A 72089-nucleotide genomic window follows, 5' to 3' on the forward strand; every position below is an offset into this window, starting at 1 on the left:
TAATTTATGTATTTTACAAGTAACTACTTTAACGATAAAAAAAAATGGAGTGCTACAAATTAAATTGTCATTAATATTTGTAAGTTCCATAATTAAATTAAGTTTCAAAATTTAACATATAGATGACTATATGTATGTGTTTTATTTTAATAATTTGTAGACAAGTATATATCTATAAACACACATAGTTCAATTTCTTTAACTAATTTAATTGTTGGAGAATTGCTGCATATATATTGTATGCAATAATTCCTACAAATTCAAAAAAGGGAACGAGAGTATAGTGAAAATATAAAGATTCATCTACATATATAAACATTCTTAAAACCAAATGAGAAGTGTTCGCTTCAAAAACTTCATCGCTCTATACAAAATTTACAATAAAACGATCTAATTATAGTCAGAAACCATTGACTAGCACATAGACTACTTATTCCATACAGCGTAACATTGCACATGGCTTCATTCACACATCGTTCGAGATATTGTGACACCATTGACTTCTATTATAATGTTCGTAGAATTAACATGTTTACCATTAGTTCATAAAAAAAAAATCAAGTTAATTGTTGTTATTGACTAAGCATGGCATCACCAAATTCCAACGTGATCCCCCAGTCAACGAGAATGAGCCAGCAGCACAGCAAGTTGCTGTGCTCCCACCTGCTCAAGAAGAGAATGTGAATCGCAATGTCTACGACTTCAATCTTTGGAAGGTGCTGTTAGCTTTTCTCACCATTATGGTGTTGAAGTTGATCTATGAGCTCCTGGTTCCCAAGAATGGTGCCCCATCTCCTTCTTCTAACTATTAGAAGGCAGATTTTCAAATGCGACACTTCAATCCATTTTACTTCATTTGTAATAAAAAAAAATTGTTTTTAATTTTATGTATCTCATTATGTCATCATTAATCAAAGAAGTAGTTGAATTTAAAAAAAAAAACATGTTTACCATTAGCAAAATTATATATTTGTAAATGAAAACTATTAAAAGCAAAAGTATTTTGAAATGGCATCACAAAGTGAAAAAAACCGACATGTATTCTATAAGTCCTGAGATATAATTGATATACATATGTTTCTCTTTTGGTTTGAAATTAAGTTTTCTCAAAATGTTGAAAATCAAAACTTTTATAAGGTACAAACTTCAGTTGTAGAGAATGTTTCAAATTATGATAAATCATCATCAGTCCTACTGCAGTTGATAAATCATCATCAATCCTATCTACTACACCAAAATATCTTCGTACACAGTGTAAGTAGAAATTGATAGATTGCGATGATCGGATTAAATTGATTTAAGATCAATTTATTTATGAATCTTAAACAATTACAACAACAACAACAACAATAACAACAACAACAAATTGTTAGTTTCTCGATGTTTGTCTCCAAAAGTTGGTAAATTATTTGAGAAAATAACTGAAATTTAAAGACGAAGTCATCACGATTAATTTTATATTTGAGAGAGTGGTTTTCTTATCAATAGTATGCATGCTAGTTGTTACTTGTCTCATGTTTGATGTGTTTTTTTCACCTATTTGACTTCTCCAATAAAACTCGAAGTTACTCTTGTGATAGGATTGTTTTGATGACGTTTGATTAGATTAGGTATTAAGTGTTTTGATGATGTTTATTGCTTCTTATTTACATGTTCACTAGTTAGCACAATTGTTAAAGTACCTAGCCATCCATGATCTTAGTGTCTTGTGTGTCAAGTTTCATTTTGTGGCAAAACTCCTTTTTCTATGCCTTTGAATCGATTCACTACTTGTTGATTTGTATCATTTGAGTTCTCTGGTCTAGGTTCTTGGTGATTATGTCAATATGAATCGTTACAAGAAAGTTTTGATTCGTATCATGGTTGAATCAAATCAAAATTGTTTGATTCATATCATTTGAGTTCTCTGGTCTTGTGATTTGCCTGATTGAATCGTATCACCGTTCTTTGATTCGTATCAATCTTTATCCACGTCACTTTGAATCGAATCATTTCCTTGCATGTACTCTCTTGAATCGTATCAATTTTCATATGGAAAACATTTGATTCAATTCAAATGTTCTTTGAATCGTATCAATCTTCATAGCTTCAGATTTCTCCTTTTTCACATGTCTGAATCAATTAATATTTAGTATGATTCGAATCAAGTCATTGTTTTTGCCACAAAAAATGCACTCACCACTCATGTATATATATAGTTATACCCATGCACCTTCCAACTCACTGAATCAATTGCAAATGTCATTCTAGAGTCTTCAAACCCCTCTCTCTCTCTCTCTCTCTCTCTCTCTCTCTCTCTCTCCCTCTCCCTCTCCCTCTCCCCCCCCCCCCCCCACCTGTTCTTGAGATTAAACACTTTTCCTAAGATCTTTGTGGATATGGAGTCAAGACTGCTATAGTGCTATAGAAGTTGTACATTGATTTCTTTCAAGGAGATACAAGCTTCATACATAGCAAAGAAGAACTCAAGTTGAAGGAATTTCAAGGATTGCATGGAAGCTTGAGTTTCGAAAACTTAGAGAATTTCCAATTTCAAGAGTACTTGAAGATTGGTTGTGTTGTCATTGCTTAGGATTAAAGATTAGGTTACAGAAGGAATCTTTTGTAATCATAACAATTTGTAAACATTTTTCAACATAATGGAAATGCTTGATAAATACGTTTTTTTATCAAGAAGAATAGAGGTGCCTCAAATCAAGGACGAAAGGAGGAACCACCATAAATCATGGTGTTCTTCTCTGCCGTATCCTTTTCGATTTCTGCAATTTTAATTACATATGAACTACTTGTTGAATTCAACTTAATTTGACTGTGAATCTCTCTTTTATTTATGATTTGCAATTTCAACAGAAGAATGAGAGTAGAGTGAAAATATAAAGACTGTGAACCAATCTTTCCCGATTAAACCTTAAGAAGAAGAAATTTAGGTTGCATTAAGGGCCCGTTTGTTAAAAAAAATGTTTTTTCTTTGTAATTCTAAAGATAATATTTTTAAAATTTGCTTAATTAAGTTTTTAGTCCCTATAAATATTCATAGTTTTTTTAGTCCCTACAAAATAAAATCACACTTTTTAGTCCCTGTGACATTTTTCTTAAGCATTTTAGGGACCAAAACTGTTGATGGAAATTTTTGACAAGGACTAAAAGTGCTGATGAAAAAATTTATAGGGATTAAAAACAAAACTGTGAATATTTATAGGGACTAAAAATGTGATTTTATTTTGTAGGGATTAAAAACAAAACTGTGAATATTTATAGGGATTAAAAACTTAATTAACCCTACTTTTTTTTTATTTAAAAAAACACCTTTCAAAAATGATTTTATGAAAAACTATTTGAAATAACTTTTTATTTTAGAGATTTTATAAAATTCTGGTATCCAAAAAATATTATAACAAAAATGATGAAATAGTTAGAATGACATTTTAAGAGAAACTATTCAAACATATTTTTTCATTTGAAGCTTTCTTCAGAAAAATTCTTTGTAAAAAAGAATTATAGCAAAAATATATTGCACGATAAAAATCTACTTGGAAAAAAGCTAAAAGAATCGGAGGATCAATAACCTTATGATCAATTTAATTTGGTAAGTAAATATTTATATATTGATCTTGACCCATTGATAAAAAAATCTTTACTCATGCATCATTATATCTTTTAGATTGTAATTGTCCACCTGAATTTCTAATTTGAATTGAATATTATAAACTGACAACATATTTGACAAAATTGCATTTGAACCTTATGTTTTAAAACAATTTGGAATCACAAATCATAGTTTTGATTGGAGATGAATCTAAATCATAGCTTGAGAAGAATAAATTACATTTTGCTTAGGTGCAAAGCATTGTTTCAAAAGCGGGCATGTGGCTGGGAAGAAAATAGTGCAGCAAAACACAAATTGAAAGTGTAAAATTCAATTTACTACAAATGCAATTATTCTCTTAATTTTCATTTATTCACTTCCTCTAAAATTCCAAACAACAATAGAATAGAATTCCTTTGATCCACCATTTGTCTAATGGTAATATTGTCTTTCCATGGCATACTTTCAAACTTCAATATACATGGACATCCTTCATACAATAGTAATCCAAAATAAATCACTTTGACCGGTTACTACAATAACCTGGTTAAAAAAAGAAGCAAACATTCAGCAGTTATACAAACCAACTTAATCAAATAATCAATTTGAGAACAAATTGGATCATTTTTTTTTTTTTGAACGAAACAAATTGGATCATTTAGTGCCAAACAACACTACAAGGGTCAGTTACGTGACCAAGATAATAGAGTCGGGATATATAATAAACTATCATATTCTCTCTTAGGGCTCGTTTGGATTGACTTATTTTAGAGCTTATGCAAAGCAGCTTATGCAAATAAATAAGCATTAATGTATTATTTATAAGTTTGTCAAGCTAATTTATGAAAAAACAACTTATGAATATACAATTTTCGCTAATAAGATCTTATGAATTAACATAAAAGCTTAATTATTTGCATAAGCTCTTTTTCATAAGCTCAATCCAAACAAACCCTTAATCTATTGTCACTCCACCAACCTTTCTAGTGTGGAGTCGTCATCATTTATCCAAACTTGCAATCTACCACACTATATGAAGCACAGACACGACACATGCACCAATAATAATTTGAGAAAATTACATAATTTATGTAATCATGTGTTGGTGTCGTGTCGTGTCGGTGTTGGACACAATACATATCCGACACCGGGACACGCCTAACCCCGGGAGTACCTTCTTCATAGATCACTCTCTATCTAACTCTTATCTTATCCATTTTTGTGTTATCATGTCTATCAAACAAATCATAAAAGAAAAAATATATAAACTTGTCCCATATATTTATCACGGTAAAACTTAGATACAGTGTCATATATAAATTTTTTATTGTTTGTCTCACAAAAATACAGCATCAAACATTCCCCAAGTTTTGTCCTAGTTACATATGACAGATAATGTCAACTAAGGGTAATTAATAACTCTACACATTCTCCTCTGAAGTACATTAGAAGAAGCAAATTCATGAGAAAGAGCTGCAAGAAGGGAAAATGGTGACAAGAAGTTTGACAGAAGCTCCTCAGAACTACCTTCTTCAACATATAACAAGAAAGACTAATTGAAATTCAGAAATTGGAACGATAGAAAAGTTTTGTGGTATCTGATTAGTTCATCATTGGAGCTTTAGTCCAGACTCAATACCAACAACACACTTGACACTCTACACTCTACAATCTACACAAAGTGGAAACTCATCCAAAACATTAAGTGCATGTTTACTTTAGCGGTGCAATGTTGTGTTATCGCAAGCTATCTCTTGTAGCTTCAAGTTCACCACATGTTGAGCGTGTTATCACGGCAAAAACAAATACGAACTAAAGCCAAGAGCCAAAAGCTAAACATTATCCCTAACCCATGAAATGAAACTCATCCAGTTTGGATGAAGCCACACATATTCCTACTGAAAAATCTAAAAGGCAATCCAATATAAGAAGCTCTTCTCATTTACCAGTACTACTACGCTTAAAACCAATAACATCATCATCAATGTATTCACGTCTAAATGTAAGAATCTTAACAAAACAAGAGTCGAAACTCAAATTATCAAAAAACTCATCACTAAGTCACCAAAAAATTGCAATAGAAAATAGAGATCTGTAATATGTATTCACTTTCAATAACCAAACTAACTCAAAATGTCAAGGAATTCATCAATTAGTCACAACCAATAAGTGAACAAAATCATATATCATGGTACATAAAAATAAATAAAAATAAATCACATAAATTAAGAGCAAACCTTCAATTTGATCTTGAATCTATCATGTTGGCTATTCAAGTATATATAAATATAAATGAAATAAATAGTAGTAGTAGCAGTAGTAGTAGGCAGTCCATAAACTATTCTCAATCTCTCAAGTTAGACTCTGAACTATGACTCTATCCTCTCCTATTTTGAAAGTAACTGAGGAACTTACCTATCGTAGTTCTCATTTACCGGTACTACAATGCTTAAAAGCAATAACATCATCATCAACGTATTCACACACATGTAAATGTAAGAAACTTAATGTATTAACTGTCATAAATCAAAATATCAAGGAGCTAATCAATAAGTCACCTAAAAAACTACAACAAAAAATGAGTAAATACTCAATTTAGTTCCTGAAATTATAGGACTGTATCAACTTGGTCCCCTCCGCTAACAATAAAGCAACATGGTAATCAGATTTGTACTTCAGTTGGCAATTGCAGGGATTATGATGACATTAAGTTGGTCATGTCATTAACGCATTTGTTAACAGATTCAGCCACAGATCTGATTAACATTTTACAATATTAGGAATCATTTTGAAATATAATAATGTGGAGGACTAAGTTCATAATGTTCTACAATTTGATGAGCTAAATTGGGTAGTTTTAATACATATCTGAAATGTATACAACCAATAGCCACAAACAATAAATAAGTTTGTTTAGATTGACTTAAAGTCTGTTTGGTAAGACATGCTTTTGAGCTTATAGCTTATGTCTTAAAAACTCATTTGACTAAAAATACCCACTTGGTAACCACCACTTCCTCACGAGCTTAAAGCTTAATTTTACTAGCTTATAGTTGTTTATGATAAGCTAATTCAAGTAGCTTATAGCTTATCATTATTTATCTCAATTTTACCCTTGGAATCTTAATTGAAATAAAATTAAACATTAATTAAATATATCATTTTTATGTCATTTAAGATTTATAAGCTAGTTCAACCACTAATTTTACCAAACATTATAAATCCAATCAGCAAGCTTATACACTATCAGCTATAAGCTAGCTTATCAACCATCCACTATAAGCTAACTCATCAATTGTACACTATTTTTTACCAAACAAAGCCTTATTTGAACTAATCTACTAGCATAAACACTTGCGAATTTGTTTATGATAGCTTAGGGATACAACTTATGCCATGTCCATAAATTATTTTCAGCTTAAGCAACAAAAATAAGCTAACTCAAACGGACCCTAAGTCAGTTTGAATTGACTTATTTAAACTAATCTACTAGCATAAGCACTCGTGAGTCGGTTTATGAGAGCTTAGGGCTACAACTTATGACATGTACATAAATTATTTTCAGCTTATTTCCATAATCTCTCCATGAAAACATATATCCAAACAGCTTACAGATTACATGAACATAATTTAACTTTATTTCATATCTTTTATCATAGAAATAGCTTATACATAACCACTTATACAATAAACACACTTAATTCAAAAGGGTCATTGAATAACAACATAAAAATCAAAACTTTAAACACTTGACAAAACGCACCGTATCATTTCACTTCAGGGGTAATTTCCTTGGGCGTTTTCGCAACAATGGAAAGAGCATGAAGCCCAGATTTCAACTCATCATCAAGAACTTCATAAACCATACGATGTCGTTTAACAAGAGTCAAACCTTCGAATTTCTCCGAAACGATTTTCAAATTGAAATGGGTTTCTTGCTCAGATGATTCTTTCATTGCTGCGTGACCTGCGTGTTGATACGACACGTCGTCTAGCTCTATAAGGGTGGCTGAGAGGGATGATTGGAGTTTTGTTTTGATTCTGGTGGCGCGTGAGAGGAGTGTGGTGGTGCTGCGAATACTCATAGTGGAAATCAGGAATGTGGGGGGTTTTTGGAATTGGGGAAAGGGTTGGAAAGTATTGGAAATTGATACGATGAAGTTAAGAGGTTAATGTGTTTTGCTTTTTTGGAATAATTTTTTTTTTTTTTGACAGAAGAAATAATTTTTTTAAATTTCAATTTTTTCTAGACGAATTTTTTCGAGGAAATATTTTTTTTAGAGGAATGTTATTTGAATAATCATTTTTTAAAAGTAACTTACAGTTAAAACTCTATAAATTAATAATGTCAGGACCGGAGAAATTTATTAATTTAGAGAGTTATTAATTTATCGATAAATTAATAATTATTAATTTAAAGAGTTTTTAAGTAATTATACTGTACATACCAAACAAAAATGCAAATTAGTCTATGCCTCTTAGAATTATGTTGCAGCGAACCTTAGGACTCAATGTAAATTAGTAACTACTGTGTTCATATGCATTGGAAATCAATAATGACTTTTAAAGTATAGTAAATGTAAACAAGAGGAACAAATGTGTTCAATGTATTCTTAATATATTTTTTTTCAGTTTCTATGAATTATTAATTTATGATTTTCTTGGGACCGAAAATTATAAAGGGATCTCCCGAAAAATTATTATCTTATTATTTTATCGAGTTTTTCAATTTTTTACATTGGCCCAAGTCGAGACCGGACAAATTTATTATTTTAGAGAGTTTATTAATTTACCGAGTATTAATTTAAAGAGTTTCTACTGTATTTGACAATCAAATATATAAAGAAATGTAACGATTAACACGAAAACTAAAGCAATCAATGAAGAGAGAAAATAAAAATACAATATGTGTATGAAAGAAAATATTGTCATAAATTTTTTTATAAAATGATTATTTAAAGGGTTTTGTTAACCGGTGTCCCAGGACACTGGTTAAGGAATCTATAAATAGAATTTTTTTATTTTGAAAATATAAACTCTCACTTTTATTAAGTAATAATTACATAACTTTTTAATAATAACTTACTTTATTTGGTGCTTAATCAATGCTCCGGGGCACTGATTAACATTCTCCTTATTTAAATATTATTTCTCTGTTTTTTTTAACATCCTTAACAACTCACTTTTTTTTAGAGAATAAGTGAGATGTTTATAGTTTGAACTTCGACTTCTGTATATATTATGAAATGTTTTTACCACCAAATGAGCTAAATTCACGAGCATAATTTAAGTTTTTTATTAATAATACTTAATAGAACAAATTATATTAGAGTTCATACGATTTTCAAATGGCAACTGCTGCATGTATAAATGTGATGTCTTTCTTCCGTAAGTGTGGTTCGAACTCCAGATTTCCACTTCTCTTAAATTAGATACATTAAATTAAATTATTTAATTAATCTAAAAAGACTTTTCTTATATATGAGATCGGAGAGAGTATTTTATACCACAATTGTCAAATGAAATTGAAAAATTGAACTTATTATTTATTTTCTTGGGGATTTATACAATCAATTTACTCTTTTTCTTCTTTGTAAATATATTTAAAACTTTAACATTTCTTCAAAAATTTTCAATCTTATCTAAGATCATCAATGCTAGAAAGTAGGTTAAGTATATTAAACATCTTAGCTACTATAATTCCTTTCAAAAAAAGATATTAGCTTCTATAATTGAAATGTTCGAATTGTTTGATTATAAAATTTTGTGACATAAAAAACTAAAACATTACGTAATATAAAAAAATTGTCCAAGACCTCAAATTTTCTATACACGGTTCTGTTGGTAAAGAGAATTTTGTAAAGGCTTTACATTTTTTTTTTTTTTGTCTTAGACCTCAAAAATTATCTTATCCTTGTACACTAAAATCTTCAACACATTCATTACCTTGCCACACTTAGAAGTAAAAATTTACCGTGGAATATAATTATATCATATATCCTCTTTATCCAGTCTTTGGCCCTTGCTTTGTTCTTTTCCTAATAGTGGATATCATATTATATACTTCTAACATTACGTAGAATGATCAAAGATCAAAACTCAAGAAAAACTAAGAAAGTGGTCACAAAATTAAATTGTGGAATTTAACCGTAAACGGCGGTTTACTTTCAAAACAAGCTTCAACAAAAAAGACCTTAATTGTAATAAAAAAAAAAGACCTTAATTAAATGAAAAATGTTTGTTGGACACTTCAACATGTGTATATCTTAAAGAGAGATGGAGATAAGAGAGACCGATGAAATAAATGATATATTTTGATGTGATAGAAAAAGAGATACAAAAAAATGAGGTTGTTGAATAGATGTATGGAAATTTGAAATGTATACATATCATTGTTGAAATAAAAAATATAATATTTGATCGTCAAATATTCTTCAACATCTCGTTTTATTTTTATCTTTTATTTTTGGTATTACATCTAACAACCTATAATTTTTTCACACCATTTTTTATCTCTCAAGGTATATAAACCATATCAAGTGTCCATCAAGTATTTCCCTTAAAAATATAGTTTATGATTTGTCCTTTATAAAGCAAAGTAATTAACTATTTTATAAAATGATGACCAGAACGGCAAGCTAGCATATACCTAATTTTTAAATTATCAGCTTACTAATCCTCCTTCCTCTATGTTCATACTTTATCCGTTACTATATATAAGCATATGAAATTCAAAGCAATACATACACATACTTATTCACAATTCATATAATACCATAATAATAGTCTCATAATTTTCTTAGTTGCACAAAAATGGAACTTCCCATTTTGATCAAAACATTCTTCTTATTGTTCATTTCATCAACCTATGTTGGAGCAACAAAAACACTCTCCTCAAGCACAAACCTGTTCAGAGAATACATTGGAGCTGAATCAAACAACATCAAGTTCTCAGATGTTCCTATAAATCCTAATGTCGAATTCCACTTCATTCTCTCCTTCGGTATCGACTACGACACATCATCTTCTCCTTCACCCACCAATGGAAAATTTAACATCTTTTGGGACACAAAAAACCTTAACCCCTCTCAAGTTTCTTCCATCAAGAGCCAAAACTCAAATGTTAAGGTAGCTCTTAGTCTAGGAGGTGACAGTGTTGAAGGTGGCTATGCTTACTTCGATCCATCTTCGGTTGATTCATGGGTCTCTAACGCAGTTTCTTCGCTCACAAAAATAATCAAAGAGTACAACTTAGATGGGATCGACATTGACTACGAGCATTTCAAAGGAGACCCTAATACCTTTGCTGAGTGCATTGGTAGGTTAATCAAAACCCTAAAAACAAATGGAGTCATCACTTTTGCTTCTATTGCTCCTTTTGATGATGATCAAGTTCAAAGTCACTACTTAGCCTTATGGAAGAGTTATGGACATCTTATAGATTATGTTAATTTTCAATTTTATGCTTATGATAAAAGTACAAGTGTGTCACAATTTATTGATTACTTCAACAAACAAAGTTCAAATTATAATGGTGGGAAAGTGTTGGTGAGCTTCATTAGTGATGGGAGTGGTGGATTATCTCCAAGTGATGGATTCTTTAAGGCATGTCAAAGGTTGAAGAGTCAGCAGAAACTTCATGGTATCTTTGTTTGGTCTGCTGATGATTCTATGGGAAATGGTTTTCGTTTTGAGAAGCAATCACAAGCACTTTTGGCTATACATTAGTCAATTAAATATATGGCATATATATTGATGAATTATTTTAAAATGTGTATTTAGTACTCATGATGAGACTTTGTTGTGTATTAGTAATATATATGTGAATTAATGTATACATGTTTGATATATATATCCTAAACATTTTAATGTACATTTTGATTCAGCTTGGTTTTATGGATAATAACTCATATTTGGTAAAGAAATAATCTAGTTATCGAAAGATGAAATAGTGTCGGACCTTTAGCCTCCATGCATATTTACGATTTGTCGGCCTACAACTTTTTATTCCAAAAATTTGACGGGTTCTACTCTCCATAATGGACCAGTACACTTGAAAATTATTTGAAACTCTAACTGCGATGGATAGCAGACGTTCTTTGATTGAAGAAACTTAATTGGTCTTGATTAAATATAAAACAATAAAAAACAATGAGTGAATTTAGATGATCACAATTCTCCCTTTTTTCAACATTATTTTTCTTCAAAGATAGCATGTTACATGTTACAAGAAGATAACAAAGCAAATTCATTCACCTCGCTCACTTTCTCAGCAAACACATAGTAAATAAACCAAATTTATGCTTCATTTTCATTTTTTGCGGATTTACTTGACATATTGTATCATGTTCAATTTAAACATTCACAACATTAACATTGCCAAATGCATCATGATGTTGTTTATTTACTACAACTCGTGCCACATAAGTCCCTAGTGCAACCATAGCCATTACTCCAATCACAATTTGAATTGTTGTTATTTTTCTCTCATGTACCCCCCAAAATGAATGTTTCTCTATGGTTGCATCTTTGGTATGTTGAATTACTTCAGTTTTTGGCATTATGATAGAAAGAAGCCCTTGAGAAAACTTTGCTTGAATCCCATTCACATCACAATCTCTTGAAATCCTGATTTCTTTGTGGAAACGGCTACATTTCTTACTACCAAGAGTCCTTTCTCCATAAATTTTTAGGATCCCTTTATCGTTAGTTTGAACCTTAAGTTGCTCCTTTTTGAAACCTAAAATGATTCAAGAGAAATATAATCGTGCCATTAGACTAATATTTGTTTATTAAATGGTGCTTTTCTTTTATTTTGTTTTTTAATCTTAATTTCTAACGTTTTTTATTTTGGGTTTTCTCGACAACAAAAAATTGGGTAAATTAGAGGTTGATGTGCTTAAAATGTAACTAGAGACTTGCGTAATATAATCTCTAATCAGAATCTTATCTAAAAAATTAGACAAAATAATTGTTTGGAATCTACTATGATTTTTCAATCTTTATTTTATTTTTCTAATTTTTTGAGAAGAAAAGATAGTGGGGCATTTTAATACGGCCTTAAAAAAATGTTTCAAATGTAAACCCTTATAATAAAGGATTTTATGTTGAAAAAGGGGAAGATATGTAATATTATATTAAAAATTTATTAAAATCGGAAAGGGTCCACCTGTTTTTTTTTTGTCCAAATAACCCACATATAATTTTCCCTCAAAAAAAAAAAAAACCCCACCTATAATTTTTTTGGTCTAACTTGCCTAAAGGACTAAAGGTCCCAAACCATGCCTCTGATTTTAGATATTAAATTGCCTCTTAAAATATAAATTTCATATGAAATTAAAATACTAACAAGAGTATATAAAATGTATATAATATATAAAGGAAATATAATACCCTTCAAATCAATCTCTAGAATCTTTTGTCCTTCCTTTGTGATCCATTTGCAGTAAGGTTCAAAATCTTCATACAATCTTTTGCTAGTAGCTTCAGCAACTTTGGTTTCCATTGAATGTGATGACTGGTGGCTTCTCGTTTCTTTTGATTTTGAGATTTTTAATTGCCAAAAGTTATTAAAATGTATGAATGTGATGAAAGAATTGCGATTCAATCTCTTTATACAAATACATGGCTTGAGGCAAGAATTTGTGACGGTGGTCACATTCTTTAATTTTCATTTGGGTTCAGAACAATTCCTTTTTGGCTTGAAATAGACAATCAAAGTGAGGTAGGTTGCTTGCTTTGATATTCTTTGTATTGCATGGTGGGAGTTAGTGCGTACTTAAACTTCAATTGAAGGAAAATCTTTTACTTTAAAGTCCTTTTTTTCCTTTCTTTTAAATCAAATATTCTCTGCGTGCAATTGAAAAAATTAAATATATTAAAACTCTTTCTTTTTTGGTGGTGGTCGAGATTCGAACCTGGACCTTGCATATATTATGCATTGTCCATACCAACTGAGTTAAGCTCACTAGTGAAGATTCATTTTAGTTCTTAAGAAAATGAACAAGACTCAATTTAGTCCCAATTTGGGCCCGTTTGTTACGGAGCCCGTTTGTTACAGTTTTTTTATAAAAAAATCACTTTTTTAAAAAAAATAATCACTTTTTTTAATATTGCATCTGTTTGTTACAGATTTTCAAAAAAATCAGAATCTAAAAAAAATCTAAAAACTGCTTCAAATGAGAAGCTGTTATGAGCAGCTTTTTTTTTAATAGATTATTTTTAGAGGAGAGAGAAATTTGTTACCGGATTTTAAGAAAAAAAGATATGTTTAAAACAAACTAAAATTCCAATCATATCCTTGTTTTGCTATATATACACAAAGACTAGTCTTCCTTTTTTTCACAGCCTAATCGATATTCTTCTCTCTATTCTCTAAACACTAGTTTTATTTTTATATATTTATTTTCGATGACAATGAATATGAAACAGGGTATAGATACTACAATTCTGCTCGAATATTTTTTTTTTAAATATGATATGTTAACTTTTCTTTAAGGAATATGTTACGTTACTCATTTTATTTGAATTCATGTTGATAATTTTATGTAATATCTTGTGTAAATTTTTTTAATGTAACAAATACGTAGATAGTATGTTTTTTTTACAACGTAAATGCATTTTTTTAATTAACATACTTGTTTTCATACATAAAAAAGTAATTTTTTTTTGGACAAACATGTTATATTTGGAAAAAAATTGTGTCCTTTATGGTAATTTTATAATAAAAAATCACTTTTAGAAAGTTGTATCCAAACAAACTAAAAATCACTTTTTTTTTAAAAAGTGATTTTTGACATGGTAAACAAACATAAAATAGATTCTGATTTTTTAAAAAATCTCTAAAAAATAATCTCTAAATTATTTCATGTCAAAATCACTTTTATTTTAATCTGTAACAAACAGGCCCTAAAATAAAAGTGATTTTGACATAAAATAATTTAGAGATTATTTTTTAGAGAATTTTTAAAAAATCAGAATCTATTTTGCGTTTGTTTACTGTAATAAAAATCATTTTTTTTAAACAAATAATCTAGTTTGTTTGGATACAACTATATAAAAAGGATTTTTTGTTACAAAATCAGTTCAATCTTTTAAATTATATTTTCTCTCTCCTCTAAAAAAAATCTATTTTATTTTAAGCTGCTCTTAACATCTTCTCATTTGAAGCTGTTTTTAGATTATTTTTAGATTCTGATTTTTTTAAAAATCTATAACAAACGGATGCAAAACTCTTAAAAGTGATTATTTGTTTAAAAAAAGTGATTTTTTTCTTATAAAAGCTATAACAAACGGGCTCTTGTACACAAGATTAGCTGTAAAGTGTAAAGTGTAATCATAGAATCGTTTTGTTCTCAACAATTGTTAAACCTGTAAAGTGTAAACTGTATCATCATCATCATCATATCACAATACGATGATTCGGTTTGTTCCTTTCTCTGTTTCTCATTTTCAATTTTCAAACCCTAAATTCATCATTTCAACAAGTTTATACTCTCAATTACATCATTATTCTCAAAATGATGAACACAATCTCGTTTCATCATTCAATCATTTGCTCCATCAGAAGAATCCTACACCATCCATCTTTGAATTTGGTAAGATTTTAGGTTCCCTTGTTAAGATTAATTGTTACCACACTGCTATTTCACTTCATCGACAAATGGAATTAAATGGAATTGCTTCAAACTTAGTCACTTTGAGCATCTTGATTAATTGTTTTTCTCAATTGGGTCAAAACCCTCTTTCTTTTTCTGTATTTGGAAACATTCTCAAAAAGGGTTATCACCCAAATGTCGTAACTTTAACTACACTCATCAAGGGTCTCTGTCTCAAAGGCGAGCTCCATAAAGCATTGAACTTTCATGATAAGGTGGTTGCGATGGGATTTCATTTGAACCAAGTTAGTTATGGAACATTGATTAATGGCTTGTGTAAAGTTGGTGAAGCAAAAGCAGCTCTACGATTGCTGAGACGAGTTGATGGGAAATTGGTGCAACCTGATGTGGTAATGTATAGTACGATTATTGATGGTATGTGCAAAGGTAAACTTGTTAATGATGCTTTTGATTTATATTCTGAAATGCTTTCTAAGAGAATTTCCCCTGATGTTTTCACTTACAATGCTTTAATTAGTGGATTTTGCATTGTTGGTAAATTGAATGATGCAATTGGTTTGTTCAATAAAATGATATCGGAAGAAATCAACCCTAATGTGTATACCTTTAGTATATTGGTTGATGGATTTTGTAAGGAAGGAAGGGTGAAAGAAGCTAAAAATGTGTTAGCTATGATGATGAAACAAGGCATCAAACCTGATGTTGTTACTTATAGCTCTTTAATGGATGGATATTGTCTAGTAAATGAAGTGAACAAGGCCAAGAGTATATTCAACACTATGTCTCATAGGGGAGTGACTGCTAATGTTCGGAGCTACAATATCATGATTAATGGATTTTGTAAGATTAAAATGGTGGATGAAGCCATGAAACTTTTCAAAGAAATGCATCACAAACAAATTTTTCCTGATGTGATAACTTATAGTTCCCTTATTGATGGATTGTGCAAATCTGGAAGAATATCATATGCTTTGGAACTTGTCGATGAGATGCATGATCGAGGGCAACAACCTGATATAATTACTTACAGTTCTATATTGGATGCTTTATGCAAAAATCATCAGGTTGAGAAAGCAATTGCATTGTTATCTAAATTGAAAGACCAGGGTATTCGACCAGATATGAACATATACACTATTCTTGTCAAGGGATTGTGCCAAAGTGGAAAATTGGAGGATGCACGAAAAGTTTTTGAAGATCTTTTGGTCAAAGGCTACATTCTTGATGTCTATGCATATACCGTTATGATCCAAGGGTTTTGTGACAACGACTTGTTTGATGAAGCATTGGCCTTGCTGTCAAAAATGGAAGAGAATGGATGCATTCCAGATGCTAAAACTTATGAAATAATTATCCTTTCTCTGTTTAAAAAAGATGAAAATGATATGGCAGAGAAACTTCTTCGTGAAATGATCGTGCGAGGTCTATTGTAAGACTGAAACTATTTGATAGCAACATTTCATTTTATGTACTTGCCTCTGCTAGTGGAAAATAAACTTTTTTTATTGTTTTTGTTACAAAAACCTTTATACTTCTTGTGTATCTTCCATTTCAATTTCTCTATATGATATTGTCTTACCTCATTGAGAGTTTCATCAATCAATTATGAAAGTTGTGCACCCTCTTATCTGCAGATTTGGATGTTAGTATACCTTTCTGCTTTGAACTACATTTATTTATTTATCTTGACTGAAACTTTAAATGATCTGAACTGTTATATAGACTAATTTTGATGGAAGGGTTGCCTTAACAAATGATTTGATAGCCAGCATATGGGTAAGCAGGACTTGGTGTGCTCGTTTAGCTAAATGAAATTGCTGCATAATGAGTATCTATTGCCCCATTCCAGCTTCATAGTCAACTTAAATATGCCTTGAAAGAAGTATTGAGAGCTAGAAAGGTCATGAAATATAGTTGTCCTGCAGAATCTGTTTTGCTGCATAATTCAAATTTTTTCAGTATTGAGACAGAATTTCTTAATCATAATTGAACTTAAGAAGTACCAGATGTAGGAAAACAGGCTGATTAAGATTTGGCTTGCGGAGCCTATCTTATGGATTTTAAATTGAGTTGGCACAAAACAACTAACAAGTAACTTCATTTATTTAACTTAGTTATACTTGTACTTTTACATAATTCTAATCTTAGGAAGCTTAACTATTTTAGAATGCTAAACTTAAGGCTGAAATGCTAAAACTTAAATGAGTAACTAAGATCTGGCCTGGAAATTGTTTGGTCAGTAGAAATATAGTTTAGAATTTAGAAATTGCATGCTTGTAGGAAGCATGATTCTATTTCTGACATAATTGTTGATTTTGATGTTAAATTTGATTCTTGGAAATATTATATGTTGTTTAAAGCTAATTGAAATCTTGCTTAAATGGGATCTATGTTTCGATACACGTATTGTTAAGTTATAGACTTATTGTAGTATATCATGTATTCATTGTGCTTAAAATGGAAGAACTTAAGGCATGCTGTTAAACTTGCAACATATATGAATGGAGACTACTGCACAGTTAGTTAGGGCATCATTCTTGGGGATGCAAGTAAAATTATGTAAAAAATATAAATAACAACCTCTTCTAATATCATGATAAGACGTAGACTCCAGAATAGAGGAACATAATTATACAACATTCTGAATAAAACCTAAATCTATAGAACCATGTCCAGACCGAACTTCAAGAGGCGGGTAACGATCACTTTTTCTTTGGAAGAAACGGGTGAAAAGGCAATAAGCCTTTTTCCTTGCACATTAAATGACACAAGGGTTCATTGATGCATATTCAGAGTAAAATTCAAAGACATATAGCATCATAGAGCTATAGGAAGTGACTCTGTCGGCAATGTAACACAAGTGGGAAAAGACAGAGTCACTCGTCCTCAAAAAGTATACTCGCTATAATATGCATCTATTTATGCATTAGCTTATAGAGAGGCTTTCATCAAGCTTGTTGAAATTTAACTTTAAGAGGAACGTCACTTAAAGCCAAACGTTTATTCCCATTTTCATCAACAAACACTCCAACATCCTTACACATATGCTTGAAAGATTGCACCACACTAGGGCAAAACACCAACTTATAAGCATCACCATAGATTGTAAAACCTCAGTGGTGGCTGTAAAGTGTAAACTGTATCATCATCATCATCATTCATCATATCAAACAAGATTCATTCACAAAAATGATTCGGTTTGTTCCTTTCTTTCTTTCTCATTTTCAATTTTCAAACCCTAGATTCATCCGTTACAACTTTCTCATTTCAACAAATTTGTACTCTCAATTACATCATCACCAAGATGACGAACACAATCTCATTTCATCATTCAATCGATTGCTCCGTAGCAAGAATCCTACACCATCCATCTTTGAATTTGGTAAGATTTTAGGTTCCCTTGTTAAGATCAATTGTTACCACATTGCTATTTCACTTCATCGTCAGATGGAGTTTAACGGAATTGCTTCAAACTTAGTCACTTTGAACATCTTGATCAATTGTTTTTCTCAATTGGGTCAAAACCCTCTTTCTTTTTCTGTATTTGCCAACATTCTCAAAAAGGGTTATGATCCAGATGCCATAACTTTAACTACACTCATCAAGGGTCTCTGTCTCAAAGGCGAGCTCCATAAAGCATTGAACTTTCATGATAAGGTGGTTGCGATGGGATTTCATTTGGACCAAGTTAGTTATGGGACCTTGATCAATGGGTTGTGTAAGGTAGGAGAAACAAGAGCAGCCCTTGAATTACAACTTTCTCATTTCAACAAATTTGTACTCTCAATTACATCATCACCAAGATGACGAACACAATCTCATTTCATCATTCAATCAATTGCTCCGTTGCAAGAATCCTACACCATCCATCTTTGAATTTGGTAAGATTTTAGGTTCCCTTGTTCAGATCAATTGTTACCACATTGCTATTTCACTTAATCGTCAGATGGAATTTAACGGAATTGCTTCAAACTTAGTCACTTTAAACATCTTGATCAATTGTTTTTCTCAATTGGGTCAAAACCCTCTTTCTTTTTCTGTATTTGCCAACATTCTCAGGAAGGGTTATGACCCAGATGCCATAACTTTAACTACACTCATCAAGGGTCTCTGTCTCAAAGGTCATATTCATCAAGCATTGCATTTTCATGACAAGGTGGCAGCGCTTGGATTTCATTTGAACCAAGTTAGTTATGGAACCTTGATTAATGGGTTGTGTAAAGTTGGTGAAACAAGAGCAGCTTTGCAATTGCTGAGACGAGTTGATGGTAAATTAGTTCAACCTAACGTGGTAATGTACAACACCATTATTGATAGCATGTGCAAAGTTAAACTTGTTAATGAAGCTTTTGATTTATATTCTGAAATGGTTGATGAGAGAATTTCCCCTGATGTTTTCACTTACAGTGCTTTAATTAGTGGCTTTTGCATTGTTGGTAAATTGAATGATGCAATTGGTTTGTTCAATAAAATGTCATCGCAAAACATCAACCCTGATGTGTATATCTTTAACATATTGGTTGATGGATTTTGTAAGGAAGGAAGGGTGAAAGAAGCTAAAAATGTGTTAGCTATGATGATGAAACATGGCATTAAACCTGACCTTGTTACTTATAACTCTTTAATGGATGGATATTGCCTAGTTAAAGAAGTGAATAAGGCTAAACATATATTCAACACTATGTCTCAAAGGGGAGTGAATCCTAATATTCATAGCTACAGTATCATGATTAACGGGTTTTGTAAGATTAAAAAGGTTGATGAAGCCATTAATCTCTTTAAAGAAATGCATTGCAAAAACATTATTCCTGATGTGGTAACTTACAATTCCCTTATTGATGGTTTGTGTAAATTGGGGAAAATCTCTTATGCTTTGAAGCTAGTCAATGAGATGCATGATAGAGGTGTACCACATGATAAAATTACTTACAATTCTATATTGGATGCTTTATGCAAAAACCATCAGGTTGACAAGGCAATTGCGTTGTTAACGAAGATGAAAGGCGAAGGAATTCAACCAGATATGTGTACATACACAACATTAGTTGATGGACTATGCAAAAATGGAAGACTAGAGGATGCACGGATAGTTTTTGAAGATCTTTTGGTCAAAGGCTACATTCTAGATGTCAATATATATACCGCTATGATTCAAGGGTTTTGTGTCAAGGGCTTGTTTAATGAAGCGTTGGCCTTGGTGTCAAAAATGGAAAACAATGGCTGCATGCCAGATGCTAAAACTTATGAAATAATTATCCTTTCTCTGTTCGAAAAAGATGAAAATGACATGGCAGAGAAACTTCTTCGTGAAATGATTGCGAGAGGTCTACTGTAAAACTGAAACTATGTAAGATATTTTTGTATTTATACATTATTGTTTTGAGTTTATGTTTCAACATTATTTCATCATTTCATTTATGTAGTTAAGTTTAGTATGATAAACTTAAGGTTGAATTTCTATGACCTGAATCTTACACGACTGGCACAAACTTGGCATGGAACTTAAGCGAAGTAAGCAAAGAATTACGTATTATGTTCTTATGGCTAAATTTAACTACTGTGTAATGAGTAACTAAGGTCTCATTGCAGCTGCATAGTCTACTCAGATATGCATCAAAGACAAGAATTAAAAACTAGAATGGTCTTCAAATTGTTTGGTCATTTGGAACTAGGTTTAGAGTTTGGAGCTTGAATGATTTTTAGAAAGCATGATTCTATTTTCTACAATCAGTGCTGACTTTGCAGTTTTGAATGGCTATTTATCTGAAATATTGGTTTAAATAGTTTATAGAACATGTATAAACCTGGATGTAAAGTTGTGAGATTTTAGGATATATTGATTTCCCAAAACTAGTATACTTGATAAAAATCACTCTAAAATTGATCAAAATTAAAACTTTGTTCCCCCTAGTTTAAATATAGAAATGTAGTTTTAAGTTAATTTTAACATGATATCTCCTTGCTGTGGGATGGAAATTCTAAATATATCATGCTGGTTGAGAGTGTTCAAGGGGTTTTGCATAAGCTTATGTTTGATGATTTGTTGAATATGGAAATGTATTGAATATTAGTTCGGTTTTACCCATTCTGGATCGTATACTCTGGTTCCGTGCCCTGCACCTTCATTATACAGCTGTGTTATTCCGAGATGATTTTTTATTTTGTGAGCTCGCATGCATAGCATTCATGCACATATAGTTGTCGTGATTGCACACACGAAGTGCGACTTGATTAGGGACAAACTGCAAGTACGTGTGCGGCCAAGTCCTCCACCTGCAATGCACCTGTGAGTGTGGTGATGATAAAATCTGAGTTTGATTATGCATTCTTCGACTGTTCAACGGAGTTCTTGATGTTATTAATTATTATGAGTTTGTTATTGTGGATGTGATTTCGTGTTCTCAGTTTTGTTGGTGACCATAAATTTGAAGGAGTGCGGCCAAGACAGATTGCTATATGGTTTCAGAACAGGACTGGGTTGAAGACCACACATTTGAAGAAAGAATATGATGTTCTGAAAATACTTTTAAACTATCAAACTCAGAACCAAAAAATTTAACAGAGGTTTGTATTGTAATTGTTCTTCTTATAATCCAATTGGATGCTGATCCAGTAGAAAGAGGAAAGTATTTGTTACTGTATTGTAATTTGAACATCAGTCCCAAAGTTTAAATGATAATGTTAACCAACTCAAGATCATAGATGAAGGCTTAAACTCAATATCCTTGAGTGTTGTTACAATTACAAGAAAGTATTTTGATAAGGAAATAATTTCAGATATCATAGGGCATTCATTCATTCACCTTATTCAAGCAATGCCTTCATGTTTGAAGAACTCCTCGACTCGATGGCTAATAATACCTATGCACATAAGATGAGATGTTTTGGGGTGAAAAAAACTTGAGCCTGCTTAAGAACGTTTGCAATTTCCCTTATAGATCCTCTGTGTCTTTCATTTATCGTTCTCTAGATGATATTAAATTACCTCATTGACGGTGCCATCATTCAACTTGATGCCGTTTAGAAGTTTATATCCATAATGTTGGCAAGTACAAATAATTATAATGATGCATAATGTTGGCAGGTACAAATAATTATAATGATGCATAGTTCAAGTTGGTGATACTTTGGAGGGCCCTAACTCTTATATAGGCTAATTTCCATGGAGGGGTTGCCTTAACAATTGATTTGATAGCCACAATATGGCAGCTTTTTAAGTCCAGTTAAGTGAAATTGAACCTGGTTTCTTATGTTTGGCTCCTAGTTATACATTCTTGTTGTTGGATTCGGCAAAAAATAGGTTTGCATTCTCATTCAAATAGAGTGTACTGAGTTATGAAAATTGCACCTAATTTTGACAAAGGACTGTATACAAGCATTGAGCGAAATAAAAAAGATACTTATTTTGTGTGTATGATGAGGGTGCAGAATTTTTTTAATTTGCATGATGTGTATTTTTTTTTATGCTTGCCTCTAAGGAAAGGTGGAAGAGAAATGAAAGGCTACGAATGATCTGTAAAGGCTAGGGAGGATTGCTTTTCTCCCCTCCAATCCAATTCCTTATGAGATGCTAGTATTTTGGAATCAACATTATACTTTAGGAGAAGAACATGTTATTTGTTTTTACACAATTTCTAGTTAGTGAGTACCTAGGGAGGACTTTTTCCCCCCTCCAAGCTAGTATTGAACTATGATAGGTAGTCACTAGGTATGAGTGGACGTGGGTTCTTTGATATATTGAGCATACAATTCACTAGCAATTATTTTCGGGGAAGGTTCAACATTATCCGATTATCATTGCTATTGAATACCTCATTTCCCACAGTTACGCAAAGTTATTTTGATTTGTGAAAGGTAATGTTAAAACATGGTGCTGAATCCAAGTCTGAGCTTTTGAAAGATCTGTCATATTCTGCAGATACTCATTTCCTGAATATGGTTCTTGGTCTTTATCTTTGATGGAACATTTGTGTATCTGTATCTTCTCTTGATCTACCATAAATATGATGGTTGGTTTAGGATGGCAGCACCTGCTCACTTTTTTAACAATGACAGCCTCATATTCCTGAATATGGTTCATGATTCAATTTTTTTTTTTTTGAAAATACATGTTTTCAATTTTTGAAATATCTTTCTTCGTTGATGGCCTCAGCTGCACACTTAGACTATAGGCCAGCAACAACTGTGATTTGATTTGCGTTTTGGTGAGGTTTGCAATGTGCATCAAGCCATGAATTGTGACTCTGAGAGGTTATCAAGTCTTTCTTAGGCTTTGCTTCTTATTCAAGTAAATTCATTTCTAGAATTCAAGAAATCTACGAGCACGCAAAAGATGAATAAATTTAGAAAATAGTGTTCAAATTTGGTTTATAGATTTGCACATCTTAAGAAATTTAAAATGATAAGTTTGTCTTGGAATTTGTGTATTTGATGAAAAATGATATTTGAACATCCATTTTTCAACCACTTTTGTGACAACTCTCTCTCATAGTCTCATTGTACTTTTATTCTCTCTCTCTCTCTCTCTCTCTCTCTCTCTCTCTCTATATATATATATATATATATATATATATATATATATATATTGTTATTGTCCAATAGAAAGAGAGGAAAAAGTTTGTCACCAAAAATTGTTGGAAATTGGTTGTCAAAATATCATTCCTCATTAAATATATAACTTATTAATAAAGGGAAATGTTAACTTGTGCCCTTGGGGCATAAGTTAAGAAAGCAAATATAGAAAATTTTCTTGGAACTTGTGCATTCAATGTCTTAAAAATTTTAAAAGTTATACTTTCAATATAAAATTTATTTTCAATTTCCTTTTTAAGTTCCTTAACTTGTGCCCTAAGGGCACAAGTTAACATGACCCATTAATAAAATAAGGGTTATGTTTTGTCAAAAAATAAATAAAAATAAGGGTTATGTTAATCGATGTCCCCGGGGCACTTAAGATAACAACAATAGTAACCTCACATTGAAACTTGTGCAGTCAACTCATTAAAAATCTAAAAAGTATTTCCTTTAATTTAATTTTTTTTTGTTTCCTTAACCAGTGCCCCGGGGGCACCAGTTAACATAATTTGACTTTGTCTCCGTTAATTTTGAGTAAATTACACTCTCATCCCCTCAAAGATGCTTGAATTACGTTTCCCTCCCCTTTTATGTGAAAATATGCACTTTCCTCCTCCCTTATTCAAAACATATTAGAAAATATTTCACTCACATCCCGTAAGAGAAGCTTTACATTCCTTTCCCCTCTTATGTTAAAATCTACACTTTAATCTTTCAATAATATTTTTTATTTCAAATAATCTAGCAAAACAATTAATAATCTAACACACTTAAAAAAAAAAGTATTTCGAGTCTATTTTAATATAACAAAATTTTAATACATATTTTTCTCTATTTTTTATTCACAATTTCATTAATATATAGTTTTAAACCCTATCATAAAATATGAAACAACCCAAAATAAAATTAAAATATGTGAAAATTACTAAAGACAATATAATATGGTTATTTAAAAGTTAATTTTATACTCTAAATTATAAAATTAAAAGGAAAATATTAAAATTTATTTATCATTGACATTTATATTATAAAAAAATAAATTTATTTTTCTTAAATGATGGTTCAAGATTAGTATATATCATAAAAATGTACTAGAAAAACACTTAGAAAATGAGTAAATCATCAAATTAGTCCCTGACTTTGTATCAAATTCTCAAATTGGTCACTAACTCTATTAATAACTCAAAATTGTCCATATCTTTGTCAAAACGTTTCTTTTTTCGGTGATGGCCGAAGTTCGAACCACGGACCTTGCATATTTTATAAATGTCAAAACGTTTCTCATATGTTAGGAAAATGTTTAAAAAAATACTAGAATAAAAAAAAAAAAAACACAAGTAAAAAAGAAACACCTTCCTTCTTTTTCAGTCTGAAACTCTCTTTCGACTCAAAACCCTAACACTCCAAAATCAAATCCACACGCTAGTTAGGGTTTGGGGTTTACCATTCCAAAATCAAAACCCTAAAACACTCCAAATGAAGTTCATTTAGCTTCTATGGAGAACACGAACACTTTGGATTCAGTGGAGAACAGTTTCATTAACTTGCGTTCAGGTAAAAGAGTTCTCAAAAGGAAGAAAAATGAAGATGTTTGGTTAATGGAGAAGAAGAAATCAGTTCCAAATGAAATTGTGAGCACTGTCTATATACCTCATGATATTCACTTCTCTATTCTCTCAAAATTGCCTCTTAAATCTTTCAAGCGATTTGAATCCGTTCGTAAATCATGGTCTCTCTTGTATGAAAATACTTTGTTCATGAACATGTTCCGCAACAATCTCTTATCTAATTCTTATTACGAAGGAGCATCTCTACTCCTCAGGACTATGGTTTTAGATCAGCATAAATACCTTTTATATTCTCTTTCTGGTGAGAATTTTGAGAATAAGGTCGAATTAGATTCCTCGGATTTATTAGTGAACCATCGTCTTCTTCGTATCTTTGGTTTTGGTAGTATTAATGGCACATTTTGTATCCATCATTATACTAACAAGGGCTAAATTTCATTGTGGAATCCAACTACCCAATCAATCAAGCTCCTTCCTCCTAGCGAGGTTGAGTCAGTTGGGTTGTCTATCCCAGATTTTGCTCAGGGTTTTGTTACGCTTTCTGTTATGTCTTGTCTTCATGGATTTGGTTATGACCATGTTATAAATGACTATAAGGTCATTCGTTTTGTAAGTATTATTGTACTTGCGTCATTTGAATACCCTGGTTATGTTGAAGATGTTGCGGACTTATTGGAAGATATATCTTTCTCGCCCTGGGAGATATATAGCCTAAAAAGTAACTCATGGAGGGAACTTGATGTTGACATGCCTTATTCCTTTGACTGTAATGAGGGAACCCAAGTCTACATGGATGGAGTGTGTCATTGGTTGTGTGAAAAACATGAAGAAAACCCCGTTGGACCATGTTTGGTATCATTTTACTTGAGCAGTGAGGTGTTCTTCACAACAGCCATACCCTCAGATGTAGATGATTGTTTTGATGTTAAAGAAAATTGGATAAACTTGGCCGTGTTGAATGTTTCCATTGCATTGATGTCATATCATGAAGACACAACTACTTTTCACATATCAATTTTGGGTGAATTCGGCATAAAAGAATCGTGGACCAAGATCTTCATTGTTGGACCATTGTCTGGCGTTAAGCGTCCTATTGGAGTGGGGACAAAAGGAGAAATATTCTTCGTAAGAAAAGATGAAGAACTAGTTTGGCTTGATTTAAGTACGCAAAGAATTGCGGAGCTTGGTTACAAAGTAGTGGGTCATATGAGTCGGATAATAATATACAAGGATAACATTCTTCCAATTGGAGGAACAAGTAATTAGTTTTTTTTTCTTGTTTTCACTGGGAGGAAAATGATTGCGGTCATTGGGCTATTACCTTGTATTCAAAGTAGCTTGTCAATTGTGCATGCGTATCACAATTATTGTCAAGCAAATTAAGAAATCAATTGATATTCGTCTTTCAATTTTATTTTGAATGTTTAATCTATTAACTTTCTGCTAGCAATATCTATGCCACTATGTTTAATTTTCTCAATGTAGGAGTAGATGGCCCTATGAAATCTCTCAATGTAGTTTCCTTATAAGTTATCACTTAATTATGTTTTTTTGAATATATACCTTCCAAATTTAGTGTCTTGTAAAAGTCTTTTAAGAACCATAAAGCAAATTTTTTATCTCAACTTGAGCATTTCTTTTCAAGTATTTGTGTCAGATTTATGGAAGTTGTTTCATGCTCAAGCTGTCAAGCACACTAAAGAAGATCTTTGAATTCTATGATTCGAGGATTGTGATGTATCAAGGTTAAAAGATTTATCTCTAATACCAATCACACAGCTTGGGTTTTACTTTTTACATATCAGCATTCAGCAGAAGAATTTGAAGAGCAAAGCATTGCAAAATGTTGCTTAGGCATCACGATTCCTTTGCTTTTGAATGTGCAGGTCTGCCATAATTTTGTTATATGTTTCAAGGGAATTTGAATCTGGATTATTATTTGGTTAGTATTCGAGAATGAATATGATGTGTTTTTTTTTCTTTTTCTTGTGTAACACCGAAACATCACATTGATATCATGTAGTGGAAGAATAGATTGTAATCAAAGATGAAATCGGTTCTACGGCAAGAAGATGGGAATGTACTATTCTATAGATATCATCGCCGATGAGCGATGATGCATTCATTCCTCTTCTCTAACTCTTTTGAGGTTGGGAGTTATTCGACAATACAAATGTTACAACTGCTCACTTGTATTTGCTCATAGTTAGCAAGTTCATCTCATAACACTTTCAGCTTCCCATAATAAGTCACTATAGTAACTTCTTGTTTTCATTACATGTATTCCAGGTTCATTTGAAACTAAGAATCATCATTAACTTAATATCTTCCCACAGATCTTGTGTATTCTTCAAATTTAGCCATGAGAGTTCAAGATGAGCTTCATCATTTAGAAGACATTGATGAAAACTATATTCAAAAGGAATTGGAAACTAATTGTACCGAGTTTCCTTACCAGGATTTACTAATCCAGACAAGTGGAGAAGTTAGAGTTAGTAATTTCTTGTTATGGATATTTGCATATTCAGAACTTCTCTTTAATCAAAAACTTTGTCCAGATTTTGGAAAGGCTCATTTCAAAATAGACAGAGACGCTATGGTGGACAATGTGGATTCTTATTGTTTATTTTGTGATTGGAATAAGAATGTGCATTTGTGTTGGGGAGGAGATGTTTGTCGAGGCAAAAACTGAGTTTGATAGACGAGCTTGTTCTTTTCCAACTTACTTAGTAGCTGAAACCACGTCGACAACGATGGAGTGTGTCAAGCTACTTTTTCTGTTGGCCTCACTGCCCTGGTATACACTCCTATGGCTATAATTGAATGACATATTTCTCTTTAGTTTACGCAGGAGCTGCTGAGGTTTTGCCAATTGTGGATTTTGATTTGAGAAGAAGTGCTGTAAGAGTTTCAGATAGTGCTAAACAACTTTGCAGTTTGCAATTTGCATTAAGAAATCCGTATTTCTATTTTTGTTTTCAACTTTTGATTCAATGCTTTTCAATCTGTCATGAACTGTGAAACAACAATAAAATAGGTTGAAATTGCATGAAATTCTTTACATATAGTAAAACGGTTTGAGACAGGAACTGATGGACTTTCACCGTTTTACCTTGAAGGTCCTGGAGGACTTTATGAATATACAGACAAAAGATTCAAGGAAAATGGTCACATGGTTATTGTGATTGCTGAAGGTGTGAGACAGGAACTTCTTTCCGAGAGCATGCTTTCTGTCAACAAATAGGACTCTTCAGGAAAAAAGCTTCTACAAGATGTTGGGCTTTGGATATCCAAAAGTATTATGGTTTTGATTGTTATTTGCTCTATTTTTAGTATATGCATCAAAATGCAACACTGATTTGATATAAGTGGTCAAAAGTAGACCGATACAGATGATGCTCTATTTTTTTTTCTTATCTGATAAATCTTTATGAAAATATTTTCTGCCACTTTAAGCATTTCGATCTTCCAGGATCATTTCGCCCAGGAGAAAATGCTGGCCATAACTCTAATATATAGATTTGTAAGAGTGAAAATTCTGAAAAATTGCGTTACAGATCCAACCTATATGATCCGAGCTGTTCAAAGTAACGCGTCTGACAATGTGTTCATGGAGAAATAGCAGGAAGTAGACTTGTTAATAGAAGAAAAAACTTATATACCTTTTTATGTTTTTCATTGGAATGGATTCTATTCTGTCCATGTGAGATTCTATACGGACACGTAGACTGATTTTCTACTTGAATAATGTAGGCTAGAATGAATTGTGTTCTTCTGCCATATTTCGTCAGCTGCATTATTCTAACAATCTACATTTAATATTCTTGTAAGTGTATGTTTGGATTCACGTTGAAATTGGCATAACCACGGCATCACCGCTTGTTCAAGCAACTTTACATTTTGTACTTCAGTGTGTTGAAATGACATTGGAATGTGAGAAATTCTTCACCCACGCCCATCCAAACATGCTACTATACTTTGGAATTTCAACAAAATTACAATGTCATTGTGATTTTGTCAAATCCACTACTCATCCAAACACACCATTGTAATAAAAAAACACTAAATAAATTCAAAGTCTTACTACTACAAGATTACAAATCTTGATAACAAGTTTAGAAACAACCACAATAATTTAATTTAATCAAAAGTAAACTATTGACAATTACACAATAAAAATACAAATCTTGAATCCTCCTCTAACATAATTCTCCTAAAATCAGGGCCGGCCCTAGGCATAGGCCGGGAGTGCGACGGCCTAGGTCCATGCCTAAGGGGGGCCCGATTTTTTTTTTAATCTGTGGGGGTGTATGTAGCAAGAACTGAATTTTGGGGGGTTTCTATAGTGAATTTTACCAACAGACAGGCCCGAAACATTGACCTTAAAGAATGGGCTGAAGTCTGTTATTGTTTTGACCCTTTTGATCCAATTTACCATATATACCTCATACAAAACAAAGCTTTCTATTTACACCCTCCTAAATAAAAAATTAGATCCTTTGTTCCTAATAATGTGCCAAGAAATTTCTGATATTTTTTGGGGATCTTTGTTCCTGTCTTACTAATATTAAAAATATTTGTGATATTTTTAGTTGAAAAATAGTGAGAATCTTCACAACTAAACAAATTATATTTTAGTTGAAAATGGACCTACTAAAAAAATTCCAGTCTACTTCACAGGAGCAATTGTTCTCTAATTCTATGGTATTTTGTTTCTATGGAGTATTTGATTTATTTGAAGATGTTGCCTAAAAAAACTTTTATCTTTTAGTGAAAAGCGAAGGAAAAAAAAAACAAAATGAAGTGCTAATAAAATCATAACAAGAAACTAAAAAAGTTTATGATGTATTATGTAAGAGGCCTTTTTTCAAACTATGTCTAAGTCCCCTAAAATGCTAGGAACGGCCCTGCCTAAAATACATATATTTCTATTATAAAATTATTGAATCTACTCCAGAAATGAATTTGTGAATACCAAATGGAGATTGCTACACTTGACTCTTCATGTGTGTTGTGATACCAAATAAAGATTGCTACCGCTTGCATTTGTAAATTCCATTGAAAAATTTGTTTGGTGATATAATTGGAATAATGAAAAATTTTGCCCAAAATCTATATTTTCCCTTTATAGATAATACTTTAAAGCATCATGCTTACATAATTTATTGTAACCATGCTGCATACAAAAGTGGACATGATGAAGTCATTAATCGACGTTGAGCTATATTCTATCAATATCAAATCAATACTGCAAAAAAAAAAAAAAACATCAAACAAAGCTACACCAAAATGACGAAAAAACAACGCCACATAAAAACAAAAATATCACGAAGAAAAAATCATAAAAAAAGTATTTGTGCAAACTATTGAATTAATTCAATAATGAATAAAACTGCATAAATAATAGGTATTTTTTTTTAAATAGTATTGATATTTGTACAACTATTTGATGACAACTTATGTGACAACCTTATTTTTCTCTTTTCTTATTGGTAATAAGGAGAGAAAAGAACATCACGTGAGTATGTGAGAGAAAATTGCTCAAAAGTTGTCACAAAGTTTGATCGAGGAAGCTAGGCGGGGATCGCATGTTAATAGTAAAGTTGTCACTAGTAATCTGTTATGGTTAAAAGTAGTCCCGTTAAAAATAAATTTGTTTGCTTGACGTTTGATTCATAATCGAATTCCAACGAGAGGTAACTTTAGTTCGGAGGAATGTTCTTTCGGCCAATGAACAATTAGCGGTTTTGTTTTGAACAAGGATATGGATCATCTATTTCTTAGATGAAATTTTTATGGTAAAATTTGGATGGTGTTTTCTTGTTGGTTAGGTTTTTTAATGGTGGCTCAAGAAAATGTAATGGATCATCTAACCCAGTTTACGGGTTTAGGTGGTTTTTCAAAACGGTTTAATTGGCATTTAACATTATATTACTTTGAGTTGTATGGATAATATGAAAAGAGAGGAATATACACATATTTCATCATAAGGAGGAAGATATTCATTCTTTAGGTAAAAAGGTTAAGCTCCATACATTCTGGTGGTTTAAATCGACATATGTCTTGTTTGATTTCGACTACAATTATTGGAGACTTAATCATCTTCCTTGCGTAAGAGTTGTCTTGTAGCTTTCTCCTTCTGTTGCTTATGCTAGTCTGTCTTTCTTTAGTTAACAGTATAACTTGGCAGCTCTTTTAAGTTTTCTTTGACACATCTTGTGCTTGAAAACTTTTTTGGTTTGGTAACTGATAAGTGTTTAAAAGTGATATATTTCATATAGGAGTTTAGACATTTTAGTGACTTGTTTTGCAAGATTCTCTGTGGAAAACTCCAAATATTGTGTTAATATGTCATTTATGCTTTTGAGCCTTATTCTACCCTTTTTGTGCAGGAAAATACAAGCAAGGAGCAAGAAAAGTCAAAATTCAAGGAAGCCACGCCATTAGCGTGTCCTACGCTATTAGCGTAGGAAGAAAAGCCCAAGGTCAGAAAGGTAGCCAATGGCGCACCTGGAGCGTGAATCTGGAGCACTTGTGAAGAACACGCTATTAGCGTAAGCTACGCTATTAGCGTAATCACTCCAGAAAGGTACGCTAATGGCGTACCTGGAGCGTAGCAGGCCATGAAGAAACACGCTATTAGCGTAATCTACGCTATTAGCGTAAAGAGTCCAGAAAGCCACGCCATTAGCGTGGATGGAGCGTAGAAGCAGGGCAAGGCCAACGTGGCAGCAGCCCATTGGCCAGATTATAGGCCGACCTACCACGCTATTAGCGTAAATGGCGCTATTAGCGTAGGTACAAAAACACAGGCCCATATAAATAGCATTCTTACCTCTCTTTTAGGTCATTCACTATTCCATTAATATTTTCATACATTCTAAGAGAGAGGTCAGAGCTATTTCCAAGAGAGAAACACAAAGCAAGTGATTAAGGAGTAGATTCAACCCTAGATTCATTGAGACATCAAGGATCTTGGCATGGAATCTTCATCTTTCCTTCATTCCTTGCATTAGTTTACATGTCTATGTGTAGCTATCACCTTCTTTGTAGTATTGAGGTAACAAACAAGCTATTATGTAATCTTTTGATCTTTTAATATATAAGGTTCTAGCTTAATGATTCAATATTGTTGTTATTCTTATGTTTAATGCTTCCAATGAGATTCAAGATGATTTGGACACAAACTCTTGAATCTAGAACTAGAATAACAATCTATCTTATGTTATATCACTCTTGACAAGTTTGTAAACCTTTGATAATTACTTTTGATCAAGATTTTAATGCTTTCGGATACTTAATCAGGCTGGACACGGTCGATTAAGTTATCCGATCGACTTTGTTATCGTTTAAGGAATTTGGACACGAATGTTTAAACGTTAACTTAGAAATAACGATGTCGCTTTGGACACGAAGGATATTGTAGAAATGATTGTAATAATATTGGTTATAAAGCTAGAGTCTATTAATCGATCGAGAGATTGCTGCTGTTATGCTTGCTCGTTATCTTATACCGCAAGCGAAATAGTTCGATCTCCTCTCGTTTTTACTTTTATGTCATTTGTGGATATAGTGTTACAAACAAACATTTTTATACCCGATACCTTAATGTGAACTATTGTGAAAATGCTTATGATTAACACAACTCCCTGTGGAAACGATCCTATATATACTCACGTGTACATAGTTATATGACATGTAGGAAAAACTTACATCAAAATGGCGCCGTTGCCGGGGAGTAGCGGATTTTATATTATAAGTATACTTATACACTTATATCATTCATTATTTTTTATGCTAACCACCTGGTATAGTCTTGGTAAACTTTGTTTATGCGAGGTACCGTTTCTAAAGAAGACCTTCAATTTGATCCAGAGATAGAGAAAACTGCTAGGTTACATAAGAAGCAAGCAAAGGAAGCTAAAAGACTAGCCAGGCTGGCTCAGCCGGAATCATCTAGTTCTATTCACTCGCCTTCGGGTTCGGTTCATACACTATCTCCGGGTGGTTCTCTACACACAACTCCACCATCATCACCGGAAAGGGAAACTATTGTAACAATGGCTAATGAAGATGAGAATGCTCTTCCAAGTTGGATTACTCCAAGAAGGCTTGCTAACCTTGGTAATCAAAATGCCAGGCAAGTCGAGTTGAAATCGGGGTTGATAAATTTGATAACTCAAAACCAATTCACTGGAATGGATCATGAAGACCCTTACAAGCATCTCACAAATTTCTATGTTACCGCCGGTACTCTTGGTATGAGGGGAAATGAGGAAGAGCCAATGTTTTGCGCATTATTTCCTCATTCTTTGATTGGTAAGGCTAAGGAGTGGTACTTAGATCAACCTACTTCTTTGATGAAGAATTGGCGTGAATTGGAGAAAATGTTTCAAGAGAGGTTCTTTCCGGAGGATAGGCATCTTGAAGCTAAAACATCACTCACAACTTTTTCTCAAGGCCAAAGTGAGTCTCTATGTGATGCTTGGGAGCGATACAAATCTTTGCTTAGGAGCTGTCCGAAGCATGGTTATGATAGCCAGATGCAAATCTACCTATTTCGTCAAGGGCTTCAAGACATGTCCAAGACAATGCTAGATGCAAGTGCTGGAGGATCTATTGCTTTGAAAAGTCCAGCTGAAGCTGTCAAAATCATTAACCAAATGGCTCTCAACACTAGAAAATCTTCTCACAACCGGAATCCTAAGCAAAGGAAAGCCGGTATCCTTGAACTAGAAGCAAATGATGCAGTTTTGGCTCAAAATAAGCTTCGCACTCAACAAATAGAAGCTATGCAAAAGGAGATGAGAGCTATGCCAAAACAAATTCTCGAATCTCTCAAGCAAGAAGGAGGAACATCTCAGGTTAACTCTTGTGAGCTTTGCACGGGAGATCATCCCACCGGCTTTTGTCCCACACCCGGTTCTTTTGAAGAAGAGGTAAATTATGTGGGAAACCAACAAAGACCTAACCAACCACAACAAGCCGGAACCTCACAACAAGCCCAAAACCTGGGTACTTCCAACTTCCAAGGAAGATATCCGGCCAATTAAAACCAACAAAGACCATGGAGAACACCTTACAACAATAACTACCAATATCCACAATCAAATTTCTACCAACAACCGTTCCCTCAATTCCAACAACCATTCAATAATCAATACCAATTTCCACCACAAAATAACCTCCAACAACCTAGTAATGCCCAAAGCACCGAGGAGGTCTTGAAGCAATTTATGCAAATGTCCATGTCTAACCAGAAAAATACCGACGCGTCCATCAAAGGCCTTGAAACGCAAGTTGGTCAGTTAGCACAACAAATGGCTCAAGGTCCTCCGCAAGTGGGAACTTTCACCGCTAACACTCAACCAAATCCGAAGGAGCATCACAAAGCATAGCAGTCAAAAGCTATTGCTACAAGGAGTGGTAGAGTAGTAGGTAAAGGGGTAGGTGAAGATATTGTTGTTGAAGAGAAGGATGATGAAGTTGTCAATGAGGAGGATAAAGAGAAGTTCGAGGAGGATGTTGTAGATATAGAGAAGGAAGTGTATATAAAGAATAAAAAAGAATTAGTTGAAAAAGAAAAAAAATCAAAAAAGAGAACTAGTGGAACAAGAGGAGATGGAGAAGAAGATGAAAGATGTGGGGAAAGATAAAGGCAAGAAACAAGAAGTTGAGAAGCAAGTGGTGGCTCAACGCTTACCATACCCACATGCTCCATCGAAGAAAGACAAAGAGCGGCAATACGCAAGGTTTCTTGAACTCTTCAAGAAGTTGCAAATTGATATACCATTCTCAGAAGCCTTGGAGCAAATGCCGGTCTATGCGAAGTTCATGAAAGATATCCTTTCCAAGAAAAGAAGAGTCAACGATGAAGAGACGATCCAAATTGATGCCAATTGTAGTGCTATTATTCAAAGAACGTTGCCTAAGAAAGAGCAAGATCCGGGAAGAGTCACTCTACCGGTAGCTATTGGCACAACACATGTAGGTAAAGCACTACTTGATCTTGGATCAAGCATAAACCTCATGCCTTTGTCCGTTGCCAAAAGAGTTGGTGACCTATGTATAAAGAGGACTAGGATGATGTTGCAATTGGCCGACAAATCCTTTGCAAAACCACTAGGTATGGCCGAAGATGTTCTTGTAAAAGTGGACAAATTTATTTTTCCGGCTGACTTTGTGGTTATGGATGTCGAAGAAGATGAGGATGTGCCTATCTTAATGGGGAGGAATTTCATGCAAACGGCTCGGATGATGATTGATCTTGATGATAATATCATGAAGGTCAAGGTAAATGATGAAGAGGTTACTTTCAACATCCGGGAAGCCTTGAAGTACTCGAAAGACAAGGGTGCATGTTTCAAAATGGATGCAACCGAAGAAGTCATCTTGACTACTCGGAAGCAATTGCACAATAGAACACCCCTTGAGAGTGCTTTGGTGGACGCACTCAATGCTATTGATGAAGACGAAGCAAGAGCTATTGAAGAGTGTTTGAAGGAGCTAGATTCCTTGAAGGAGATTCTTCCTAATCAAGCCATAATTGAAGATTTGAAAGAAGAATCCAAGGAAGAAGCAAAAGTTGATGACACCAAGGTAGAATTGAATGTTTTGCCATCTAATTTGAAATATGTTTTTCTTGAGAAAGATGGAACAAAACCGGTGATCATTAGTAGCTCCTTGTCCATCAATGAAGAAACAAAGTTGGTAGAGGTCCTCAAGGTCAACAAAGAAGCGATAGGGTGGAAGTTATCCGACTTGAAAGGGATAAGTCCATCTTATTGTATGCACAAGATTATGATGGAAGAAAACTACAAGCCGGTAGCACAACCACAACGCCGCTTGAATCCAAACATGAAAGAGGTGGTGCGAAAGGAAGTAGTGAAGTTGCTTGAAGCCGGCATGATCTATCCTATCTCGGATAGTGCTTGGGTAAGCCCGGTTCAAGTAGTTCCCAAGAAAGGAGGAATGACGGTGATCACTAATGATAAAGATGAGTTGATCCCAACTAGAACCGTCACCGGATGGAGGATGTGTATAGATTATAGAAGACTCAATCAAGCAACAAGGAAGGATCACTTCCCCTTGCCCTTCATGGATCAAATGCTTGAAAGACTCTCCGGTCAATCCTTTTATTGCTTCCTAGATGGTTACTCCGGTTACAATCAAATCGCCATGAACCCAGATGATCACGAGAAGACGGCTTTCACTTGCCCCTTTGGTATTTTTGCTTATCGAAGAATGCCATTTGGCTTGTGTAATGCACCCGCAACTTTTCAACGGTGTGTTCAAGCAATCTTCTCCAACTTTATTGGTAAATGCATGGAGGTGTTCATGGATGATTTCTCAGTTTTCGGTTCGTCATTTGATATGTGTTTGAATAGCTTGGATACCGTGCTGAAGCGGTGTATTGAAACTAGCTTGGTGCTCAATTGGGAGAAATGTCACTTCATGGTTACTGAGGGTATTGTCCTTGGTCATAAGATTTCTGCTAAGGGTATTGAGGTAGACCAAGCAAAGGTCGATGTTATTGGAAAGCTTCCACCACCGGTGAATGTCAAAGGTGTTCGGAGTTTTCTTGGTCATGCCGGATTTTACCGGAGATTCATCAAAGACTTCTCAAAGATAGCAAAGCCTATGAGCAACTTGCTCAACAAAGATAAGTCTTTTATTTTTAATAATGAATGTCTTTTAGCATTTGAAACTTTGAAAAAAAGATTGACCACTGCACCAATAATCATTGCTCCTGATTGGAATTTAAATTTTGAATTAATGTGTGATGCAAGTGATTATGCTGTTGGTGCGGTCTTGGGTCAACGTAAGGACAAAATTTTTCATGCTATTCACTATGCAAGTAAGGTTTTAAATGAGGCACAAATCAATTATGCCACAACTGAAAAAGAGTTACTTGCAATAGTTTATGCAATGGAGAAATTTCGTTCTTACCTTGTAGGTTCCAAAATTGTTGTCTATACTGACCATGCAGCTATCAAGTATCTCCTTACTAAGTCCGACTCAAAACTAAGGCTCATCCGTTGGATGTTGTTGCTTCAAGAGTTTGACTTAGAGATCAAAGATAAGAAAGGCACGGAGAATCTTGTAGCTGATCACCTTTCAAGGTTGACAAACAATGAGGTAACCAAGAATGAACCGGAAGTTCGTGAAGAATTTCCCGACGAAAGGTTGCTTGCAATCAATGTTAGACCGTGGTTTGCCGACATGGTAAACTACAAAGCAACCGGGTTCATTCCGGAAGATTTTGAATGGCAACAACGCAAGAAGTTCCTCCATGATGCTAACCACTATGTGTGGGATGAGCCTTACTTGTTCAAAATTGGAGCGGACAATCTCTTGCGTAGGTGTGTGGATGATGAAGAGGCAAAGAAGATCCTATGGCAATGTCATAATTCACCCTATGGAGGTCACTTCAACGGGGAGAGAACAGCCGCAAAGGTACTTCAATATGGGTTCTATTGGCCAACTCTATTCAAAGATGCCAATTTACATTGCAAGCATTGCGATGAATGTCAAAGAACCGGATCAATGTCAAAGAGAAATGAGATGCCTCTACAACTCATCCTTGAAGTGGAAGTGTTCGATTGTTGGGGTATAGATTTTGTTGGCCCCTTTCCTCCTTCATTTTCTAATGCGTACATCTTGGTCGCTGTTGATTATGTTTCAAAGTGGGTGGAAGCCGTAGCATCGCCTAAAGCAGATAGCAAGACGGTAGTGAAGTTCCTAAAGAAGAATATTTTCACCCGGTTTGGTACACCAAGAGTTCTTATTAGTGATGGAGGGTCACACTTTTGCAATGCACAACTTGCTAAAGCCCTAGATCATTATGGAGTCAAGCATAGCATCACCGTATCATCCGCAAACGAATGGATAAGCCGAAGTTTCCAACCGGGAGGTCAAACGAATACTTGAGAAGACGGTCTCTACATCTCGGAAGGATTGGTCGGCTAAACTTGATGAAGCTTTGTGGGCATATAGGACTGCATACAAGTCTCTTATAGGCCTCACTCCTTTCCAAATGGTCTATGGCAAATCTTGTCACTTACCGGTCGAGCTCGAACATAAAGCATTTTGGGCATTGAAGTTCCTAAACTTTGATCAAGAGAAGGCCGGTGAAAGAAGAAAAGTTCAAATGCATGAGCTTGAAGAATTGCGAAATCAAGCTTATGAATCTTCAAAGCTTTACAAAGAAAGGACCAAGAAGTATCATGACAAGAAGATCATTCTGAGACAATTCATGCCGGGGCAAATGATGTTACTTTTCAATTCAAGACTAAGACTGTTTCCGGGCAAATTGAAGTCTAAGTGGTCCGGACCTTTCATGGTTAAAGAGGTCAAACCATATGGAGCTATTGAACTTGAGGATCCAGTCACAAAAGCCAACTGGACGGTGAATGGGCAGAGACTTAAGCCCTACTTCGGTGGTGAAATTGATCGGTGTTTGTCGACGATTTCACTAATCGAACCATGATTTCTTCAAAATGCGTCGAGCTCATGACGTAAAACAAGATCTTGCTGGGAGGTACACCCAGTTTTGTAAGTATTTTTATGTTTATTGCATATAGTAGTAGTACATAAGCATTGGAAGCAAAAATGAAACAATTTTGAAAAACTGATCCTGAAGCCTCACGCCATTAGCGTATTTTTCGCTAATAGCGTGGGAGCTCCAGAAAGCCACGCTAATAGCGTGATTTTGGCGTGGGAGAAAATTTTTTGGTGGGCCCAGGGGATTAACCTCCCTTAACTTCCCACAACTCCTCATTTTTCCCTTTTTACGGTTTCACTCTTTCATTTTCTCATAACCACACACAAAAGAACTTCTCTCCCACTCACTAACCCTAGAAATCAAACCCATTCCATTTTGGGTCAAGCATTCATTTTGCATCATCTCATCTTGCATTTGTGTTGCTTCTCTCTGCATTAACAGGTTTGATCTTCTCATCCTTTCCTTGTTTTAAATTTGAGAAAAATCCATATTTTGACATGATTAAATGGTTAGGCTAGGGTTAAAGTTTTGATTTGTGAGTAGAGATTATTCTTCCTTGATTATAGTTTGAAAAGGAACAAGAATCATAACCCACATGCAACAAACATTCTGTTTTGGATTTATGACCCATTTGTAGATTTTTCAACAAAACAAGGGTTTGAATGATTTGTGTGCAAATGTTGTGATTTTGATTCCTTTTCATGATTATATTGTGTTGTAGAGACATAGGATGAAACCTAGGGTTGAAAATTGCTGGTATGTGCTGTAAAATTGCAGGAACAAGAATTTTGAAAATTTGAAAATTGCAGGTACGAAGAAATACGCTAATAGCGAAATCTACGCTAATAGCGAAATTTTTCCAGAAATTTTCGCTATTAGCGTGGCAGGCGCTATTAGCGTGGTTCTTCATACTTGCCCAGATTTTCAAAATATTTGATGTTTTTAAATGATAAATTCCAGTTTGTGCTAATATTTCCTATGCAATATGTTGGTATTTCCTGGTTATTTTGCAGATGGCACCTAAGAACCAAGACAAAATCACCGGGACCAAACGTCCTAGAGACAAAGGTGCCTCAACCTCTGCTACACCTGTAACCCCAAACCGTTTTCCCACCCCTGTCCACTCTGCCAGGTTTAAGAAGATGGCTCAATACAAAACCTGGCACGAGAAATCTTTTGACATTCACCCCGATGGTGAACATTGTGACCTCCTCTATGTTTTCACTGATCGTAAGTGGCATAAACTCCTTTATCCTACAACTGAGATTAACACTGATTTAGTAAAGGAGTTCTATTGCAATGCTACACCTGATGCCTCACCCACCACCCTTGCTGATGCTTTTTCGTGGACTTCATATGTGAGAGGGAAGCAAATCCCTTTTGATAGGGATTCAATCAATGAATTCCTAGGCAATCCCTTAGTCCTTTCACCTTCACCTGATCCAACTATCCCTCCTTTGTGTACTTATGCTCAGAGAAATGCTCAAGGAAACTGGTCCTATGAGCAAATTGAGAGAGATATCATGAATAAGGGGAGATACTTTGTGAAGAATGATAGGGGAGAGATCAGACATGCTCTCACAAAAGAGATGAATGCTAAGGCCTGCTTAGTGTTCCAATTTCTTGTCCACAATGCTTTACCCCGAGCCCATACATCCGATGCCCCAAAAGCTGTCCTACCACTCATCTGGTGTATTATGAAGAAAGTAAAGGTTGATATTGCTTGCATAATAGCCAATGAGCTGAAGGCTGTGGCGTTGAAGGTTGCCATCGGTGCTAAGAAGGTTGCACTATTCTATCCCGGACTTATCATGGCCTTGCTTAAGGCTCATGGAGTAGCCATTACTGGACCCTATGATGAAGACATTGAGGGGACCATTACTGATACTTCTATCCGTACCTGGGAGAAGAGAGAGCAGCGATGTCGACAAAGCCACTTTTCTGATGATGAGGGTGGCCCATCTGAGGGCACTGGCTCTTTTGATTTTTCAGGTTTGCAGACTTTCATGCTGGAGCAGCAGATGCATAACCAGTATGTGAGGGACCAGAACAGTTTTTTAATGGATCAGAATGAGGCAGTTTGGAGGAGCAACATGGGCATACACCAGGACCTCTACAATGCTCACATGTGTCCGGGAAATGCTGATTACCCGGTCATGACACCTGATCAGTACCAGAGCTATGTTCACTGGCTTGAGGGCAGGCCAGGTCCTTATGTGGGGGTAGCAGATGCTGTTGATGATGAGGCTACACCTGATCCTGCTGATGCTGGAGGTGAAGATGAGGATGTGGATGAGGATCTTGATATGGATGAAGCTGAGGATGATCAGTGATGTTTTTAGTGATGTTTTAGTATTGCTTTCGAACTTATGTTTTTTATTTCATGTTTGAACTTTTGTTTATTCGGTTGTATTTTGTACTCTTCAAGCACTGTGGTTTTTAGTGCTTGATTTGTTACTTTGTTACTTTATATTTGGTTTAATAACTTATCTTGTGGATTTTAACTTATGTTTTGGATGAAATTTTTGTTTGAATCTTGCTTGTGTCTCTCAAAAGAAAATTGCTCATGAACAATAAATTTTAAAGTGCTCCATGGAGCCAATGTTTGAGCAAAAGCAGGTGAGTGATAATGATATTACTTGTGAGAAAGCGTAAGCCAAGGTATTGGTTTCCTGTTATTCTAGGCTTTTAATAAGAATTTGAAACTTGTACTTTGCACAAAATATATATCATTTAGTTCTTGTCATAAACATAAATATTTTTGAACCACTTAGTACTTAACATAAATGTGAGGTAGCTTCAATCTGTTGTATATATGCTGGAGACCGATAATCACCGTCTAACTTGTTTTAGTTATGTTAAATCTGATAATCATTTTGAATTGTTTGAAAGCATGGAAAGGATCAAGGCACTTTTTGAATTGAGAGTAACCTACTTGACCACATAAAGCCTACCTGTGAGAAGAGCGAGTATCTGATACCCCAATCTGAGCCTAATGAATCAAGTCCTCAAACATGAACTGTCAATATTCAAAAGCACAATGCTTAGTGAATTTGTCTGAAATTTTTCATAAATCCAGTTCATGCTTGTCTCTTAAAGGACTTTGATAATTTTTAATTTGTTGAACCCTTAACCTCTTTGTACTTTGTCCCTTGCCTTAGGATAGGGGAACATTCAATCAGAGTTTTGTGTATTCAAGTTGGGGAGAATAAGGAGGCATTATATGTCAAGTTCTGGTGAAGTTGTAAAATAACCTGACAACATTGAATCAAAGAAAAAGTTGTATATTTGATAAAGAAAAGAAAAAGAAGAAAAAGAAAGAGAAAAATCAAAAATAGAATAAGTTGTCAAGGTTATAAGTTTGATTGTTAATCACCAAAGGTTGTAATTCGTGGTAGGGAAGTATATGGATTTCAAGTTGTGATACAAAAAAAAAATGTTCCTCTTTGATAGGCTTTCTGATCAATTGCCCCACATATGACATTTCTTTTGTAGCCCGGCCAAGTTATAACCCTTGCAAGACCTTTTGATCCATGCTTTTATGCTTTTTGAGACGATATTTGGATGGACACCTAACTTAAATAGGATGTTAGCGTGATTGTTGGATGTGTGTTCATTACCTCACTTATTGTTATCATAGTATTGCATTTACTTTTAAAGAAGTGTGTTAGGTGTGGTTCATAGATAGTTATGTTTATGTTTTGAAGTTTATGATGTATAGTTTGTGCTTTGGACATTTTTCGCATTCTTAGTTTGAATCTAGAGTAGCGGAGGACTTCATGCTTGTCCACGCGATCATATTTGAATCACCATTTGTTTATTTTTGTTTTGAATTGTTTGACACCATGTTGAAAACCTTGTCCAAAGCTTTGTTAGTTTCCTTTTCAATTGATTTGTTTGAGGACAAACAAAAAGCCAAGTTGGGGAGAGTTTGATAAGTGTTTAAAAGTGATATATTTCATATAGGCGTTTAGGCATTTTAGTGACTTGTTTTGCAAGATTCTCTGTGGAAAACTCCAAATATTGTGTTAATATGTCATTTATGCTTTTGAGCCTTATTCTACCCTTTTTGTGCAGGAAAATACAAGCAAGGAGCAAGAAAAGTCAAAATTCAAGGAAGCCACGCCATTAGCGTGTCCTACGCTATTAGCGTAGGAAGAAAAGCCCAAGGTCAGAAAGGTACGCCAATGGCGCACCTGGAGCGTGAATTTGGAGCACTTGTGAAGAACACGCTATTAGCGTAAGCTACGCTATTAGCGTAATCACTCCAGAAAGGTACGCTAATGGCGTACCTGGAGCGTAGCAGGCCATGAAGAAACACGCTATTAGCGTAATCTACGCTATTAGCGTAAAGAGTCCAGAAAGCTACGCCATTAGCGTGGATGGAGCGTAGAAGCAGGGCAAGGCCAACGTGGCAGCAGCCCATTGGCCAGATTATAGGCCGACCTACCACGCTATTAGCGTAAATGGCGCTATTAGCGTAGGTACAAAAACACAGGCCCATATAAATAGCATTCTTACCTCTCTTTTAGGTCATTCACTATTCCATTAATATTTTCATACATTCTAAGAGAGAGGTCAGAGCTATTTCCAAGAGAGAAACACAAAGCAAGTGATTAAGGAGTAGATTCAACCCTAGATTCATTGAGACATCAAGGATCTTGGCATGGAATCTTCATCTTTCCTTCATTCCTTGCATTAGTTTACATGTCTATGTGTAGCTATCACCTTCTTTGTAGTATTGAGGTAACAAACAAGCTATTATGTAATCTTTTGATCTTTTAATATATAAGGTTCTAGCTTAATGATTCAATATTGTTGTTATTCTTATGTTTAATGCTTCCAATGAGATTCAAGATGATTTGGACACAAACTCTTGAATCTAGAACTAGAATAACAATCTATCTTATGTTATATCACTCTTGACAAGTTTGTAAACCTTTGATAATTACTTTTGATCAAGATTTTAATGCTTTCGGATACTTAATCAGGCTGGACACGGTCGATTAAGTTATCCGATCGACTTTGTTATCGTTTAAGGAATTTGGACACGAATGTTTAAACTCTAACTTAGAAATAACGATGTCGCTTTGGACACGAAGGATATTGTAGAAATGATTGTAATAATATTGGTTATAAAGCTAGAGTCTATTAATCGATCGAGAGATTGCTGCTGTTATGCTTGCTCGTTATCTTATACCGCAAGCGAAATAGTTCGATCTCCTCTCGTTTTTACTTTTATGTCATTTGTGGATATAGTGTTACAAACAAACATTTTTATACCCGATACCTTAATGCGAACTATTGTGAAAATGCTTATGATTAACGCAACTCCCTGTGGAAACGATCCTATATATACTCCCGTGTACATAGTTATATGACATGTAGGAAAAACTTACATCAGTAACATAATTCATTTTAACCTCTTCAAAAAATAACTATTCGAAAGATACACATGAGTTGACTTGAAAACAATAACCATAAATGTTGGCCATGAAACCTTTAAAAGAACATGGTTTGAAGAAGTTATTTAGAGGGACAAAAACAAATTTTGATATATCTATAAGAATATCTCTAAAAAAAAATGATATATTTTTAAGAATAAAAAAAACTTATTCAATCCTAAATTTTAAAAAAAATTTAACTTGTGAACTTTGCACTCTACTCATTCACTTTAAAAGGTGATACGACTGTCCCCGTGAACTTAGCTCAGTTGATAAGGACAATTCATAATATATGCAAGGTCCGGGGTTCGAATCCCGACCACCACAAAAAAAAAGTTGATACGACTAGCTACTCAACATAATTTCTCATTTTAATCATTTTTAAAAATTTTAATATCCAAAAATAATTGTAGCACAAAGATAAAATAATTAAAATGACTTTTTATGAAAAACTATTCTAAGCTCTCATTTTAAGGTTTCTTCAAAAATTAAAGCATTAAAATTTAATCATTTTTAAAAATTTTAATATCCAAAAATAATTGTAGCACAAAGATAAAATAATTAAAATGACTTTTTATGAAAAACTATTCTAAGCTCTCATTTTAAGGTTTCTTCAAAAATTAAAGCATTAAAAATATAATAACAAAAGGATGAATTTATACCCCCACACACACATATATGAAATACATAATTTTAGATTGATTTTTTTTATCTTTCCGTTATACCCTTCATTTAAATTATTCGGTTGATAGGTTCGTGAAGATTGAAATGCAGGGGTAGGTTCGAATCCCAATTCTTCATTTTTTCACATTTAAGGTGTATAAGTCTAGTCCCAAAAAAAAAAAAAAATTTTGACTTATCTATACTATAATTTTTTTTTTATAATAATGTTATATTTTTTTTTTGAAGAAAATAATGTTATATTGTTGGTGTAATTAAAAAAGATAAGATTTTTTTTTATAATACTATTGTCATTAAAAAATATAAATATGGTTTAATGAGTTTGTTACATTTGAAAGTCACAAAATATCTATGCTTTTTTTTTGAAAGAAAAATATCTATACTTATAATTTGATCTATATCAAAAAAATTATATAAAATATCATTTGTAATTTACACGCAAAATTTCTATAATTTATCATTGATAATCTATACGCATTAGCACAATAAAAAGAACATAAAGACTGACACATAAATGTTTAACGAGTAGTCAAAATAGTCTTTGACATTAAAATACTTCGTTAAAATTATCATATTAGTCATTCAATATACTTACTTATTTTCATATCAGTATTATAAGTATTTACTTATTATCATATCCGTCAATATATGAAAAGAGTTATTGTGAGTATGTGTATTGATGTATCATTTTAGCGTCAAGATTATTTTGACTAATTAAGTGTACAATCAGATACTATTTTAAAATTTTGGGTTAAATATATTTTTAGTCCCTATAAAAATACCAACTTTTCGTTTTAGTCTCTCTAAAAAATTTCTTCAACTTTTAGTCTTTGTAAAATTTTCAACCACTACTTTTAATCCATATTTTAAAGTTAATTTTAGTATTTTTTTAATAAAATTGTGCTAATATGTGTAGAATATTGTAAAAATATTTCTCAAAAATAATTAATTTTTTTAAGAAAACATAAATTAAATATGAATTTTTCACCGTGAAAAATATAAAAATTCATATTAAATTTATGTTATGTTAAAAAATTCTAATTTTTTCTGGAGTGATTCTTATAATATTATTAATTTTTATACAAAATTTTATTCAAAAATATGAATTCTACATATGAGTTTACTTACGAGCAGGGACCAAAAGTGAAGATGGAAAAATTTTAGGGATTAAAAGTTGAAGGAAAATTTCAGAGAAATTAAAACGAAAAGTTGATATATTTATAAGACCAAAACATATTTAACCCTAAAATTTTGATAACTTCTGTGACCACTTACACACTCAGTCTCTGCTCTTTCAATTCAAAACCCTAACAATCCATAATTAGGGTCCGTTTGGTGCACATGATAGGATAAAGACATGATAGGATAAAGAGTCGGATAAGGATAAGATATGATTATGACCGGATAGACATTTTTCCTATCATGTGTTTGGTGCACACATGATAGGATAGCATTTTTTTAGGAGAGCATTTTTTTTTTGTTTGTTTACAGAAAAGAGTATATCATTATTTTTTCAATCACACTCTCATACCCTTTCACTGAAACAACCAAGATTCATTGCCCTTTCTTGATTTATCTGATCCTTTGACGGTGAGGAATTTCATTCAATATAAGAAACCCATCTGATTTATCTGATTCATTGCTCTTTCCAAAGTTTAATCATATCCTTTAGAAATTCCACTCAATATCACAAATTCAAGAAATTGGAAAACAAATTGGGTTTTCCCCTTGTGTTCACCTACAAAACCATCGATTAAGAAAACATAAAATAGAAATCGATTGGAAGCACAAAACTAAGGGGAAAAAAGTTAAAAGGTAGAAGCACATAAATTGTTATGTGAAGCGGTTGCAAAGGATTTGGAGGAAGGAGGTGACAGGCAAAAGGCTGTGGGAGGAAACGATGATAGTAGATCGATAAAATAATTGCAAATATTGGAGTGGATTGAGCTGTTGTAGGAGTCGAATGAGGGGTTTTGAGGAAATAGAAAACACGCGTGTGATAGCTTTTGCTATCAGGTTGCTAACCCAAGGAAAACTAAGGATAAAAATAACAAAGAGACAATAGGATAGGATTAATGATAGGTTTATGTTATCCTTTCCTGTTGGTGCATCAAACAGTGGATTGTAATAGGATATGATATTTATATGCTATCCTGTCTCCATATCCTGCGCACCAAACGGGCCGGGTTTACAATTCCAAAATCAAATCAATGGAGAAGAACAAATCATTGACAAAGGAAGTTCGCTTAGCTTCTATGGAGAACACGAACACTTTGGATTCAATAGAGAATATGATGAAGAAGAAGAAATCGGTGTTTGCAACGGTGAGAAACACCTATATACCTGATGATATTGCTTTTTCCATTCTATCAAAGTTGCCTCTTAAATCTTTGAAGCGTTTTGAATGTGTTCACAAATCATGGTCTCTCTTATTTGAAAATACTCATTTCATGAACATGTTCCGCAACAATTTCTTATCATCTAATCGTCATTATGACGACGGATCACCTCTACTCCTAAAGGTTGCGACCTGGCCACATTACCAGCAGCTACAAGTTTTGTACACTCTTTCCGGTGACAGGTTTAAGAATATGGTTAAATTAGATTTCTCAAATCCATTTGATGACAAAACCTATATTGATCTTTTTGGTTTTGGAAGTATTAATGGCATAATCTTGCTCCATCAATATTGTGGATACAAACATGTATTATGGAACCCAGCTACTCAGAAATTCAAGCTCCTTCCTCTAAGTCTGGTTGATTCATATGTCCCCGATGATGTTAAGCGTTCTTTAACCTTTGTGTCTTATCTTCATGGATTTGGTTATGATTTTGTTACAGATGACTATAAAGTCATTCGTTATCTATTTTTTCCAGATCTTGAAACTATGCACCACAGATGTCTGGGAAACAAATATTTCGACCCCTTATGGGAGATTTATAGCCTAAGAAGTAACTCCTGGAGGAAACTTGATGTTGACATGCCACCTTCTTTGAATATTACAGAAGGAACCCATGTCTACATGGATGGAGTGTGTCATTGGTTGTGTAGGAATGATTATGGATATTGGAAAGAACATAATATCCCATTTCAACCTAGTTTGGTATCGTTTTACTTGAGCAATGAAGTGTTCTTCATAACACCCATACCCTCAGATGTAGACGATTGTTTTGATGTTGGAGCAAAGTGCAAGTGGATAAACTTGGTGGTGTTAAATGGGTGCATTGCATTGATATCATATCGTGAAAAGATGGCTACTTTTCACATATCTATTTTGGGTGAAGTTGGTATGAAGGAATCATGGACCAGGCTCTTCACAGTTGGACCATTGCCTTGTGTTGAGCGTCCTTTTGGAGTGGGGACAAAGGGGGAAATATTCTTTACAAGAAAAGATAAAGAACTAGCTTGGTTTGATTTGAGTACCCAAATGATCGAGGAGCTTGGTTTGAAAGTGGATTTTCCAGAATGTCGGATAATAGTTTACAAGGAAAGCATTCTTCCATTTGGAGGATTAAATAATTAATTATTGTTCGTCTTTTCACCAACATATATACGATTGTGGTCCTTGGTTTATTACTTTGTATACAAAGTGAATTGTCAATTGTGCGCATCACAATTATTGTCAAGTAAATTAAGACACCATTTGGTCTTGCTTTATCAATTTTATTTTGATAACACAACTTCTCTGGTTTCATTTGTTATATTGGTGAGGGGTATCCTGGTCGTGGCTGCAATGTGGACTCTGTGATCTGTATCTATGGTTGGTACTGTTATGCTGGAAATTTGCGCCGTTGGGATGTTATGCGTTCAGATTTTTATGCATACCATATTGCAGTCCTATGCATTCAACATTATGTATTACATGTCCTGGATCTTTATAGTTTTCTAGTCTAGATTTCTTTGTTTTTTGAAAGCATCTGGTACTTTCCTTCTAGCGCTTTGTTAGCTTTATGGTGGAAAGTGTTATTATAGTTGTATCTTGTTTCTAGTAATTAGTACGTAGTGGTAGTATTATGTAGTAGGGGTTGGAGTTGCTGGTTTGCTCTGGCTTCTCTGTATGGGATGTTTTCTGTATCAAGTTTCTTGTAATCTTTGTATCTTTGTTCCTTACTTGCACACGTTGTGCTTGTATTGAACTTATTAATATATCTTGCCTTTTCAAAAAATCAATTTTATTTTGAATCTTTACTCTCTTTTTATTTGAAATCTAATTTTGTTTCTATATCAATGAAAAGAATGAAAAACTTGGTAATCTAATCAGCAACAAATCTCTCTAGTTTTGTGTAGAAATATCTTCTATATGAAAAAGTTGATTATCCAATAAGTAACAAACCTCTATTTGAATGTCACTGTCTTTGTCTTTCTTCTCTATATTTCCTTTTGCATTCCAATCCAAATTAATAAACTGGGCGTGTTCAAGCTTGACGGCATAGTTCAACTAAATTAATCTTCATGAATTATTTCCGTAGGTCTGTCAATTTAAATTGGTACACTCTTTCTTTCCGCGTGCATCTGTTTATTGTTTGTCACTGCCCTTCTAAGACAGTATGTTAACGTTGTGCATGTGATGTTGATAACATTAGCAATTTACTATTCTTAATATTGTGTTACTGCATATCCAGTAACAAGTAGGAACATCCTTGAAATCTGAATTAAGGGAATGCAGGTAACTGCATAGGGTATTATATTTAAAATAGTTTGTGATACTGTGAATTTTTGGCGTGTTGAACCACCCCAGAAGGAATGTTTTTATGCTGTTCTGTATGATTTTATTTGTGTAATCATTGTTAGGGATATGGAAAATGTAAAGCAGTAATTGAAAAGGAAATAATAACATAATTGTGCTGATTGTGTTTGTGGAAGAGACGAGTGTTTCTGTTAAGGTGCTGGGTGTCTGTGCATATATATATATATGATGGATATGTGTGATATGGTTTTGTTTCATGAATATATTTGGTACTGGTACTGAAACTGAGAGATGAGAAATCAAAATACTAATGGTTGGGACACAGTATTCACATCCTTGCAAGCTGAGGCAGAAATAGTGCTTGGCTGCAAGCTGCATTCATGGAGACTAGATGGTGGTAGCATTAAACGACGGAAATAATGGTCTGGAGGGAGTAGAAGAAATATGGTTGTTTTGTAGGATTTGAAGACTGTGAGCCTCAAGGTTGAAGAGATTTATCTCTAGTTCGAGCAATTATTCGGTCTATCCATTTATTGATATGGTTATAGATGGAAGCTTGTCGAAGACTAGGAGGAAGAGTTTTCCGGGACTCCATTTCAATGTAATGTTTCATACGGGCTTGGTTGATTGATATTTATCGCCTTGTTGGTGTTTTACATTTAAGGTCTTATGATGCAGGCGATAATTAAACTCTCAGCTGCTCATGGATCATTCCTCTGTTTGTGGATTGTGCTCCTTGTGCTAGGGATGTTTCCGACCTTTTACCCTACACTTTGAAGACGGAAGGTAAATTATTTACCCTTTTCAATGTCACATCAACTCAATCTGTTAGGTTTCTGCTATAATTGCATGCTATTTGGTTAGTCGGATTCTATATATTTGTTTAGATAAGTAGTTGACTGTCATTTAGTAGATTTTCTCCAATCACACATGGGTTCTTACATATCAGTCCATTGGAAATAACTTGAAGGGCAAATCATAGCATAATGTTGCTCAAGCATCACAATGCCTTTGCTGGATCACTTTATCTGTTAAAAGGAGGAGACAGTTTTCTTTAGTTCAGTGTCGTCATATAACTATTTTGTTTTCATTGTAACAATATGATTTATAAAGCCAATTTTATTCATGCAGGTAGAAACCTGACATTGCTTCATAAGTGCCTAAATTCAATGTGCAGATTTATGATTTCTCTCTTCCGAGTGATCATTGATTGCATCATCTTGATTTCTTTGTCCAGTGTGAATATTACAACAAGTCACATTTATCCTATGATTACTCGCTGAACTGTCTAGACAATCACCCACGGTCACTGCCACCACTTATCTTTTTGTTTAAATTTCGCATGAATTGTAGCACAATATTGGAATTGTCAACGGATGACAAAATTGTATACCTTTCTATATGAGTTCAATGAGCATGATATTTGTTTGTTCTAATAGATATCTTTTCGTTGGCAACTTTAAGATGTTATATCAGTATTTATCACATTTCAGCTGCAAGACTGGTACTCTTTTGATTAACTCATGTTTTGTTGCAATGTTATGCAGAGAATGACAGATAGACAGAACAATATTGTATGGAGGTCAAGGGTGCCAATGAAATACAAACAAATAAAAGTGGAGAAAACCCATTGGAAAAGTTGGCAGATGGACATTATTCAAGTATACTAATTCTCTATTTGAACAATGTAGTAAAGAATAATGAATTGTGTTGGTTTGGTATATATACTTCATGTGCTGCCAATTTTTTATCGTTGTAACTTCTTGTTAGTTACATTAATTCATCGTTTGAATTTGACCCGAGAGAACTAAGCTTATATATACATGTGTGAATTTGATTGTCACTGAAGGAACCCGCACCACACTACGATTGGATCTACATCGTCACTGACTTTGTGTGTCTAAGCTTAATTTTGACATATACAGGCAGTGAAATATAGTGCATGTGTGTGTAAATATAGCTATAAATTTATGAAAAGTTTTAGTATAAAGCCAATGATGGAATGTAACCAAATTTTTGACCATGTTAAGTGAAATTTTAGACAGGATGTAAAGTGATTATGTTATGGAAACTTTTTCATAGCATGTTACCTTTCTTAGATGAGCTAGAATACCTTGGTACTATGTTTTAATATTTTTTTATTTTTGCCATTCAAAAATAAAATTTGAGGCTTTTGAATTTTTTATAAAAATTATTTAAAAAATAAATTATTAATAATAATCATGGATCAATCCTGCCAAGGCCAGTCCCCAGCCAGGCTAAAGAAATAATAAAACTATTTTGGATCATGATAATTTGATGGATTATTATATTTTTTGACGTACTATTTTGTTTTTATTACGATTCATTTTGATTTGATATTTTTCTTATTTGTCAAGGTTAAAATTTGATTGATTATTTTTTAAAGAAAATCATCTTTAATAGAAGAGAGAAGAAATTATAATTTATGATGTCAATGCCTTTTCTTCCCCTTTTAAAGTTAGGGGTAGCTTGTTTAATTACTCTATCAAAAGCACCAGTAAATTCGCTAGGGTTGCTACTGCTCTCGAAACTAATTCATTTTGAGTGAGACAAAGGAGAGTGGAAATTACGTGTGTACGGGTGAATTCGCAGATCACCGATCACGATTTGCAATGGATAAGAAAACTGTGTTTGCAACAAAGGGAAAGGTGAGAAACTATATACTCGATGATATTGCCTTATCTATTCTATCGAAACTGCCTCTTAAATCTTTGAAGCGATTTGGATGCGTTCGTAAATTTTGGTATCTCTTATTTGAAAATACTCATTTCATGAACATGTTCCGCAACAATTTCTTATCTAATTTGCACTGTGGTTCTTATTAAGACGGAGCATCTATACTCTTACAGTTGAATGAACCCTATTATGAAGATGGTTTTTATTCTCTTTCTGGTGAGAGATTTGAGAATAAGGTGAAATTAGAATTCTCAAATCCATTCGCAAACCTATACAATTTTTGTATTTTTGGTTTTGGTAGTATTAATGGTATACTTTGTCTCTATGAGTATGATCATTCGGGCAAAATTATATTGTTGATGCCAGAAACCCAGGCAATCAAGATCCTTCCTTCTTACAACATTGATTCAATTAAGTGGTTTATCCCATATGATGCTAAGGATTTTGTTGATGTTCGTATTATTTCCGATGTTCATGGATTTGGTTATGACCATGTTATAAATGACATTAAAGTCATTCGATATGTACGTTTTAGTATAGTGCCATCACTGGTATACCCTGGTTACGTAGAAGAGATAATGTCTCTATATTGGTCGGGAGAAATATCCTTAGGACCTATATGGGAGATATATAGTCTAAGAAATAACTTGTGGAGGAAACTTGATGTTAGCATGCCGTCTTCTTCAGACTCTACTGAGGGAACCCAAGTATACCTGGGTGGAGTGTGTCATTGGTTGTCTGAAAAAGATGAAGAAGAAAATCCTGATGGACCATGTTTGGTGTCATTTTACTTGAGTAATGAGGTGTTCTTAGTAACACCCATACCCTCAGACTTAGATGATTGTTTTGAAGTTGAAGCATTGTGGATAAACTTGGCAGTGATAAATGATTTCATTGCATTGATCTCATATCATGAACAAACTACTACTTTTCACATATCAATTTTGGGTGGATTAGGTATGAAAGAATCATGGACCAAACTCTTTATTGTTGGACCATTGTCTTGCATTAAGCGTCCTATCGGATTTGGGACGAAAGGGGCAATATTCTTTCAAAGAAAAGACGAAGAATTAGTCAGGTTTGATCTAAGTACCCAAATGATTGAGGAACTTGGTTATAAAGCAAGGGGTCATTCTACTCGAATAATAATATACAAAGGAAACATTCTTCCAAATGGAGGAATAAATAGTTAATTGTTTTTCTTGTTTTCACCAAGAGGTATATGATTGTGGTTGTTGAGATATTGCATTTTATGCAAACTGGCTTGTCAATTGTGCATTTCACAATTATTGTCAATTAAATTATGAAATCAATTGACCTTGCTTTTTGAATTTTGTTTTTAATGTTTAGTCTCTTTCCATTTGCAAACTGATTTGATTTCTATATGAAAAGAATTAATGTTGGATGTTGTATTGTTTTTTTGAATTTCATACACAAGTGCTCAAAAGTAGACTATTATAGAGTATGCTCTATTTTATTCTTTACCAAATTTATCTTACAGAGTATTCTTTACCAAATTTATCTTACAGAGTATTCTGATTCATGTGATTCTGTTGATTTGAATCATATGAAGTTTAGTCAATACCAATTTCTGAAAGTCTGTCTTTAGCCAATACCAATGTCTAATTCTCCCTTTTGTATGGTTTCTTCTTTAATAACATTTTCTTTGAATTTCTTTTTGATGCATATATCTCTCCTACACAAATTGCGTTTTAAGATAGGAAATGTTTAAATTGTCTAGCATATTGGTTTTCTGATTTTCTTTATTAAGAAATGTTTCCATTTTCTCTCACAAACTTGAAATATTCTAGGATTGTGGAAGTATATTGGTTTTCTGTTTTCCTTTATTAAGAATTATTTCCATTTGTTTTTGGCTTTTCAATTTATGATTCTATATTGGACTTCCGAGAAGTTTAAAGAAGCATTGCCAATTTCCCTTAGGTTTCGAGAATGTCATTTCAAAAGTAGCTTAATTCAGAGAATTTGGTTTTTGTAATTCTATTATAAATCTTATCATGAATTGTATAACTTTTTCTTTGACCTTAATGCGGAATAATGAGAAACTGCAGAGACTGAGACAAGGTGACTCAATGTATCCTTACCTCTTTGTGCCAGTTGTGGAAAAACTTTCTCTTATGATACAGGAAAAAGTTAAATCCAATTTATATTTCTAAGAATGGGCCAGCTATTTCCCACTTGTTCTTTGTCCGATGAATGTCTCTTGTTCACATAAATTTCACTATGCTTTTGAACTAAAACTGAATGTCCACAAATGGAAAATACCTTGGATTTCTTATGTTATCAAGAGTAAAATATTCAGACTTTGCGTTTGAAAGTGATGCTCCCTTTGTAGGAATCGGTGCTATTTTGATACAGCAGGGAAGACTGGTAGCCTTGTTTAGCAAAGCGCTGGGAGAAAGAAATCTAGCCCAAGTCTACATATGAAAAGGAATTGATGGCCGCTCCCTTATTCCCCGGAGTTAAATTCACTGGGTGTACTGATCACAAGAGCTTGAGGCAGCTGCTTATGCAGCGGGTAACCATACCAGATCAACAAAAATGCTGGGGTACCATTTCGATATCATATATAAACCGGTACTGGAGAATAAGGGAGCGGATGCGTTGTCTCGAGTGCATGAGGGGAGGATTTGCATACTATGGTTTACCATCCTTATTGGAAATGAAGAAAGGATACCATTGATGATGTTCATAAGGATTCAAGACTAGCCAGCATCATCCAGACTTTAAAAATGGGACCGGAAGCACCTAAGGGGTTCACTTACAGCAATGGTGTAATGTTGTTTAAAGGGCAGCTGGTGCTGTCATTGCACTCAAACAGTTTTACTAAAATGCTCAAGGAGTTTCAAGAGACTCCCCAAGGAGGACATTCGGGATTCTACAGAACATAGCGTCGGGTTGCGGCAATATTATTCTGTTCAGAATTTTGTGCGAAAATGCAACGTTTGTCAGTGTCTAAAGTACCTAGATGCTGCTCAGGGAGGATTGTTGCGACCATTGAGCATTCCACAGCAGGTTTGGAAGGAGATTTCTATGAATTTCAATACCCGGTTTCCAAAGTCGAAAGGGTATGATGCTATCTAGGTGGTGGTAGACTGACTCACTAAATATAGTCACTTTATTCCCCTCAAGCACCCTAATTCGGCTAAGCTACTAACAGAGATCTTCACTAAGGAAGTCGTGCATTTGCACGGAATTCTCACATCGATCCTTAGTGACAGAGATCCTATCTTTGTGAGTTCTTTTTGGAGGAAACTATTTAAGTTGCAAGGTACCCAATTGAAGATGAATACTGCCCATCACGCTCAAACCGACAGACAAATAGAAGTGGTTAATTGGTGTTTGGAGACTTTCATCCAGTGTTTTATTGCCGATCAACCCAAACAGTAAGTCGACTGGCTTCCTTGGGCGGAATATTGGCATAATACCAATTTTTATGTGTCCACGGGGACTACGCCTTTTGAGAGTGTGTACGGAAGAGCACCTCCAATGCTGAACCAATTTTTATCTGGAGAGGTTAAGGTTGAAGCAGTTCATAGGAAGTTAAAATACAGAGACGAGGCTCTCAAACAGATCAAATATCTGCTGCAACGAGCTCAAGAATGCATGAAGAATAAGGCTGATCGTAGGAGGGCTGACCAGGTATTTGAGGTTGGAGATTGGGTGTTTTTGAAGATTCGCCCACATGGACAGGTGACAGTAGGAGCGCGAATTAACCCCAAACTGTCCCCGAGAAATTATGGCCTGTTTTAAGTGTTGGAAAAGATAGGAGCAGTCGCATACACATTAAATTTGCCCGAATCCTCTAGAATTCATCCGGTGTTTCATGTCTCGCTGCTCAAAAAGGTTGTGGGTGACCATGCTGTGCAGAAACAGCTTCCGCCAGAACTAGCCAGCGACATTGCTAATCAAGTGGAGCCTATTTCTATATCAATAAAAAAAATGATCTTTGGCCTTCAGTGAATGACCTTAGTTATATGTAGAAATAAGACCTCTAGTTATATTTAGAAATAGTTTTTATACAGAAAAATTTATAATCTGATGAACAATAAATCTATATTTCAACTTTCGTTACGTTCTGCCAGCAACGATCATGCCACTATGTTTAGTTTTCTGCTTTATTTCTTCTTTTGCATTCCAAATCTAAAATAATAAACTTGGTCTGTTCAAGCTTGGTGGCTTAGTTCAAATCAATTAATCTTCTTCATATCCTCTACTTTATTTTATTAAGATTATTAACAGTTTTCTGATTATTACGAGGTCTTCAACTGGTGAAATGGTAACTTTAAATTGAAATGTTATCTTTCAAAGTTTTGGTCGTTTACAAATGAAAGGAGTTCTCTCCTCTTTAAGAAATGTGCTCTATGTTTTTCTGATAACTTTCTTACTATTAATCTGTTTTCTGGTTAATCCTAATTCATTATATTTGGAAATTAATTTAAAGCCAATTCATATACACTATTATTTAAATGAGTAATTCTTATAGTTTGAGATGTTTTCATATGAATGCAGCAGGGTGTGATCAATGTCCATATGGTTTAGTAGCATAAATAGTTAATCACAAACCTGTGACGTAGCTAAAGTAGCAGTTTCTATCATGCAAAAGCTTGAGATATGGAGCTAAAGTAGCATAAATAGTTTCCTGGGTTTTAGAAACTGGTCCGGTCACTGACCCGGTAAAGATGCTGTGTCATTGGTTAAGCCACTAGGTCACTCGTCAACCCACATGAAAGAACCATATTAAATTAGTTCTAGTTATAAAAGTATAAGTTTTTTTTTCATGGATAACTAGAAGTTAAATTTTGACAAAGTTGATGTGACGGCCCAAAGACGGATCCAGAAATATTTGGAACGTGAGACTGAATTTTTTTGAAACATGATATTATATTTTAATATATTATATGTTATATTTTTCATAAATTTTTTATTTTATTGATACAATTTACAATCTGTAATTTAGAAATAAACCATATTAAATTGGAACGGACCATATTATTTTTTAATTAGTCATAAAAATTCAAATTGATCCAAACTGCACCGTGAACACTTTGATCAGTAAGTCGGAAACAAAATTGTACCAACAAATACAATTTGAAAATTCAAAATACTAATTTCTTCATCCCATAATAAACATCATTCTAACAATTTTTGTTAAGAAGTCAAATTAGCCCATCGAAACTGACACCAAAGAGAATCAAACACATGATTTTACGAGAAGCACACTCGAAACTTTCAAGTAAACACCGCCAGATCAGTCCAGTTGGATTTCTAACAAATATTATTAGTCTTTTCGTATATATCATTTTACATTATCAATAAACAATAATGTATCAATTGTTTTTAATAATACATTATCAATAAACAATAATGTATCAATTGTTTTTAATAATATAGTGACGTGAAAATTAATAGTTCTAGGAATTGATTAAAAAATTTCAAACAGTTTAAGGACCTACAAATCAATCAAATATTTTGATAAATTTTCTTTAGTATTAAGGAATGAAACTTTTTATGGATTTCATTTTCAGTGTTTGTTTCGCGAAGGAGTTTGATTTAATGGGGTGAAGTTGGTTTTGATAGGTTTTTTCTCTCATGGGTGTTGATGTTGGTTTTGTTTTTGGTGGTTGTGTAGGTAGGTTTTTATTAGGTGATGTGTGTTTAGGTGTTCATGATAGTGTTTATTTTGGGTGTTCCATCTATATACACCGCCTTTGTTTTGTAATCTCTGATTTACTAGTCTCTGTTCATCTTGAGCAGAAATTGAGTTTTTAATAAATTTTACAGTAAAAAAAAAAGTAATGAAACTTTTTATAAAAGTAGTCACAATTTTTCTTTTGCATATAAGATTAAGTATATTTTTTATATAAGTTAGAAATGTGTAATATTCATGTTGGATGGTTTTTCTTGGCACACCTTGTGCTAGATGAACCATTTTTAATTAGTTATATTTCATTTTGGCTTCTTAAAAAAAAAAAAAAGTTAGAAATGTGTAATATTAAATATATTCTTTAATTTGGGTGCAATGTTTTTTTTTGGTAGTGTAATTTGGGTGCAATGTATTAAAGTGGAAAATTATTAGATGCTTATTAGTTAAAGGGAAAACAAAGTCTCAATCGCAAAAAAAGCCTATATATGTTAAGAGATTGAAGAAACAAACACAACCCAAAACCCTAACATACACTAGTGTGTTGAAATGACATTGGGATGTGAGAAATTCTTCACCAACGCCCATCCAAACATGCTAGGTATACTTTGGAGTTTCAACAAAATTACAGTGTCATTGTGATTTTGTCAAATCCACTACTCATCCCAAACATACCATTGTACTAAAAAACATTCAATAATAAATTCAAAGTCTTACTACTACAAGATTACAAATCTTGATAACAAGTTTAGAAACAACCACAATAATTTAATTTAATCAAAAGTAAACTATTGACAATTACACAATAAAAATACAAATCTCGAGTCCTCCTCTAACATATTTCTCCTAAAATACATATATTTCTATTATAAAATTATTGAATTTACTCCACAAATGAATTTGTGAATATCAAATGGAGATTGCTACACTTGACTCTTCATGTGTGTTGTGATACCAAATAAAGGTCGCTACCACTTGCATTTGTAAATTCCATTGAAAAATTTGTTTGGTGATATAATTGGAATAATGAAAAATCTAACCCAAAATCTATATATTCCCTTATATATTGTTATAGATGATACTTTAAAGCATCATGCTTATATAATTTAATGTAACCATGCTGCATACAAGAGTGGAAATGATGAAGTCATTAATCGATGTTGATCTATATTCTATCAATATCAAATCAATACGGAAAAAAAAAAAATGAACATCAAACAAAGCTACACCAAAATGACGAACAAACAACGCCGCATAAAAACAAAAATATCACGAAGAAAAAAACATAAAAAAAGGATTTGTGCAACTATTGAATTAATTCAATAATGAATAAAACCACATAAATAATAGGTATTTTTATTTAAATAACACTAATATTTGTACAACCATTGGGGATCTCATGATAATAGTAAAGTTGTCACTAGTAATCTATTATGGTTAAAAGTAGTCCCGTTAAAAAAAATTGTTTGCTTGGCGTTTGATTTGTAATTGAATTCCAACGAGAGGTAACTTTAGTTCAGAGGAATGTTCTTTCGTCCAATGACCAACGTTGTACGGGTGGTTTTGGTTTGAACGAGGATATTGATCATCTATTTCTAACATGAAATTTTTGGTAAAATTTGGATGGTGGTTTCTTGTTGATTAGGTTTTTTAACGGTGGCTCAAGGAAATTTAATTGATCATCTAACCTAGTTTGCGGGTTTAGGTGGTTTTTCAAAACTGTTCAATTGACATTTAACATTATATGACTTTGAGTTGTGTGGGTAATATGAAAAGAGAGGAATAGACACATATTTCATCATAAGGAGAAAGATATTCATTTTTAAGGCAAAAAGATTAAGCTTCATACATTATGATTTGATTTCGACTACAATTATTGGAGACTTAATCCTCTTCCCTGCGTAAGAGTTGTCATGTAGCTTTCTTCTTCTATTGCTTATGCTAGTTTGTCTTTCTTTTGTTAGCACTATAACTTGGTAGCTCTTTTACGTTTTCTTTGGTACATCTTGTGCTTGAACACTTTTTTGTTTGGTAATATAATTCATTTTAACCTCTTCAAAAAATAACTATTCGAAAGAAACACATGAGTTCATTGAAAACAATAACCATAAATGTTGGCCATGAAACCTTTAAAAGAACATGGTTTTAAGAAGTTATTTAGAGGGACTAAAAACAAATTTTGATATATTTATAAGAATAAAAAAACTTATTCAATCCTAAATTTAAAAAATAATTTTTAACTTGTGAACTCCGCACTCTGTACTGATTCACTTTAAAATGTGATACGCCTAGCTTCAACATAATTTCTCATTTTAATCATTTTTTAAAATTTTAATATCCAAAAATAATTGTAGCACAAAGATAAAAAAATTAAAATGGTTTTTATTCTTTTATGAAAAACTATTCTAAGCTCTCATTTTAAGGTTTCTTCAAAAATTTAAGCATTAAAAGTATAATAACAAAAAGATGAATTTTTATCTATACATATATGTGAAATACATAATTTTAGACTGATTTTTTATCTTCCGATTATACCCTTCATTTACATTATTTGGTTGATACGCGACTTTTTTTTTTTTTTTGTAATTTCAATTATACCCATAAACAAATTTTCATATAATAATGTTATACTGTTGGAGTTATTAAAAAAGATAAGAATTGTTGTTACATTATTGTTGTTAATGAAAAATATAAATATTGTTTATTGAGTTTGTTACATTTGAAAGTCACAAAATATCTATATTTTTTTTTGAAAGAAAAATATCTATACTTATAATTTAATCTATATAAAAAAAATTATATAAAATATCGTTTGTAATTCACAGACAAAATTTCTATAATATATCGTTAATAATCTACACGCGTTACCACATAAAAAGAACATAAAGACTGACATGTAACCTAAAAAATTTTGAAAACTTAAACAAAAGGATAATAGTCATTTTGATCCATGAATGTGAAACGAGTAGTTAAAATAGTCTCCAACATTAAAATACTTTGTTAAAATTGTCATATTAACATTCAATATATTTACTTATTTTCATATCAGCTTACTTATCATGGTATCATTAATTTATGAAATAGTTATTTGAGTATATTTTAATACATCGAGTGATTGCTGTGACTGACACACTCATTCTTGGCTCACTGCTCTTTCGATTCAAAACTCTAACAATCCATAATTAGGGCTTTAGGGTTTACAATTCAAAAATCGAATCAATGGCAAAGGAAGTTCGCTTAGCTTCTATGGAGAAGAGGAAATCAGTGTCTGCAACGGTGAGCAACACATATATACCTAATGATATTGCCTTTTCCATTCTATCTAAATTGCCTCTTAAATCTTTGCAAATCATGGTCTCTCTTGTTTGAAAATACTCGTTTCATGACCATGTTCCGCAACAATTTCTTATCTAATCGTCGTTCATCTCTACTCCTAAAGGTTATAACCTGGGCACCTTACCAGTATCTACAAGTTTTGTATACTCTTTCTGGTGACAGGTTTCAGAATATAGTCAAATTAGATTTCTCAAATCCATTTCATGACCAAACCTATTTTCATCTTTTTGGTTTTGGTAGTATTAATGGCACAATCTTGCTCTATCAATATTGTGGATACAAACTTGTATTATGGAACCCAGCTACCCAGAAATTCAATCTCCTTCCTCCAAGTTTGGTTGATTCATATCTCCCTGATGATGTTAAGCGTTCATTTACCTTTGTGCCTTATCTTCATGGATTTGGTTATGAGCATGTTACATATGACTGTAAGGTCATTCGTTATATTTTCTTTGCAGATCCAAACAATGAGCGCCACAAGTGTCTAGGCAATAAATATTTCGACCCCTTATGGGAGATTTATAGCCTAAGAAGTAACTCTTGGAGGAAACTTGATGTGGACATGCCGCCTTCTATGGATTATACTGAGGGAACTCATGTCTACATGGATGGAATGTGTCATTGGTTGTGTGAGAAGGATTATGGATATTGGGAAAAACATAATATCCCATTTCAACCTAGTTTGGTATCGTTTTACTTGAGCAATGAAGTGTTCTTCATAACACCCATACCCTCAGAAGTAGATGGCTATTTTGATGTTGGAGTAAAGTGGATAAACTTGGTGGTGTTAAATGGGTCCATTGCATTGATATCATATCATGAAATGATGGCTACTTTTCACTTATCCATTTTGGGTGAATTTGGTATGAAGGAATCATGGACCAGACTCTTCACAGTTGGACCATTGCCTTGTGTTGAGCTTCCTATTGGAATGGGTACGAAGGGGGAAATATTCTTCGTAAGAAAAGATGAAGAACTAGCTTGGTTTGATTTGAGTACCCAAATGACTGAGGAGCTTGGTTTTAAAGTGGATGATCCTGAATGTCAGATAATAATTTACAAGGAAAGCATTCTTCCATTTGGAGGATTAAATAATTAATTGTTTGTCTTATCACCAACATATATACGATTGTGGTCCTTGGTTTATTACTTTGTACACAAAGTGACTCGTCGTGCACATCACAATTATTGTCAAGTAAATTAAGACACCATTTGGTTTTGCTTTATCAATTTTATTTTGATAATGCAACTTTTCTGGTTTCATTTGCTATATTGGTGAGGGGTATCCTGTTCATGGCTACATTGTGGGCACTCTGATCTGTATCTATGGTTGGTACTGTTATCCTGGAATTTTGCGCCGTTGGGATGTTATGCGTTCAGATTTTTATGCATACCATATTGCAGTCCTATGCATTCAACATTATGTATTACCTGTCCTGGATCTTTATAGTTTTCTAGTCTAGATTTCTTTGTTTTTTGCAAGCATCTGTTACTTTCCTTCCAGCGCTTTCTTAGCTTTATGGTGGAGAGTGTTATCATAGCTGTATCTTGTTTCCAGTGATTAGTAGTGGTAGTATTATGTAGTAGGGGTTGGAGTTGCTGGATTGCTCTGGCTTCTCAGTATGGGATGTTTTCTGTATCAAGTTTCTTGTAATCTTTGTATCCTTGTTCCTTACTTGCACACGTTGTGCTTGTATTGAACTTATTAATATATTTTGCCTTTTCAAAAAATCAATTTTATTTTGAATCTTTACTCTCTTTTTATTTGCAATCTAATTTTGTTTCTATATCAATGAAAAGAATGAAAAACTTGGTAATCTAACCTCTATTTTAATGTCTCTGTCGTTATCTTTCTTCTCTATATTTCCTTTTGCTTCTAATCCAAATTAATAAACTGGGCGTGCTCAAGCTTGACGGCATAGTTCAACTAAATTAATCTTGTTCATGAATTATATCCGTAGGTCTGTCAATTTAAATTGGTACAATCTTTATCTCCGTGTGCATCTGTTTCCTTCCTTGTCACTGCCCTTCTAAGACAGTATGTTAACGTTGTGCATGTGATGTTGATATCGTTAGCAATTTACTAATCTTAATATTGTGTTACTGCATATCCAGTAACAAGTAGGAACACCCGTGAAATCTTAATTAAGGGAATGGTAACTGCATAGGGTATATATTTAAAACAGTGCTTTATAAAGTCTTGTGATACTGTGAATTTTTGTGTTGAACCACCCCAAAAGGAATGTTTTTGTGCTGTTCTGTATGTATTTATTTGTGTAATCATTGTTAGGGATATGGAAAATGTAAAGGAATAATTGAAAAGGAAATAATGATATAATTGTGCAGATTGTATTTATGGAACGAGTGTTTCTGCTAAGGTGCTGAGTGTCTGTGGATATATATACAATGTGTATGTTTGATATGGTTTTGTTTCATGAATATATTTGGTACCGGTACTGAAACTGAGTGATGAGCAATCAAAATACTAATGGTTGAGACACAGTATTCACATCCTTACAAGCCGAGGCAGAAATAGTGGTTGGCTGCAAGCTCCATTCGTGGAGACTAGTTGGTGGGCGCATTAAATGACAGAAACAATGGTCTAGAGGGAATATAAGAAATATGGTTGTATTGTTCGAAGATTGTGAGTCTCAAGGTTAAAGAGATTAATCTCTAGTTCGAGGAATTATCCGGTTTATCCATTTATTGATATGGTTATAGATGGGAGCTTTTGTTGAAGACTAGGAGGAAGAGTTTTCCAGGATTCCATTCAATGTAATGTTTCATACGGGCTTGTTTGATTGATATTTATCACCTTGCTGTTGTTTTACATTTAAGGTCTTGTGATGCAGGTGGTGATTAAGTTCTCCGCTGCTCATGGATTATTGCTCTGTTTGTGGATTGTGCTCGCTGTGCTAGGGAAGTCTCTGACATTTTACCCTATACTTTGAAGAAAGCAGGTAAATTCCTTACCCCTTTCAATGTCGCATCAACTCAATCAGTTAGGTTTCTGCTATAATTGTATGCTACTCAGTTGCCCTGATTACATGTATTTGTTTAGATACCTAACAATTCTTATAAGCCTTCCTTCAACCATGTAGTCCCATACCTACACGGCCTCCGGATCCCTCTCATTCCGATGTGATTCGGTTCCTCCTATCAACGTGGGGTCATCATGTAACCCCAGGTACTAGGTTCGATTCCCACGGGAGGCAAATACACCACTATAGGGGGGGGGGGGGGGGTGGTGATTAAGCTTGTAAGTAACAGTGCCGGGGGTACAGTGCCTAGCCGGGACCCGCCTGGGCTGTTACAGTTAGTAGATTTTTTTTTTTACCAAAATGATAATTCTCTACAACTTGTGATAACTTATTCCTTAAGAAAAAATCTTGTGATTACTTATTATTTACTTGATAGTTATCTAAAAATTTGTTACAAACAATTATCCGTAATACATTTTTTTTAAATTAAATTTTGTGAAATGACCTTTATGCACATAATATTAAGGAGATTATGAGTTTTAATAAGGACGGTTATGAAATTTTGTTATACTTCAATTTTTATATATTGTTAGTAGATGAAAAATACCAATCAAAGTTTTTAAAAATTAAGTTGTGATTACATTTGGTTACCTATTTCTATTAATCAAATTTTTATTTTATAGTAACGAATATTTTTTTACAACTTGTGATTACTTTTCCATAAAAAAAAAAAACTTGTGATCACTTTTTTTTTACCAAAAGGATAATTCTCTACAACTTGTGATTACTTATTCCTTAAGAAAAAATCGTGTGATTACTTATTATTTACTTGATAGTTATCCAAAAATTTGTTACAAACAATTATCCGTAATACATTTTTTTTTAAAAACAAATAAATTAAATTTTGTGAAATGACCTTTATGCACATAATATTAAAGAGATTATGAGGTTTAATAAGGACGGTTATGAAATTTTGTTATACTTCAATTTTTATATATTGTTAGTAGATAGATATATTGTTAGTAGATTACCAAACAAATTATTTTTTATGTTTCTACCTTAAAGCAGTTTCTGAAAAGGAAAATGCTAGATATCCCGAGAAACATTTTCCCGACATTTTCCCGAAATGAGTTGGCAGTTGGTTATTCGCTTCTCAATACACATGTCAACCACATTTCCCTTGGTCAAAAGCTAAAGCGGTTTATGGAACACACTCTTGTCTTTATCTATCACACACACATCACAGAGAAATCACACACACATCACGGTTCTCTGTTCAACTTTTTATCAATTTTAATCTCCTTCAACCTTACTCTTTTTCTTACTTTCCCATAAAAAGGTATATTTCACTAAAAAGCTCATACTTTTCTCATATGGGTAACTCTCATTATCCATCACTTCAATTTGAAAACTTGATGATCACAAAATTAAAAGTTTCTTCTTCAAAGGAGAAATATAAATCTGCTCTACAATTGCATAACCAAAAGCAACATGAAGAAGAAGAAGAATACAGCTTCAGAGAGAAAGAGCATAGCTTCAGAATAGCAGAAATTTTCCCAAGAGTTGGACATATTTATATATTCTTATCAAATCAAAATATTATCTAATTTTTCACTTCTTTATCAGAAGTTTAGAACATTGTTAATGGTTATTTGAGAAGTGTATGGCTTATGTTGGTCTGAGTGGGCAAGAGTAATTGTTATATGAACAAAACTTAGTTTAGATTGAGAAAGTTTTTTGTTTTTCCTAAACTATAGTGAGAGTTACTCACAAATAGTACACCTCGTGAAATTTCCCGAAAAATAATTCGGGAGATATAGCACCGCTCTTCTGAAAATTGGTTTTAAAAATAGATTTTTGAAAACGAAAAAACAAACACAATCAAACAGGCCCGTCTTTAGTCACTTGGAGAACAAGTATAGGGTTTTCTGAAAATTGTTTTACTGCTGTTGCGACCCAAACACACCACTAGGATTTCTCTAATCCTGAAATAATCACTCTTTCAAACGGAACAAAAAACAAGTTCGGTTTTGTCAAATAATCACTTCTGCGACAAACATGAAGGTGAGCACCACCTATATATCTGATGATATCGCTTTTTCCATTCTATCCAAACTGCCTCTTAAATCTTTTAAACGATTTGAAAGCGTCTGCAAATCATGGTCTCTTTTATTTGAAAACACTTATTTCATGAATTTGTTCCGCAACAATTTATTTTCTAATTCTTATTATGACGGAGCATCTCTCCTCTTCAAGGTTGATGACGAAACAATTTATGATTACATTTATTATTCTCTTTCTGGTGAGAGGTTTCAAAATAAGGTCAAATTAGATATCTATAATTCATTTGATTGTCGTAGTATTTTTGGTTTTGGTAGTATTGATGGCACCCTTTGTCTCAATCATCAACACGAATATATTGATGGCAAAATTGTATTGTGGAACCCAACTACCCAAACAACCAAACACCTACCTCCCAGTCCAGCTCAGTTTATTGAGTCGTCAATCCCAGATATTGCAAAGGATTTTGAAAGTGTTACTGTTTGGTATTATCATCATGGATTTGGTTATAACGACCTTATAAATGACTATAACGTCATTCGTTATGTATGTATTACGGGCGAACACCCTGACGAAGGGTATATATCTCTAGACTGTTTGGGAGATAAATCTTTAGAACCATTCTGGGAGATATATAGCTTAAGAAGTAACTCCTGGAGGAAACTTGATGTCAACATGCCGTCTTCTTTCAGATGTGAAGAGGGAACCCAAGTCTACATGGATGGAGTGTGTCATTGGTTGTGTGAATGGGATACATCGGTCGGAGAATGTGTGGTATCATTTTACTTGAAGAATGAGATGGTCTTCCTAACACCTATACCATCAGACGGAGATGATTGTTTTGATTTAGGAGCATCATGGATAAACTTGGTGGTGTTGAATTGGTCCATTGCATTCATATCATATCATAAAAAGACGACTACTTTTTACATATCAATTTTGGGTGAGCTTGGTGTGGAGGAATCATGGATCAAACTCTTCATTGTTGGACCCTTGTATGGTGTTGAGCGTCCTCTCGGAGTGGGGACGAAAGGAGAAATATTCTTCATAAGAGAAGATAAAGAAATAGTTTGGCTTGATTTAAGTACCCAAATGATTGAGGAGGTTGGTTACAAAGAAGTGAATTATATTAATCGGATAATAATATACAAAGAAAAATTCTTCCAATTGGAGGAATAAGTAATTAATTGTTTTTTCATTGGGACTTCTCTGATTTCATTTGTTATACTGCTGAGGGGTATCCTGGTCTGGCTGCATTGTAGGCACTTTGATCTGTATCTTTGGTTGGTACTGTTTTGATGGAATTTTGTACCATTAGGAATGTTACGTGATCTGATTTTTAGGCATACCATAATGCAGTCCTATGCATTTAACAATATGTATTGTATTGTCTTATGATCTTTATAGTTTTCTGGTGGAGACTTCTTTGTTTTTGGCAAGCCTATGTTACTTTATTGTGAATGTTTACTTTCTTTTTATTTACAATCTAATTTTGCTATCGTATTAATGAAAAGAATGACATTTTAGCTTTGCCGGATGGCCTCTAGTTTTATGTAGAAATAACTCCTATATGAGAAACTTAATAATCTAATGAGCAATAAATCTTTATTTTAATTTTCATTAGCCAGCAATATCAACTAATCTCTTTCATGTCATTTAATGCTTGTTCATGGCATAACTATATGGATTATATTTCCAGCAACCTTTTCATGTTATATTACTGTTATGTGGAATTGATTAGATTTTAGTAATTCATGTTACTAACAAATAGCTTGGCTGAAATCACAAAAACTCAAACCTCATTCACGCCAACTGTATGTATATCCATAATACACATCCAATTACTCAGTTATTTACTTTCATACTTCTTGATAGTACAAATTTCATGTGCCAATCATGCAGCCTTATTTTGCATATTGTGAAGTTATGCTGTTGTGCAAGGCCATTAGTTCTTGTCGAAAAAGGTCAGTGTTTGAGTTGGTAGTGCAGTGGTGTTGGTCATTCTGTTTTGGAATTCAAAGGGTGATGCGGCTGGAGATTAGCTTTTTTATATGTTGGGGGAGCATAGATTTATTTGATTTCGAAGACTGCATGAAAAAAGATCCGAAATATGTACTTTGTGACAATTTAGGTATTTTGACTTCAATTTCTCATCATTGTTCTATTACAGGTATCATTCTGTAACATGTGCTGGTGTTTTTAGTCGAATTTGTGGCTTGTTAGCAGTATGGTTGAATCAAGGAAGTTGATAGCGATTTATGGCCAGCATGGCAGCTGTAGTTATATGCATTATGGTGCTTAATGTGTAGCGATTATGATGGGAGTATATTTCTTAAGGTCTGATTTTTATGCAGATTGATTGAATTTTGTTAGTGCTTGAGAGTTGCTTTATTTTGTATGATCTTCTGATGGACAAAGCATCGCAATGTGCGTCTTAGGCATCATAGTTCCTTTGCTTTTTAATGTGCAGGGGTCTGTCATCCTTTTTTGTTACATTCACTCTTTTACTTTTGATTCTTACTTTGATCTGTGTACTTTAAACGTTTCGATCTTCGTGGATCATTTTCCCCTGATAAAAGGGGCAGGTAGCTGACTTTAACTCAGTCATCAAATAACAATTCTCATCTCATTGGAAAAATCATTAAAGAAAAGAACAACTCAATATGGTGTTCAAATTAAAAGTCAATTTATTGATCTTGGAAGTAGAGATGTGAATTGTTGCCTAATTACTCAGTGTTCTAGGGTCGTAGTTTTAGACATTAAGCGAGTAGTGGATAATACATACAAAAACTAACAAGTTCATTCTTGGATAGCGCAAACAATACAAAATTATAAAAGCACTCGGCTGTCTTCGCTGCCATTATGCCAACGGCTGTGCAAAGAATGTGTAAAACAAATGTCTGATACACTGCTAACAAGTTACCAAACTGATTCACTAATAGAAATGCTATGATATGACAGTAAGAAATAAATAACCTTCAGCCACACTAACAAACCAACAGTAGTCGGAAAAGACAACATGATACCAAACCAATCTGCAAAAGCTTGCTCACAAGATTAAGCAGAAAATCACACCAAGAAAATGGATTCTAGGACGCCAGGATCACTGCCAGATCCACAGATTATGCAGGAAACAAAACGGATTCTCAAGTGCAGGACCATAGATTATGCAAATAAACACTAGGAATCTAAAGCGGATTCTGCTACGCCAGGATCACTACCAGATCTGCTCCCATAAATTAGTAGAGCAGAACAAAACAAATAAACACGCCCCCCACAAAAATACCATCGCAACCAAAACAAGCAAAGAACTAAAGCCATACAGAAAATGCAGACACAGAATGCAATAACTGCACACAATATATCTCAACACTGTACAAAACATGATCTCCACTCCTCAACACGCCAAGCAACTCAGGATTCTCAGATTTAAGGATTCTAAAAAAGATATTCCTACTTCAAAGATCACCATATGATTTACGGTTTCCACAAATATTTCCGTAGTTTTGGAAAGGCAAAAATATTTGAAATCTCAGCATTCCAGTCCCACCACTTCTAAATGTTTCTGAATTCTTACTAATATTCAATTAAGTTCCAGCACAATTATGTTATTATTTCATTTCCATTCATTCCTTTGCATTTTCCATACCTCTAACCATGATTTCGATCATTTAGCTAACATTTTAAGAAATCAAGTAGTAAATAATAGCATAAGATCGGAAAATAAGATGAAGAAAGATACAGTAAAAAATAGTAGCAACAATGATAAACAAATGGAAAGATGAGAGGAAGGGAGACAAGGAGCCAAGGGGAGAGTCCCTGCAATCATTCATTTTATCGATATAGAAGCCAGATAAGTTTCCAAATAAAAGGAGAGTAAACATTAATTAAATATAAAAATGCAAAAGTCTTAGTTTATTAATAAACCAACAATCACAGTCATATACTTCTTTGTGAAAAACAAAAAAATAAATAAATATAAGCTACTTATTCCTCAAATGGAAGAATGTTTTCCTTGTAATTTATCATCCTACAATCAAGATTCTCTGCTGTATAACCAAGCTCCTCAATCATTTGGTTACTCAAATCAAACCAACCCACTTCTTTATCTTTTCTTATGAAGAATATTTCCCCATTTGTCCCCACTCCGATAGGGCGCTCAATGTAAAGCAACCGTCCAACCATGAAGAGTTTGATCCACGATTCTTTGAAACCGACTTGACCCAAAATTGATACACGAAAAGTAGTCGTCTCTTCATTATATGAGATCAATGCTATGGACCCATTTAACACCACCAAGTTTATTCACTTTGCTTTAACATCAAAACAATCATCGACGTCTAGGGGTATGGGTGTTGTGAAGGACACTTCATTGCTCAAGTAAAAAGATACCAAACATGGTCCAATGGGGTTATCTTCATGTTTTTCACACATCCAATGACACACACCATCCATGTAGACTTGGGTGCCTTCAGTACAGTCCACAGAAGACGGCATGTCATCATCAAGTTCTCTCCACGACTTAGGCTATATATCTCCCATTTTGGCTCTGAATTAATATCTCCAAACCAGTAAGATACAATTTCTTTGAAGTCACCAGAGTACTCATATGATGGTTTTTCTTCTATACAAACTTTTATATGTTGAATGACATTATAGTCGTTTGTAACATGGTTATAACCAAATCCATGAAGATGGGACGGAGCAGAAATATCAAAAAAATTCTCCAACTCAACCTTACTAGGTGGAAGAACTTTGATTATTTGGGTAGTTGGGTTCCGCAATACAATTTCGTTATGATTATCATGTTCATTTTGATGGAGACAAAGTGTACCATTAATACTACCAAAAATATCAAAATGAAGATATTTTTGAAATGGATATGAAAAATCTAATTTGATTTTATTCATGAACCTCTCACCAGAAACAGAATACAAAACTTCTTTATGGTGTTCAATAACAAAGAGTAGGAGAGATGCACTTTCACGGCGAAACTTAGATAAGAAATTGTAGCGGAACATGTCCATGAAGTGATGGTTTTCAGATAAGAGGGACCATGATATGCAAACACATTCAAAACGCTTGAAATATTTAAGAGGTAATTTTGAGAGAATGGAGAAGGCAATATCATCAGATATATATGTAGTGCTCACCTTTTCATTCGCCGCAGCAACCACTGATTTCTTCTTCTCCATCAATTCAATATGAGAAGAGTTTTGAAGGTGAACAGGCGGCCTCTACTACTGATTGTTAGGGTTTTGTTTGTTTCTTGTTTCTTCATTCTCCTTTTTTTTGGTGGTGGCCGTGGTTTGAACCCTGGACCTTGCATATTTTGTGCAATGTCCATACCAACTGAGCTAAGCTCAGAAGGACTGTTTCTTCATTCTCTTATAATAGGTTTTTATTTATTATGATGGAGACTTTTTTTTTTTTTGGGTTTTCGATGGAGACTTTTTTTATTCCCTATAATTAATAACTATCTAATAATTTTTTTTTGAGAGGAACTATCTAATAAATTCATCCTTAAAAAAAAAAAACTATCGAATATATTTACTCCTTAAAAAAAAGTACAATCTAGTCATTTTACCCAAATTATCTAGTAAATTGCACCCAAATTAAAAAAATATACTTAATTTTACACATTTTTGACTTACATAAAAAAATATAACTTAATCTTATATGAGAAGGA

General features: G+C 33.5%; 7 protein-coding genes and 4 pseudogenes across 10 annotated transcripts; 8 read left to right on the plus strand and 3 right to left on the minus strand.

Annotated features, from left to right (window-relative positions):
• Positions 1–3901: 3901 nt before the first annotated feature.
• On the minus strand, positions 3902–7731 carry LOC146917541 (BolA-like family protein). The gene is made up of 2 exons (XM_085719352.1): positions 7350–7731; positions 3902–4129 (listed from the first exon to the last, which is right to left on the minus strand). Exon 1 carries the CDS (start codon positions 7669–7671, stop codon positions 7354–7356), a length of 318 nt encoding a protein of 105 aa, XP_085575478.1. The 5' UTR covers positions 7672–7731; the 3' UTR covers positions 3902–4129; positions 7350–7353.
• A 2604-nt stretch (positions 7732–10335) lies between these two features.
• On the plus strand, positions 10336–11459 carry LOC146917542 (chitinase 2-like). The gene has a single exon (XM_085717274.1). It carries the CDS (start codon positions 10400–10402, stop codon positions 11312–11314), a length of 915 nt encoding a protein of 304 aa, XP_085573400.1. The 5' UTR covers positions 10336–10399; the 3' UTR covers positions 11315–11459.
• A 287-nt stretch (positions 11460–11746) lies between these two features.
• On the minus strand, positions 11747–13179 carry LOC146917543 (inactive protein RESTRICTED TEV MOVEMENT 2-like). Its single transcript, XM_085719353.1, has 2 exons — positions 12980–13179; positions 11747–12326 (listed from the first exon to the last, which is right to left on the minus strand). Exons 1-2 carry the CDS (start codon positions 13089–13091, stop codon positions 11941–11943), a joined length of 498 nt encoding a protein of 165 aa, XP_085575479.1. The 5' UTR covers positions 13092–13179; the 3' UTR covers positions 11747–11940.
• Positions 13180–14888: 1709 nt separating this feature from the next.
• LOC146917544 (uncharacterized) lies at positions 14889–16807 on the plus strand. Its single transcript, XM_085719354.1, has 2 exons — positions 14889–15183; positions 15424–16807. The coding sequence occupies exons 1-2, from the start codon at positions 15003–15005 to the stop codon at positions 16635–16637; spliced, it is 1395 nt and encodes a 464-aa protein (XP_085575480.1). The 5' UTR covers positions 14889–15002; the 3' UTR covers positions 16638–16807.
• A 1224-nt stretch (positions 16808–18031) lies between these two features.
• LOC146917545 (uncharacterized) lies at positions 18032–20539 on the plus strand. 4 transcript variants are annotated; one of them, XM_085719358.1, is made up of 2 exons: positions 18032–18895; positions 19392–20539. In XM_085719358.1, exons 1-2 carry the CDS (start codon positions 18394–18396, stop codon positions 20537–20539), a joined length of 1650 nt encoding a protein of 549 aa, XP_085575484.1. In that variant the 5' UTR covers positions 18032–18393. The 4 variants fall into 4 exon arrangements, with proteins under 4 accessions (XP_085575484.1, XP_085575483.1, XP_085575481.1 ...); XM_085719357.1 differs by having other exon boundaries at positions 18033–18861; positions 19361–20539; XM_085719355.1 differs by having other exon boundaries at positions 18034–18826; positions 19326–20539.
• Positions 20540–25103: 4564 nt separating this feature from the next.
• On the plus strand, positions 25104–28590 carry LOC146917546 (F-box/kelch-repeat protein At3g06240-like; annotated as a pseudogene).
• Positions 28591–46761: 18171 nt separating this feature from the next.
• Positions 46762–49061, plus strand: LOC146917547 (F-box protein CPR1-like). The gene has a single exon (XM_085719359.1). The coding sequence runs from the start codon at positions 47186–47188 to the stop codon at positions 48497–48499; it is 1314 nt and encodes a 437-aa protein (XP_085575485.1). The 5' UTR covers positions 46762–47185; the 3' UTR covers positions 48500–49061.
• A 3130-nt stretch (positions 49062–52191) lies between these two features.
• LOC146917548 (F-box/kelch-repeat protein At3g06240-like) lies at positions 52192–53667 on the plus strand (annotated as a pseudogene).
• Positions 53668–61170: 7503 nt separating this feature from the next.
• On the plus strand, positions 61171–63414 carry LOC146917549 (F-box protein CPR1-like; annotated as a pseudogene).
• A 2070-nt stretch (positions 63415–65484) lies between these two features.
• On the plus strand, positions 65485–67839 carry LOC146917550 (F-box/kelch-repeat protein At3g06240-like). The gene is made up of 2 exons (XM_085719360.1): positions 65485–65880; positions 66394–67839. Exons 1-2 carry the CDS (start codon positions 65831–65833, stop codon positions 67577–67579), a joined length of 1236 nt encoding a protein of 411 aa, XP_085575486.1. The 5' UTR covers positions 65485–65830; the 3' UTR covers positions 67580–67839.
• Positions 67840–70387: 2548 nt separating this feature from the next.
• The window catches only part of LOC146917551 (uncharacterized), a 1999-nt pseudogene continuing 297 nt past the window's right edge, over positions 70388–72089 (minus strand).

Source organism: Medicago sativa, chromosome 6 (genome assembly GCF_051527215.1).
Source record: "Medicago sativa cultivar Bolivia chromosome 6, Bolivia_mono, whole genome shotgun sequence".
Lineage (NCBI taxonomy): Eukaryota > Viridiplantae > Streptophyta > Magnoliopsida > Fabales > Fabaceae > Medicago > Medicago sativa.

Bases quoted from the DNA above. Each gene is read 5' to 3' on its own strand.
- LOC146917541 (XM_085719352.1), bottom strand. From the start codon at position 7,671: ATGAGTATTCGCAGCACCACCACACTCCTCTCACGCGCCACCAGAATC.
- LOC146917542 (XM_085717274.1), top strand. From the start codon at position 10,400: ATGGAACTTCCCATTTTGATCAAAACATTCTTCTTATTGTTCATTTCA.
- LOC146917543 (XM_085719353.1), bottom strand. From the start codon at position 13,091: ATGGAAACCAAAGTTGCTGAAGCTACTAGCAAAAGATTGTATGAAGAT. The intron at 12,327-12,979 runs GTATTATATTTC...GAATCATTTTAG, and splicing joins TCTAGAGATTGATTTGAAGG to GTTTCAAAAAGGAGCAACTT.
- LOC146917544 (XM_085719354.1), top strand. From the start codon at position 15,003: ATGATTCGGTTTGTTCCTTTCTCTGTTTCTCATTTTCAATTTTCAAAC. The intron at 15,184-15,423 runs GTAAGATTTTAG...TCTGTCTCAAAG, and splicing joins ACCATCCATCTTTGAATTTG to GCGAGCTCCATAAAGCATTG.
- LOC146917545 (XM_085719358.1), top strand. From the start codon at position 18,394: ATGATTCGGTTTGTTCCTTTCTTTCTTTCTCATTTTCAATTTTCAAAC. The intron at 18,896-19,391 runs GTTATGGGACCT...ATTTGAACCAAG, and splicing joins ATTTCATTTGGACCAAGTTA to TTAGTTATGGAACCTTGATT.
- LOC146917547 (XM_085719359.1), top strand. From the start codon at position 47,186: ATGGAGAAGAACAAATCATTGACAAAGGAAGTTCGCTTAGCTTCTATG.
- LOC146917550 (XM_085719360.1), top strand. From the start codon at position 65,831: ATGAAGAAGAAGAAGAATACAGCTTCAGAGAGAAAGAGCATAGCTTCA. The intron at 65,881-66,393 runs ATAGCAGAAATT...CACTTCTGCGAC, and splicing joins AGAAAGAGCATAGCTTCAGA to AAACATGAAGGTGAGCACCA.